Source organism: Ixodes scapularis, unplaced genomic scaffold, assembly GCF_016920785.2.
Source record: "Ixodes scapularis isolate PalLabHiFi unplaced genomic scaffold, ASM1692078v2 PGA_scaffold4__175_contigs__length_147842914, whole genome shotgun sequence".
NCBI lineage: Eukaryota > Metazoa > Arthropoda > Arachnida > Ixodida > Ixodidae > Ixodes > Ixodes scapularis.
In genome coordinates, this window is record NW_024609879.1 from 67,950,976 (window position 1) to 68,023,064 (window position 72,089).

Below are 72,089 nucleotides of genomic sequence, written 5' to 3' on the forward strand. Positions count from 1 at the left end.
TTCAATGGGAAAAGGGCGCCCGAAGGTTATCACGAATACGTGGATCTGAATGTCGCCAGTTACAAAAACGGCCGCAAGCGGGTCACACTATCCCACGACGGCGCGGCCTTGCTAAGCTTAACAGCAGCCATTCGAGTACTCCGACATCGGCAGCCACGGAGCCGTAGTTACTGCCTTTCTCGCTTGGAGTTGCCCTTGCTCCGCGGTGGCCGCTATCCTTGCCGACCATACTCCACCGGCGCGCTCAAATGTGAGCTGCCATGACAACGCGAACCCCTGGATAACGGTATCCCTCAGTGCCTCGTGGCCGCAAGGCCCCTCTCCTTACTGAGGTAGGGGAGCAGTCCTATCTAGGCGAACCCTCTCCAACCAGTTAAACTTCAAAACCTGACAATCTGCAATGATTGAAGTACTGCAGCTAAATTTACTGCCCATCGGAGATTGAACATACAGCGTCGCAGCCTTTCCAGTCCCCCAGCCGACTCCTGCAAGGACGTAATACGTGGAGTACCCGCGCATACGTCCATTAAAGAACTCGCCGGCAATCACAACGCCCCTGGCCACACCATTAACAGAGCAAGAAAGATAAGGGCTATGGGAAACTGCCCCCATCACCTTTGAGTGAATCTACGTGCCTCGCACGGTGCTCTTCTACCAAGCAAAGTACAGATGTCGCCCCCACTGTCCCGAAGTCCAACAATGCTCACTCTGCTACCGCCATGGACATCGCGCCGTCATGCGCCCATAAACCCCAACCACAATAACATTACAATTGAAAACGAGCGTGTTGGTTAATAGATACAAAACTTGAAAGTATAAAACAGAGAGGACGAGGACGAGAACAGGACATCTTTCATTTAGCAACAACATAGAATGGCACAACGATAAAAAACCACCCCCAAGGGTCTCAGCGTTCTCAAAGAGGGAAAGGAGATACTAGTTATGAAGGAAAGGGAATACACTAAAAGAAAAGTTTGAAAAGCGCATCAGTAATCAAGTTATTTTCGATTAGTTAGAATTAACCTTGGTCATTGTCAGTGATAATGCAGAATTATTCTTGTTTGCAGTCCAAAAAGGGAATTGTACTATAAATATAAGAGTCTAAAAATCTGTAGCGTCACGACGAAGTGTCAATATTCTAGTTATCTCTGGTGTTAAGAATTCGACCTCTGTCTTTGTCAATGATAATGACGGTGCAGAAATGTTGTTGTTAACAGTCCCCATGGCAAATGACTCGATGATTTCTCTCCCAAATCTGTTGTTGTGCCCTCCTAGTATCTTAGTATTAGAAAAATGAGGAGTACAGTCATCGCATTTGCGGCTGTGAACGACAATAGGGTGATACGACTCGGTTGAAGCCTTTGATGCTTCCAAGTTATGTTCTCTGAGTCGGTGGTTGACGCATCTCCCAGTCTATCCAATGTACTGACTGCCACAACTTAGTGGAATCGAATACACCTTCCTTTCTTCGCATTCTACGAACTTTTTTGCATGTTTTACATTGCACCCTCGGGGACTGTCGCTCCCATTAACCTTTTTGCACATCTGTTTGAGGCGCATACGACAAGAAAAAACCACACTCGTGTCGAACTTGGACGCAATAGACCTTAGACGGTGCGCGGAATTGTGCATGTAGGGAATCACAGCGAAACGACCTTTCTTTTTTAAAACAACTTGCGGAAGTTGTGGTTTGATAATGAACCTCTCAAGGGTGGAGCGAAGTAGGTCAGCAGGAAAGCCTGCTTTTTCTAACCTCTGCTGCTGCAACTTGAGGCTACTTTCGGAGAAATGCGTGCATGACTTGGAGAGTGAGGACTTGAAAAGTGACCTTACTATTCCATGCTTAACGGACTTGGAGTGAGCACTGGTGAAAGGGAGGACTGGCTTCTCCGACCTCTGCTGGAAGGCCCAACAAACACCTGAGGAATGAGGATGCAGTCGTAAATCCAGAAATTGTAATCCTTCCACTGAAGGATTTTCCCGCGTAAAAGTAAGCCCTGCCGCACAGTCTTTGAAAACTTCAAAGATGCTGTCAGCGGACGCTGACAGCATCTTTGAAGTCCTCGTCCTCGTCCTCTCTGTTTTATACTTTCAAGTTTTGTGGCACAATAACATGTCCACTTTTGTTGTACAGAGACAACGAGCACTACCCTGAATTAGCTTTGTCGGTGCTTCTCTCCTGTATGAATTGTGGGAAAGTGCAGCCCTTCAGCAACCTTTCGCGTCAAAATCAAAAGGCACACCGATGCAGCTAAAGCGCTGCCGAACTGACGGGGCCACAACATGGTGGCCGCGTCACGTGATTTTAAGATGGCAGCGAAAATGCGACAGACGGTGGAGAGGTTTATTGGTCCGGCTACTCCTGCACATTCATCCAAAAAGAGCAAACGCAACACCTCTTTTACCGCTCACGCACAAGTCTCCAAACGATGCCGACAGAGCTTTTCCTCAGTCCCATCCCAACACTACGGATAAGTCCATCAGAGGGCAATGTATTACACGGGAGCAGAACTGTCCCCTCCTCCGCTCCAATAAAGCATTCCTGCAGCATTACCTCCAAAGCACCCCTGAACTCCCTGACAATATAGCCATTCAGAAAACTCGAGTCTATGTCCCCTACACTCAACCTTGCAGGCTCTGTCCCCTCGACCTCTTTCTATCCTCTTTCTATCTTCTTTCTGACCATCCGACTCAATTCAAATTCAATGGCCTCACAGGAGCCTCCACCCACGTCTCCTCCTACTGGCAAAGCGTCACTTCCACAAAAAGCTCACTTAGACTGGGAACCACTAGGCTCCAGACGAAGGCGCCTTTGAACTTTCTACAAGGTATATACAATGACGAGTCTGGGTTGGAAAAAGTCTTTATCCAACAGGCGCCCTTCATATTACGAAGACTCAGAGGAAATTAGGACGTTTACAGCCAGGACCGACATACTGAACTATTCTTTTTTCCCGAATACAATCAGAGAATAGAACAAATTAACCGACGACCCTTGTAATATCTTCCAGCACACTTATTTTTTCAATAAACTGACTCGGGACGGTTGTTGTGGTTTAACAGCGTATTTGAGAATGCTTTTTTATAAAGCCTTCTTAAAAAGTGGCGGTAGCTTTGTGCATATTACAAGGTATCCATGCAGAATAGCGAATGTTTGTCTTTTGATATATGAAGTTGCTTTTTCCTTGTAAGTCTACCAACATGATCATGGCTGATGTAAGTGCACTCTCCACCCCCCCCCCCCCCTGCAATAATGCCTCCGAGCGCTGTGTGGTAATGGCAAATGAATAACTAAATAAATCATTAAATAACAGACTAACTTACTGTTGCGAATCAGAAATTGTCAAACCTCAGGCGTGAATTTACCGTCTTAGGGACACGCTGTGACGATGACGAGAACAGGCACGGCGTTTCAGCTTGCATTTCTATGGCTTATGAGACAAAGATGGAGAGACATGGGCTGAGTCAGAAAAGCTTGTTCTTGATACCTGTTCTGAACGTCTTGCGCTATCAATGGAGCCCGGCAGCTTTGAACGCGCCCACAGAGTCGGTCGTTCCACACTGTACAAGAAACGCCCTGTCATAGTCAAATTCTGCTCGACAAAGTAAAATTATCTAATTCTGGGGAAAGCTTCCACGTTCAAAAGCACCCCACCCCGTCCGTGAGAAATGAGGACTTTTTTCCTGCCGTACGAGAAGCACGTTGCTAGGTCTTACCTTTTGCCAAACTACAAAATAAACAGTTCAAACTAAAATTTAACAAGCTTTTCATCAAAAAACAGTTGTTTGCGTATTATATGAAAAGCGAAAGTGTTATAGAAGTCGAGCAGCCATAGGATATTTGTACTCAAGACGCACGTCAATGTCCTCAGACTCGAAGAAAATGTGAATCACATTTTGTACTTTATAGTATAATGCGATGTGTATTGCCAAAGCTTGTCGACCTTTATTTGTTGACTGAATTTTGCGCAGCTGACTTCGCTTTTCGAACCGAAATATGGTTGAGACCCGATGTCAAAAACTCAGAAGTGTTTTCTTCCTTCTTAAATTACACCCTTTACCGGTGCGGCCGTGGGGGCAGTGTACTCCTTTCTGTACGAAAGGGCATTGTAGTTTCCCTGGTTTAAGTTTCCAGTTCTGTTTAAGTGATGTGGTTATGGATTCATTCCTCATCCTCGTGTATTCTCCTCGGTGTGTGCTATAGACCGCCGGACCTTGTTAATACGTTTTTGAAAGAGCTTCACGACGCACACCTCTTTTATTCCCAACCAATCCTCCAACGTATCATGCATCCGCTTAGGCGGATTCAATTGTGCTGACATAATCTGCGATACTCTATCATTTTGAAACCACACTTCAGGGACGTTTGTGAATGCCTGCCTTACATTTAATCTCGCTAAGAGGATCACACAACGCACGAGATTAACCAATGACGTAACTAATATCCTAAATCGCTGCCTCAGTACTTAGGCTGCACTTGTAAAAATATAACATGTCATTCACTTGTTAGTGATCATGTCGTCAATCATCTCAATTTTGCGTTTGAAGTTCAACAAAGGTCAACATACTTCAAATCGGTTAAAAACTATAATAACGCTAATTATATACCATTGACAGCGAGCTTGACGTATTCATTAATTGTTTTAAAGCGGCTGTGAAAACAGAACAGGGAACAAAAACTGGACGCACTTCAAAGACAAAATCACGCTCCTTGCTAACTCTTACATAAGGACACTTAAAATAAAATGTGACAAATAAATTCCCTGTTACACAAAAACGCTTCACCCTAGTACAAAGAACGCTTCACCAACTTAACTTGTAAAAGAAAAGGTTGTTTAGGCATTCTAAACAACTGCTTACCGACAACTCATGGGCAAAGTATAATTTGATTGCTATAGTCGTTAAAAAAATGTATCATAGAAACGAAAGCAAAATTTTTAGAGCGCAGCTTTTAAGTGCCCGTTTCCGGCTTGAGCGGCGTCGGCGTCGCAGTCGCCGTCGCCGTCACTGCGCGGAGCATTATGGGAAACTTCACATAATGCACCGCGCGGGACCTCGTGACGTCACTCGTGACGTGTCCCGCGCGGTGCATTATGGGACATTTCCCATGGTGCAACGTGCGGGGTAGGAGTAGGGAGAAGGAGGGGGAGGAGGAGGGGAGGGGAGAAAAGAAAGAGGAGGACGAGGGGGAAGGCAGAAGGGGAGGAAGAGGAGGGGGAGGGAGGAGGAGGGTTGGGGAGGAGGAGAGGAGAGGAGGAGCTTGAAGGATGAGAGGAGGAGGAATTGGAGGAAGGAGGTGAGGAGGTGTAGCAGGGAGGATGAGGAGGGAGGAGGGGTATACTCTCCCCTCAGCACTCTTCCCTCCTCCTCCTCAAAAGCTGCGCTCTAATTCGGCGTGACAGTGTTGTAAACGTCTTTCATTTTTTTAACATTGAGTTAATAAACATAGTTCACAATTAACCTGAAAATTTTGGGAAGTAACTAATCCAAAGACAGGTAAACATGTTCAGTTAATGAGTGACGATCGCTTACCATTGTCTGACTATAAAGTGCCAACAGCCTTAACCAATATTTCAGCTCAGTTTTCACGTCAGATGACCACGACAACTTGCTTCTTCTCCAAGATCTGTACCATCCACCCATGAACGCCATCGAAATAACATACCCAGGAAATATAAGCTAAATAAAAATGATAGAGCTATCATCGAGTTCGGGCGATGACAAAATTAATTCCAAACTACTAAAGAACACCAAATCAAGTTCGGCTCATTTTCTATTCATTATCTTTCAGCAATTCTTTTCTTCTGGCGAGCCTCCAACAGACAGGAAAGTTGGCAGAGTTGTTACCGTCTATAAATCAGGCGATCAAAGTTCACCGTCTAACGATCGTTCTATTGCTCTAAGCAGTGCTCTATGCAAATTTGAAATCAAATCAAATGTTTATTTCCACCTTCAAACGTTATGAAGCATATCGAAAATAACCACCTCCTTTTTTTCCGACTCAACATGGTTTCCGTCCATCATTTTCCTACGAAACTCAAGGGGTACAGCTCGGGCATGAAATAGACAATAACATCAATAATAGCCTACACACTGACGCCATATTTATTGATATTATAAGGCGTTTGATAGGGTATCCCATACTTTTCTAAAGTTTAAACTAAATTAACTTCAAATTCATGTCAGTGATATCATGAATAGGGCAATGTTTAACCAATCGTCTTCATATTGTCCTGTAGCATCCGGAGTCCCCCAGTGTTCTTGGGCCCTTACTCTTCATATATTTGGAAATGACCTTCTTAAGCAGATAACCTGTATACGACGTATACCAGATGACTGCGTGATTTACAGATCCGTGCCTCACCTGGACGATTACATATCTCTACAAGTTCACCTTAAAATTATTCCCGACTTGTGTGAAACGTGGAAATTTATAATTCATTATTCTAAAACGCAGCTTGTTTCCGTCACAAGAGCTCACAGTCATATCACTTCTACTTATACATTCCGTAACCAGCCCATTACCAACACTCCGTCGTACAAATATCTCGGTGTTCACTTATCTAGCAATCTCGCATAGAACACTCATTTAACACACATCTTGTCTAACGCTAACCGTTTTTTGGGATATCTTAGATGCGATCTAAAACTGGTACCGTCATCAGTAAAACAACTATCTTACACTACACTTGTGATGTCCCGAATCGACTACCCGTCATTCATTTGGTCTCTTTGCCAACATTCATTGGTAAGAAACATTAAGGGGTTTCAAAATCGCACAATCAGATTCATATTTTCAGACCACTCACGAGACACCACACCAGTATCCTTTTTCTAAGAATAAACTCTAACCACGGTCTACTTTTACCCAGACGAACATTATCACGCCTGTACATTTTCTCAAGAACTACTATCATAACAGTGACACCTGAACATCATTGGTATTTCCACCCAATCAGATATTTTCTCGTGTAAGGTACGCCCGATCTTCGCTTCATCTGTATCGATCCTTAACCTCACTTTGCCGTTTACAATAGCGGACTGAAGTAACCTGCCTAACTGTATGTGACCCAGATACATCACACCACATTCATATCACAACAGGGTAACCATTGGCAACTGCACTAATAGTTTTTTATGCCTGTTTGAGTGCTGCAATCTGTTTTAAAGTGCCTTTATCTAACAATGTTTCAATGCCCCCTAACTCCTTGTGTAATGCCCGTAACGGCACTCAAGGCATAATAAATGATGATGGGGATGATGATGATGAATGTGCCCCAGTTCTGGGGTAGATTGTTGTGCCTCGTTTATAGCCTTCACACGTGAATCCCGTACACGGACGATGGGAATCGTCAAAACGTGGTATAAAATTAAGTGTAAATGTTGTGTGAATAAAGATGAAATGCGATTAGGTAGTAAAGGCAAGCATCAGACAACGCTCTACAGAGCAAAAAAAAAATAATAATGGTGAAACACGGCGAAAAACACGAATACAACCTTGATTTTAGCGCTTTTAATCCTGAAATCCTGAAACGAATAAAACCTTTTCGCCAAGACGCATAGGGGGCAGCGGAGCTACGAGATGAAGCCACCTTATGGTGGTCGCCTCATGTGATTACAATGTGGCGGCCACTGCGCGACGGAGGGAGGGAAGGCCTACTGGTACGGCTACTACTGCACACACATTCAAAAGAGGCAAACGCAACTCCTCTCTTGTTGCACACACACGTGCCTCCAAACCAAGCTGATACACCGTTCCGCCAATCACATCCGAACGGAATTAATTAGTCTAAAGGAGGGCAATGTATTACATGGAAGCAGAACTGTTGCCACCTCTGCTACAGGAAACATTCCTGCTGCTTTACCTTCACAGCATCCTTCAACACCCTGACAATCTAGACATTCAAGAAACATGTGGCTATGTCCTCTACATTCAATCTTCCAGGCTCTGTTTCCTACATCCATCCTCTTTCTTACTGTTCGCCTCGTTCCACCACTTTTATTCGAAAAGCCTCAGAGTAATCTCTACCAACCTCTCCTCCAACATCACGGGCTCCCATGAGGTTATTGTTATCGTAATACAACCTTCCACATTATAATAATGTGCATGCTGAAGGGATAGAAAATGTGGCGACGGAAGGAGCACGAAAAGAATTGGGAGCGGGAGAGAATCGGTGATGGTCCACCATTGACCGACAGCCAGCCCAGAGCGCTCGGTCAAACGACACGATATGGGACAGGGCTGCGAGTCTTTGTCAACCAGAAACCTGCCAGAGCAAGTTAGTCTCCAAGGAAACGGACCAGGGGACCCTCTTCTCGTGGACACCCCGAGAGTCGCCGGCTCAGCCGCCCGTCAATGCGAGCTATGTTCGGACTGAAACCGAACAAGAAAGCCAGGACACACAATGCTCGTCCGTTAGCCGCCAACCTTCGTTCTTTCTACGGCACACAAGGAACCCAAACTCTGATGTAAAAACAGAAAAGCCTCCCGCCGGAAGAAACCTAACCAAACACTGCCGCCTCTGCTTTAAATATTTCGATTTCAATATTGCGTGAGCAATAGTCCCATATAAAAGAAAAAAAGCTGACGGCGTCCGTCTGCTCACATAACTGTGAAAAGGGAAGAGCACCGCGTAGAGCGAAGAGTAGTGACGGCCAAAGACGATAGAGAGGCGACGTCACCGGGGAAAGGGCAATGCGCTCGCGGATGCTGGTGCGAGCCTGAACTTGCCGCGGCGTGAAGCAGCGATGCCGCTGCTAAGCGTGCAGGGCGGGCGAACAAGACAGAGGAGCGGATTCAGCGCCTAGCTAGGCTGGCCGAAGTGCAGCGCCACAAGCGGGAAGCCGACGCGGGTTGGCGTGCAGCAGAGGCAGGAAGACATCACAGGAAGATCAATTTGTGGATTCTTAGGTAACGCGGTAGCATAGGCCCTTGGCAAACGCCGCGCAGGTGGCGTTTCGGGAAGCTCTAAAAAGTGACGCCGTAACGCATCCAAGAAGAGAGAGAAAAGTAGAGGCAAATGAAAAACCCAAAATATAACGCCAAAACAGATAAGCGAACGGGTTAGCGTTAGCGTTTCCCAAGAGGGGGAGGGTGTGGCGTTTGCCAGGGGCCAAATCCCATTCGCAAGGACTCCATCAATTAATCTTTATTTTCATTTTCTTTTATGTTTTGTTATTAGCTTATTTTCGATTGATACAAATTCCTGATATTAAATTTGATCTCGTGTTTCCTTATTCTACCATCATAAGTTGAAACGTGCAAAACAACCTCGTGACACGCACCAATAGACAAACGTTTTACCCATCTGCACCTATACTCGCATTCAAACAAAAGGGCCCGTAACCACAAAATAATTTTTTTTTGCGGGCGCTGCGCAGCCTCTCAGAAACACGGAGGTTCTTTGTGATTAACGACTTCAAGGGTCACCAGACCAGCTCGGACTACTCCAATATTACGCCAAATGGTCGAGCACAGGATAAGGAGGCATCTCCACACTTCTACACCCTCCACAATGACCACCCTTCCCCCACCTGTGTGGGCAAGTCTGCGGAAGCGATGCAAATCCCAATCTCGCCTTTTACAAGAGCTCTCCAAAGCCAGCTGCTTAAACACGCAAGAACTGCTTGGAAGCAGTCACCACATACTCTAGCCAGTGTTGTATGGAACGGCGTTCCAAGGAACGGCGTTCCTGGTACGCGTTCCTTTTAGGAGGAACGAAGGAACGCCGCCGTTCCATTTTGCATCAGTGGAACTGGAACGGGAACACGTTACTTTTTTACTGGAACGGGAAAAGGAACGGCGTTCCTTTTTTTTTTTTCGTCCAGTGGGGTGGTTTGTAATTTATTTCTAAAAGGGAAATTTTAAAATGTATAAAAACAATATCGTTACGAAGAGCAGGGTCTCGTTAATTTTTTTTTACTTATCTTAAGGCACACTTATGCAACCGCGTACGACCGTGAGAGACAAGACCTCTTTTTAAGCAACTTATGAATCAGAATCAGAATCAGAATCAGTTTATTTTTGTCACAGCGCGTTTACACACATGTGACAAGGGGGGCCAGGAAAAAAAGCTGCAAGTTTGCAGCTTGACGGGTTCCTGCCCCACAAAAAACACAGGGCAGAGCGGCACTGTCATCAAAAACACACACAAAAAAACAGTGAAAATAACTGATGTAACATGATATTTAGCAATATATTAAGCATCGTCTCAATACACATTGAGATAGATAGATATAACAAACATAAGGCAAAGAATCTATTTATTACCGGCAAGTTTAAGTTTTATGGACATTTAACGAAAGTTTACCAACACTCATCTCCAGACACGAAAGAAAAACACAATAAAGATAACTTATATAAGATATCGCATAAAATAAGTGTCATTGGAAATAGGTTGCGCTTCAAAAACAGACTGAAGTAGAAAATATACCAAACATATGACAAACATTTTCACTCAATATAAGAAAGCCTCAGTTCTATGGGCATTTAATGAAGGTGAATCAACTTCTTGGGAATATAAGGTGTTCAACAGTGACGGTAATCTGTAACTCAACCTCTGGAAGCCAAAATTAGTTCTAGATGATGGGATTCTCCATGGACGCCAATGGCGTGAGGAATATAATGATACATTATTTTCAAGTTTAGCGAGGTCAAAAATTACTGTAATATGTTTTCTTAAGGCACGATGATATGTGACCGTTAATCTATTAGAATACATGTTAGATACGTCAAGTATTTTATGCTTTGCAAATAAAGGAAGAGAACTATGGTCACGTGGGACATTTTCAATTATCCTTATTGCTTTTTTTGCATTAACCTCAACCTGTCAAAGTTACTTTTTGTTGTTGTCCCCCATACCAGGTGGCAATAACAAAGAATTGAGTGAAAAAGGGAATTATATACTAATTTTTTTATAGTTACAGGAAATACATTTCTATATTTGTTCATTATCCCTACTACTTTACAAAGTTTTTTATGTATGTAGGATACATGGGGATTCCACGACATGTGTTCTGAGAACACAACGCCGAGGGTCTTCACGCTGTCAACGCATTCTACTATATTTGGCCCAAAGTACAAATCTCTGGACAATGTGATCCGTGATCCTGGACATTTAAAAAGGACTGCTTTTGTTTTGGACGGGTTTATTGATAGAGAATTAATGGCGACCCAGTGTGTTAACTTGCGTAAAAAATAGTTTCCTTTGGAAGTGAGTAGGTCTTCTCTTGAGTCAGAAAAAAAGATGCTGGTGTCATCTGCATACATAATCAGCCTGGCGGAAGATTCTATCTTTGTAATATCATTGACGTAAATAATAAACAACAGGGGACCTAATATGCTTCCCTGGGGAACCCCAGACGAAATACGCTGCATGTTGGATGACGAGTTTCCAATCTGAACATATTGGTGGCGATATTCTAGGTAGGACGCAAGAAGTGATAAAGGTATACCACGTATACCATAACATTTTAACTTGTCAAGAAGAGTCTGGTGGTTTATCCGATCGAACGCTTTGCTAAAGTCTATGAATATCCCTAAAGTTAAAAGTTTATTCTCAAAATTTTCTAATATTAATTCTTTCTGTACTAGTAAAGCTGTTTCTGTGGACCTATGTTTTCTAAAGCCGAATTGTGATTCCGACAACAAAGAGTATTTCCCCAGAAAATTGAAAAGTCGAGAGCACATAATTTTTTCAATGGGCTTTGAAAATATAGGAAGGATGGAAATTGGACGGTAGTTACTCAGATCATTCCTATCCCCACCTTTATAAAGAACAGAAACCTTAACAATCTGCATCCTCTTCGGGAAGATACCGGATGATAATATAAGATTATACAAATGAGTTAAGCACGGAAGTATCAAATCCAAGACAAATTTCACAGGTCCGATTTGGAGATCCTCGCAGTCATGACTACGGCTATTTTTTATGTTCATAAATGTGGAGAAAACTTCGCCTTCATTGGTAGGATTTAAAAAAATGGTTTCATTGCAGGTGGTAAAATTACTTATGGCTGTACTGTTATAAGTACTGCTTCCCACACTGACAAAGTAGTCATTAAATTTATTGCTAAGTTCGGTACCGGATACTTCCCTATTATTAATGGTCATGCTTTCAATACCGGCCTGGTTCGGGTTCCGCATTAGGGAGTTCAAACGCTTCCACATAATTTCGGGCTGCCTAAAACAAGACTCATCAAATTTGGCAGAAAAATAACGTTGTTTTGCACGTTTTAACTGCGTATTGACGAAGTTTCTAAATTTTTTGAATTCACGCAACTTTACTTCGTCTCGAGTTTTAAGAAAGGAATCATACAAAAAATTTCTTTTTTTAATTTGTTTCAAAAGCTGTTTACTGATCCAGGGCTTTCGAGACTTTTTGTTGACATAAATTGTTTTGTATGGAAACGCTGTGCAGTAGGCACGTTTTAACTCGTTTAAGAAAAGGCCATAGCATTCGTTGACATCATTAGACGGCAAAGGACCGGCTCCGCAGCAGCGCGCCTGGTCCTACGCCGTCATAAGAGGCTTAAAAACCGGTATTATCTCGCTGAGTACTTGGTTGCAAGTATGTGAACGGCACTTTAAGGCCCGTACACCCACTTGCAACCAAGCCGGACCAACCGAGACAAGACCGGTTTTTAAGCTTGTTGCGACGACTTAAAACCGGATGCGCTGCTGTGGAGCTGGTCCCAAGGCGTCGCAAGAGGCTTAAAAACCGGTCTTGTCTCTCTCAGTGGTACTTGGCTGCAACTGTGTGAATGGCGCTTTAGGGTTTATTTTGTGAGGTTTTCTCTTGGTAACAGTTAAGTGCAGGAAATCTAATGGACATCGATACATTTGTTTTCAGTGGCCGAGACTGCAGTACAAAAAAACTAAAACATTTAGTCGAAAGAAAAGACACAGAAAGAGGGACGTCTCAGAACTCAGTTACTTTCTTTGATTCCACGAATCTTCATACACCAGAAATGAAACGCCGACTACAGCCAGCACTGAGCTTTCAGAAAGAGACCTACAGTGACAACAGAACTACAGGTGACCAGACATCGAACGCAACCTTGTATCCCGAACATTGGTCACTTAAATATACACAACAATTAACCTTTATTCATTCTCCCGTTGTCCCCCACCTTAAACCAGAAAAGAAATCCAACCTTCACGAAGGACTGGCAGCTTTCAAGGCTGGCCTTCCAAAAACCCTACCTTCTTCTCCACCTGCTCGTCTTGCGGACAGAAACATCGAGAAGCAAGTGTTGTTAAGTTCGAACAAGGAGCTTTGCTAGATTGAAACGTGTGAGATTGTGGTAAAACACGCGTGCAACAGTACATTTGGCTCGTCTGAACTGCCCACCACAAAGATGAATATTGCTCAAAGCTGAGATTTTTAAACGTGAATACATCAACAAATGAAACCTTGCTTCCGCTTGTCTTCTCCTGTCCTTCCATCACGGCATTCAAATTCGTATGTTGCCTTTTGATGGGATAGATAAAAAAACAAGAAAAACAACTATGTTTGATCCAATTGAATATGGTAGTTATCGAAATACAAATGTAACGTCTATGTAACGGCACGTTCTATTTTTTAAACTGTAACGGGAACGAGTTCCTTTTTCACAAATGGAACTTGTAACGGGAACGTGTTCCAAAAATCAGAAGGAACGAGGAACGAGCTTTCGTTCCTTTTTTTGAGGATTGTGTACAACACTGTACTCTACTCACCATCAGGCACAGCACCCAAAAAAGAACACCACGGAATCACTCTACCAAGATCACGGGGTTGTGATCGGTTTCATAAGAAATTGAATTTATTGTTCGATTTTTCAAATCCTGTGAAATGATTTTCCTGCAAAGAGATGCGCCAAACCCATTAAACAACTCGCCACGATAGGTGAAGCGCGATTCGTGGACACGCATCGTGTCCGCCTGTGGGACGCTCGCCGGGGCCTCATCTGTCGCTGGCGTAAAAACAATATCAAGAAACGCCTGGAGAAACGCCTGCAGCACCTAACCAGAAAGGTCCAGACATGCAGACCACCTTGTAAGAAGGAATTGCCAGTTTCCTCAACGGTCAGCTTGAAACCCAACGGGCATGGCGCGTTCCTCGATCGCTCACCCCGGCCTAACTCTCCTAAAGCTCACCCGTTAGGAAATTGAGACATATCTCTATATCCATCTTTTCTCCGCCAAATTACCCCCCCCCCCCCTCCCCCCCAGTAGCCTGTCAAACACTTTTTCCCTCTGCATTGGACAGACCCTTTAATATGCAGGATCTGAGATAGTCAACAACATTCTATGTAGAACATGCCCCGCGGCTTAGATCGGCGAGGCGAGAAACCTTCCGCAGCGGATCACGCAGGAGAAGAACGACAGTGCAGGGCGAAAGAGGACCGCGTTCCCTTGTAATATTCTCGCTCGGCCACGATGGCAGCGCCGTCGCGGAACACGGCAATATCTACGACCACCCATGGAACGCCACTATCCCCAGTTCAACTTCGCGAACACGTGCGCAATTGAAACGGAGCCAAACATCCGGAAAGAAGCTTTTCTAGGAGTCTTTGCACAATCAGCACACACCGGGAAACATATGCAGGTCCCTGGATGCTTTGAAAAGCAGTGCGCCCATATATTTCTACACATGACGACAATGAACAACAAAAAAATCTCCGTAGAAAAAGAAGAAATTTCGAGTTGTGCATGAATAAGAAATGAAAGCTGCTGCTTCTCCAGGCGATTTCGCCATGTCTGTTGAAGGAACCGCGCTCAATTTCAAACGTTGAGTTGACCCTTTTAAGGGTAGAGAGTTATGGTTGGAGTTTTTTTCCTTTTAAATGTAATTTTTCTCAACCGCACGAACTTCTGTCGAATATGTTCTCGCTCAATTTGTTGTAGAGCTAGCTACTTCTAGATGGCGCGATTTAGCCGCCGCATCTTGTGAGGCATCTGCATTCTTGAAAGGGAGAATAAAGACAGGCTCCACGGCTCCATGAATATGGTTCTGTGGATTTATTGTGAACGTGACCAAAAACTCTACGCTCGCATCACACCCAAACGCTGCACCGAACCCACGTTCCGCACGTGCCGGTGTCTGCAGCAGTAACTACTGTAAAGCAAAAACCTAAAGCGAAAAGTATCTTGACAGCGCTTTCGTCAACGTTTTTTCTTGGTTATTTACTTCGAATCCTTTATACGGGAAGGCGTGCGCGTGCAACGCGTTTAACACAATTTCTTGCATTCTCCTTGAAGCTTGGGTTGCCATTGCACATTTTCAATTTCATTTCTCGTCTCTCGTTGTAAAGGGGAGGTCGTGTATAGTCCTGACTCCCGAAGAGAAACACACTTACCAAGGGCAACATCGGGAATGGCTACGAGAATGACAGCGGCGGCCATGTGCGATACATGTGTGTGTGTGCGTATCTTTCATCACCATGGCCACCGATCAAGGCAATAAATGTGCTCGTACCATTGTTCAAAATTTGGTGTGATGTCTGTGTCGTGTGCTAAACAGCTTGGCTGATCATGAACCTTCACAGAGTGGAATGGCTCCCAATTTCGATTTCACCTTCCGCTGGCTAAAATGGCCTTAAATTGTGTGGCCGTGCGTGGATGCCCAGCCAGCGCACCGGCCACGGACAAGGGGGGCGGGGGGAGAGTTTGAGTGGGATGGGGAAAATCAGTCATTAGTTGCCACACGGGGGTGGGGGGGGGGGGGGGGGGAGAGAGAGAGAGAGAGAGAGAGAGAGAGAAAAGCACCTTCGTGGTATTCTCAAACAATTTTGGGGAGGGAAGGGAGGATACATTGAGAGCAACTGCGTCTGAGGCCTCCCTTTTAATTTTTTGGCGCTCACAAGAAGCTCTCGTGAAAGTTTCGCAACGGCGAAGAGATTGGACCGCCTTCTCTTGAATACGGCGAAGTACGGCCTCTTCTGGGACGCAAAAATCTTAATATTTTCAACTTTCGGTTTTTCTCCCGCAACCAGAAAAACGTAAGCGTCGACGTTACAGACGAAGTCACTTCCGGCTCCTAGACGTTCTTGCACGACCGATTTGGGGGGGGGGGGGGGCGGGGAGGGGAGGGGGGGGGGGGTTATTGAACATCCCTTACCGAATTGTACCCATCATTTTATTCACCATTCCACAATACTTTCCTGACAGCTGGAACACTGATTGACGTGCTTATCGGCCCTGTATTCTGCCATGAGGTCTTAGTCAAGATACGGATGCATAATAATGAATGAAATAAGGAAGAGCTCTTTTTTTATCGGAAGATTACCCTCGCTTATGCGATCACAAAGGGCAGACTAGAGTGAGGTAATAGATCTGTATGCGTGTTAATGACGTAAGCCTCACCATGATCCTTGTGCAGAAAAAACAGGTCGTAGGCGTTGCTCAAGGCTAGTGCACTTAACCCTTGCCCTCGTCGAGTTGCGCGAAATCGGCCTCATAAGGGGAGGAGTTAATGCTCGATGTGGCATATGATACATAGTGTCGACCAAAATAAACTGAAAGACATTTCAAATTTTTATTTTGAAGGAAGCCTTGATGGAAGCATCGAGCTATCACTGTTCCCCCCTATAAAGTGTTCACAAACCCGCGAAAGGACGTTTGAAGGTTATTGCCATTGCAAGATGTAAGAAAAAAAACAGGAAAAAAAAACAGTAACTTTGTATATTTTTTGGTGTCATCCACTCATTTCATTCTATTTGCCATTTTGAGCATGCATCTTGGTTTTTGGACTGTCCAGTGTTTTGCATTCGGTCGTTTCCGCTTCAAGCTTTCGATCGGTTCAGTTTTGTATTTGGTGTAATGATCCCTATCCCCGCCATACATTTTAGCGGTAATGTTTTTCAAGAATTAAAAAATGTATTTGAGAGAATGAGTAGAAGGTACTGAAAATGTAATTAAAATAAAGTTAGAATAAAAGTGTTAGAAATATGCCAACTTACTACCAAAAGTATTTAAAATGCAGTTTCTTCAGTAGAGTATTTGAAATAGCCACAAATCTGGTTCGATGACATTTACGCAAATTGACAGGTTGCTGAATGAATAGGGCTTTAAACACTTTAATAACTAGCCCATCCTTGCTGTAATAATATTTCAATGTAAGCCGCCCTAGTCACAGTAAGCTTATAATTATAATAAAAAGTGAGTATATTCGAGTAAGTGTTTACGATATAAAAGCCTGCGTTATTGCAAAACATCATAAAGTTCAAATAAAACATTTCCTAAGCAAAATAAAACACCCAGGTAACAGGATCGAATGCTGGGGCGAGACTGACTCCGCTTGCCACGCGGAGTCCCTTATGTACCCGCGTAAGTTTTTTTATCATTCGGTGTAGAACATTCGCAACTCGATCAGAGGACAATGTTCTCAAACTTACGGGGACGCCAAGATTAAAGAAAAAAAAAACATCCTGTTGACTCGAATCGAACCTAGACCTCCCGCGCGACAGTCGAATGGGGTAACTATTCGGCCACACACGCGCATTTTTATATATTTATTCGGAATACAGTCAGATTCATGCATGTATTTGCAAAATATCTACGCTTTTAAAATAAGGAAGCCAAGTGCGTATGGGCGGATGGTGATTAAAATTATTTCATACGTGTGAGGCTATCAAACGGTCCAATCCGCTCAGGTGGGTATTCGCTCTTTTCATATGCATTCTTTATCTCTGCAACATAATCAATAAAAAAATACGCGCTGGCCTGGGGCGCTGCTCTGCATGTCTTACCATCATCCGCAACCTCCGCAGGCTAAGCAACCCAAGAACCATAAGCACGTCTAGCGGGGGGTTCTCGTTTGTACCGATGGGGAGAAACGAATGGAATGGGGTCTTAAGCAAAGGTCTTTTTTAAAGTTTTTTTCCAAGATATTCCAAAAAAACACTGCGTTCCTGCAGTGCAAAAAACTATGTTGGATAGTTTCGGGGACCTTGCACAGTGGCAAAAACACCCCCTGGGGTGATCATGCCTCGTTTGCCCAGCCAAAGCTTGACAGGCAGGGTTTCACTATGCACTCGGAAGAAAACGATTTTGGCTGACGGAGGAATACACATTTGTTTTTCACTCGAACTAGGACGTCTTGCCCTGGTTCACCCGCATAAAGAGATCTGTACAGCGGTGCCGGGAACAAATCATCAATATGGTCGTGCTACATTTTTTGCGCGCATCAGTGGATAAATGTTCGTGCGAGTGCCTCACTGTCTAGAATTTAAAAGTATCAACCGCTTATTTTATGAATCCCACTAACTTAACAGTAGGGCTAATGCGGAAAGACACAAGAAAAGAAGGGAATGTGTTCGACCAGCCTTATTTGAAGCATCACCTGTATAAGTGGGTTGGTCTGGTCTCGTAGAAAAAGAAAACGCAAGACAACCTGACAGAAGAACAGACGACGCAGCCCGAGACCGCCAGTGGATATGCGTGTAAGGAAATTGTCTCTTCGCATTGGTTCTCCTGTGCTCTTTCACGCAAACAATGCAAAATTGTGGTGAATTTTATTTATGTTCAATCGCGAAGAGTTCAAAACTTGAAGCACGAACCACCCTTTTGCAGTTAAAAACATATTACACACTATGGACAGCGTAAAAATGGACATGTTACATGAATTCCATCTTTCTGTGCGGTCTTTCAAATTGGCCGTAACATCATGCCAGTAAGTTGAATGTTGTCTTAAGTGCTGAAAGGGAGCGCCAAGTACCTGCCAGGTGCACAACTTTACTGAACGCCTTCAAACTTGCGGGACGTAGTTGCCCACTCGCCGTGACAGAAGCCGTTAGACTTGTTCATGTTAATCAAAGCACCAGTAGCGTCACAAAATGTTCTGCACAGATACAGAGCATCCCCGATCCTTTTCTTATCTGCACAAAAAAAAAACGCTACATCGTCCCCGTAGGCGAGGACTTTTACTTCTGCATTTCCCATGACACACCCGCGTACTAGTTCGCTCTGCAATATACTTTGGCTCAAAGGCTCCAGGTACAAGGCGGTCATAAGCGCAGACAGGGGGCAGCCCCGCCATACTGAAGACGAAACTCTTCTTTTTGGAGTAAAAACATTGTTCACCACCAGTTTCGTTGTACATCCTTTATACGCAATTCTTACACCCTCTAGTACTATTTTTCCCACATTCGCGTGAGCTAAAATTTTCCGAAGAACATAGTGACGGAATGCTTTACTTTTCTAGACAAAGCAAACAATGCTTTGTCTAGATCGATCTGAATATCCACAACCTGGTTCCCTTCCGACTTACAAGAGTCGAAAATAGTACGGGTTACGTGAATGGTACTTTAAATGGTCCTTCCTGTGATGCGGCGTGTTTAGTGTGTTCCCGCCAATTTAGAAATAACGCTTTGAAGTCTTTTAGATAAAATCTTTGCTTATATTTTATAGTCCACGTCGCGGAGCGTGATTGGGTGGTATTCGCTAAAGTGTTGTCGCTTCTCGACGTCATCTGTCTTGGGAATCAACACTGTGTGTGTTTGAAGAAAGGAAGGTGAAAACGTTTTATTCTTGAAAGCTGCACAAATTACCTCTAAGAAAAAAAGACGGAAAAAAAATTACATTTCTTGTAAAACTGTTTGCTGAGACCGTCCGGTCCTCGCATTTTGTGCATAGGCAAAGTTTGAATCGCGCGCCATACCTCGCCTTCTCTGATGGGTCCTTCTAGCAATTCTTTTTCTTCTTGTGATAATTTTGGCGCGTTACAACGCAAGTCTTCGAGAGCAGCTTGGCTGTTTGGCTCTTTATCGCCCCCGAAGAGGCTCTAAAAATGCCTCAAAACGGCGTCCTGAATTTAAACCTTGTCATTGCTGATGACTCCTTCGTGTTCAATGACTGAAATTTCCTTCGCAAGCGCAAACATTTTTTCGTCGTCCAAAGCGCGCCTTGTCGGTTGTTCCCCTGAAATAAACTTATCAGATCGCGATCATATAACCACTCCACGATAAAGTTCCTGCTAAAAACAGCCCAGCTTGGCTTTAACCTACTTTAATAATGCGGCGCATGATCCGGATGCTCGCTTTCGCTTCGCAGTAGTTGTAGCCAGTATCCGTGCAGCACTTTTTCCTCTTTCTTTGCCAAAAGATAAATCTGAGAGGATCTTTCAATTACGAGCTTTTTAACTTCTTGTTTAAAGTATTCCCATTCCTCTAAAGGCTGAGCTGCGTCCTCGCTGATAATGTGTCTAAGGCCTGTGGGACGCTCAACGAAAATAACATATATGCGCAGTTTAACCTTAACTTCCCACAGTTCGCAATTAAACTTCTTTTTAGGTTGCGTGGTGTTTTCCAAGGTAACTGTCACTAAGCTGTGGTCACTAAAAATACTGGCGTCACATTATAGTAAGTTACCTCAATGACAGCTTCGACTGACACGTAAATGCGGTCCAAACGAGCGTTAGATGATGATTGAAAGTGAGTATAACAAAAATTAACTTTCGAACCCAGATGCTGCGCGATATATTTTAAACTGCACATGTTTAGTATATTTTTTTTAAATTTAACACGTTCCTGGCTGTTTGCAGTCTAGACGGCATACTATCATCACTACAGCATACGCAGTTAAAATGTCCTGCGAGCAGAACGACTCTCTCATCTTGCAAGTACGTCTGCAATCTAGCGAAGAAAGATTTCTTTCATCAACCCGATTTGGGGCATACATACCAAACTTGTGCTCGTTACTTGAAAAATGTAATGGATTACCTTACAAAATACCGAGCCTCAATTGTAATGAATTATTGTTACAAATTACTTTCGCTGAAAAGTAACGCATTACGTTACTCGTTTCCTTAAAAATTATTTTAACATTGCGTTTTCCGTACAGTTAGCCAGAAAACAATAGAAACAATTTTGATAGTTTTCAAAAATGTTCTGCAACACCACTTTTCATTTCTCATACGCCCGTTTATAGTAGTACGTGTAAAAATAAAATATTTTCTTTAAGAGAAAAGAATGTAGATGAACTTTGTTCACCTCTAAGCTGACAAGGCAACGAAAGCTGCAACCACACCCACCATTCCGCTAGCTTACAGCCTCCGGAAATGACCCCTGGAATTGTGCAGAGAAAGCTAGCAGTGCGCATGCTCAGTAGCAGCGCCTACCTCCGCTACGAGATTTGGAGCTAAAAATGAGATCTAGGAAAGCTCCTTCTGGACTCGGGTGTTCGGCCTGTTAATCACAAAAAAAAAAAAGAAGAAAAAACTTGGTTCAAGCGTTACAATGTATGTCCAATGCAGAATGCAGGTGTCCCAGATTACCTTGAAGGGTTTCCGCAGATTACGGTTTGTTGTTCTTGCTGATGACAATGTGTGCTTTTGGCAAGCAAAAAATGCACTGAAACTTTAGATTTCCGTTCTCCTTAATGCACTGGAGTTTGAGCATTTCATTAAAAGATGGCCATGGAGACGACGGACACTCCATGACTAAAAACTCGACCACTCCGAGAAAAAGTGGCGGTTACGGTTATCGATCGTTTTATGGGTTCACACTTTCATACCAATATTCGTGGAAGCCAAGGGAAGGGAAGGAATAGAGAGCGAGAGCAGCGGTCGTAATCGGTCTCACAAAACAATAGAGGATCACACCACTCTTACGCGTTCAATCTCTCTCTATGTCAGCACCCCTTAGATGGCCAAACCCCCCCCCCCCCCTTTTATGTTTACAGTTGACTCTAAATTGAGGAGTGGACTTGACCAACATGCCCGGACAAGTAAACCGAAAGAAGTATCGGTCGTACCATCAAAGACGATACTCTTAGCCTCGCTCCGGGCGCATTACAGCGGTGCCTTAAGAGCGTGCTAGAATAGAGTTTTGCACATCAAAGCAAAATATAATTCGTCCCCCTCGCACTAAGCTACATCGTCGGTTACGCGAGTTGTGAACCCACGAATCGAAGGGCTGCGGACCGGCATTTAATGTGTGTGCAGGTGGCGGGAGACGTCCAAGAAGTTAGAAAGGGTGAAACGGTGTAAAAGCCAAAAAACCAATGAACACGAAGAGCTTTCTCCTGTCCGGGAGAAGAAGATAAACACGATAGAAGGCGACGGAGAGCCTACTTGGAGTTGTCTTACTTGATATTTGTCTTTCGTATATTTGTACATGCATCGGCCGTTTTTTTTTGTTTTTTTTTGTGGTTTTCTAGTGACCGGTCAAACAAAAAAATCGTGTTTTCTTTATGGCTAATCTCCCCTTCCTGATATTTTCTATTTTGTTGAACTCGCTCTCTTTATGCTGGTGAATGTTCTGCTCGTATTGCTCAAGTTACTGTATAATGGTCATATTTTTTAAAAAAAGTAACGAGTAATAAAGCATTTTTTTACCAATATTTTGTAACGAAATTACATTACAAATTACTTCCGGAAAAAAAGTAACGTGGCAATTACGAAGTTACTTGAAAAAGTAACAGATTACAAGTAATTGATTACTTGTAACAAATTAGTTCCCAAGTCTGATACATACACAATACCCGCAACTCGAAGTTATGCAAGGTGAAGTCGCACACTATATCGTAAATCGCGCTGGAGTGTTGGTTACTAAACTTAATTCTTAGAATTGCACAGTCTTCGGGAGAAACGCAAAACAGCCAGCGGAGAAACCTACCGTGTGACACACACACCCATTGTATCGGTAAAGAAAAGGCCTAAGAGCTCGTTCAATGTCGTTATCGTTCTCCTTTTCCGTTACTTGTATGCAAATAGGCGTTCTTCGCTTATTACGCGTTGCAGTTGAGACTGGTTTTTGCATGAATTTGAACCGCGTATGTCAAGACTTTCTATGCGAATGGGGTGAGATAGTGCTGTCGAAGTTTCACGTTGCTAAGCCACACAACTGTTCGGCAATTTGCTGCCAGGCTGCGAAAGGGAAAATAACTTTTCTGAACCAGAGTTGGAAGCGTGGAGCTGCACACTCACATTGAGTCCTTTCCCCAACGTTCTTTCGGAGAGGGGGGGGGAGGTGCGTGATTGAACTGTTGTCCGGCTGTTATAGAGGCCCTGCACGTGCCACTGCCCTGCCTCGCCGTGCGCGTTGTCTGTTGGATCCACTGGATGCACTTGGTCCGCGGACCGCCTTCCTGCCTGGCCCGCTGCGGTGCTTTCAGTATCTCTTTGATACATGGGTGCGTCATCCTCCTCGGGCTTGAACCGTTCACTTTGTTCAACAGCGGTGTCCTCCAGGCTGAAGGGAAGGCTTCTTCATTGTATCGAGGGTAGCAGTCATTGGCTCGTGGAAACCCTGGACTGTCGTTGCTGTCCCGTCGTGGTCGGCAAGAGTGGCCTGCAGCCCTGGATCCGTGCCGGTCTGTGTCGAAGGTGCGCCGCTCGCCGCCGCGTCTTCGGCTTCCGCCTCGTCCATCATAAGGTCGTTCGTCTCTTCGGTTCTGCGCTAACGTACGGTAGCAGCGAACGTCCTGACACAGACTTCGCCCACGTGACCGTAGCGATGACGCTCTGTGCATTGGGGAACCTGAGAGTCTCAACCTATGTGCCCGGTTTTTCGGCATCGCAGGCACAGGGGTGCACTTTCGGGTTCCACAACAAGGACTTTGGAGTCCTTCACTTTGAGGTCATGAGAGATGTCGTCTGCTGTTGTTCCCTCCTTGAGGGCCATCTGAAGGAGCCGCGTGTTAAACTCTTCTCTTTCAAAACCCTTCTCATGAAAATGATCTTGGCTAACATCAGAGACCTTGCCAAAGCGTTCCAGTTCCCGACGTACCTGGAAGTTCGGTATACATCGTAGGGTGCCCCCAAGTGGAGCATGACCTTCGCTTCCATATTGGCAGGGTCGAAAAAGGGGCATCACCTTGCTTTGATGCATGGCTCCTTCGCGTCCCCCAGCCTCTGTTTTGCGGCGAGCGATTGCAGCTGGAACAACCAAACGTGGTTCATTTGGTGGGCTTCAGCCGCCGCAAGCTCTTGGAGCACGTTCGCTCTTTGCAGCTCTTCTTTAAAGTCTACCAGACGGGCGGCCTTGGCGGTGACGGACCTCCAGCACCCACCGCAGACGCTGCACCTCCGATACAAGACCAACCCCTCAGTGACCGAGCTAGAGACGCTCACCGTCTACCACGGCATCGCGTGGGTGACCGACCTCGAAGATGACACTCGCAAGATTAAAATATATACGGACTCGCTGGAAGCTCTTAAGGCGTTGTCCAGGGCACCCCGAAGGGGAACTGCGGCCTACGACGTCAAGATGCTTTGCAAGCAACTACCAGGACACAATACATGTAAAAACCCAGGTGCTTTGGGTTCCGGGCCACTCTGGCAACCAAAGCAACGAGGCTGCGCACGACCTGGCGAGCGAGATCACTTCCAACCGCTTGCAGGACACCACCACGCCTCGCTTCGCCAGACCGCGACCAGACCCCAAGGCCGGAAAGCACCGACGCAAGTTAGAACGGCGCAGGGAGCTCCGGGCACAGATACCACACAACGAGCATGCCCTACCCCAGGGGCTCCCTCGAGGTGCGCAGGTGGTCACCCACAAGGCCAGGACGGGTGCCACCCTAACCGAGGACTTCTTGGCCAAATGGCGGGCATAAACTAAGAAGCACCATAACCAATCACCGGTGGACGACAAACTGGAAGATCCCCTGCGGCCCCAGCCCTTATATTGTGACAGCAGCACGTGCAATATTGGAGCCCGCCGTACGATCCAGCATTTACTGTGGAACTGCCCCGGTCTAGAACCGATAAGGGCGAAGCACAGAGGTCCCACCATTGACTCCCTCGAGGCGTGGACTACCCCACAGACCGACGCCCGCCAGACTTTACTCTCGCTCTGGGAGTTTGTCCGCGAAGCCGGGATAACCGGCAGGATATGGTGCCCTGTTCCCTACCCTCTACCCTTCCACACCCCAAGCATTAGGCCATGGAGCCATTCTTGTGCAATAAAAAAAAATGTCCTCCTCCTCTTTAAACTCTTGGATCCTGTAGGGCCTGTTTCGAACGTCGCAGTGCAGAATAACAGCGTTTTTAGCGAGATATGCGGTTGGCAGGGGTGCCGAAATTATCTTATACACGTCAGCACTTTCAGTATCCGAAAAACCTCGGTCCTCCAAGGCCTCCTCCGTACCTTCCCCTCCTCCTCCTGAATACCATACCATCCTCTCCCTCCGTACCCTCATTCCTCCTCCTCCAACCCCTTCCGTCCTCCCACAGTTTCCCAGCTAAATATAGCTGAAAAATTGACGCAGCGTGACCTCAACACCAATTCAGCTTCACCGCTAAGTTTAGTATTGGAAATGACGTCACATGACTTGGTGTCACGTGCACCTATGAACGAATTAAGTTTCAGAGCTAGATTTAGCACGAAAATTGGCGTTACATGACCTCAGCACATGTAAAATTCCCCACTAAATTTACCAAGGAATTAAATTGGTGTTGAGGCCACGTTACGACAATTTTCCCGTTAAATTTAGCGGGTAAATTGTGATCACGCTCCAGTATATCGAAAAATTGCCCGCTAAATCTAGCGGGCAATTGAATTTGTGTTGAGGTTACGGGACAATAATTTTCGCGCTAAATTCAAAGTGGTTAAGCCGACGCCGACAACGCGAAACACAGAAACCTGCGCCTAATAGCGGCGCTAAAAAAAAAAGACAGGCATGTTCTAAGAAACACGCTGCGCATGACCTTGTTGGTACGACGACAGTTGTACGGGAAACCCCCTTAACTTGCTGTAGAGCGTACGTTGTGCAACTCGGGAGGCGTATGCATGAAAGGGCACGTGAGCATGCCCTATCTGTCAGAAACTCACCATCGGGCAATCTCGCTATTCATTGTTACAGTGGCCCTTGCGCGCTAATCTTGAAGTGGTCCTTGCGTGCTAATCTAGGCATATTGTAAGAAAATTTTAAAATAAAGATAGGAGAGAATTATTTGACGCCTATTCCATATGAATCAAAGGCGAGAATAGCTAAGTGCACCGTCGGTACATTTAACTAAAAAAGATTTTTTTTTGTCGGGTGCCTGATTGCGTGTACAACTAGTGCTTCTGTTTTCAGTAAACGTTTAGTTGTAAGCAGCGTTTGGTCCTGTCCCGCCTTTCTCGTACCCACGTATATATTAGGCGCTTTTCGAGTTAAAAATAGCACAAATCGAAATCTATCTCAATGGATGTAATGAGAACGGGATGTTTATCTTAAAGGTTTTACAGCATTTATTCGTCTCCGACGGCGTTGTATTTCCCATGGTCTTGGCGGGAGCTGTGGAGCTTCACGCCTTCTAAGCTTTCGGGGTTGCGACGGTCCAGTACGCAACAGTGCGTAAAGCTTCGATGTTTGCTTTTCCGCGACAGCTGAGAGAAATGTTAAAAAAAAAAAAAAGCTCTGTAATAAACACCTTCAAAGTCATGGATGAATGGCCCGAGAGCAGGCAGCCTGGCAAAATAGCTTTCTCTGTGCTTCAGATATTTCGAGCTAGATGGCGCAACGTGTCACAGCAAACTTGATTGCACTGACGAGATTTGAGTGAATGCATCGGTTCAAACGTGCATTCCACATTCCAATACATTTCAAGATCTCGTAAAAAGGAACACCTTTCAAAGCCTCCCTCGTTTTTGTTCGACCTCTTCCGCATCTGAAAAATGTTTTTTTTTTTTTTTTTATTCACACGGGTGCATCTGTATTCGTAGCAACAGCTTTCGTCACCTATAACGACACTTGAAAAGAAGTTGTAGTCAAATTCCAGATGTTCTTTCAGCTGTTGACGAGCCTTCACTCGGGAATTCAAGTGATCAGCAGTAAGCAAATGAGAGACACATTTCTCCGAAATTCATTGTATGTCAAAACTTTCGATCAAGATGCATTGACAGGAACTCCAGGACACTGCGCTCATTTTAGGAGGTGCCTGAACTGTTCTTCGACGGCCTTGCCAAGACCAAATCCAGTATTTTCTCGATGTTTTCGTCGTTTGAGGAGGATGATGGTCGCCGTGACCGACGTTGGTCTTCAATCGGTAATTCACTGGCATTGAAGAGAAAAAAAAAGAACACTCGTAGACCGGGCATTTCTTCATTCCGTTTTGTTTCTTAGCTGTCCGAAACGTTACAAAAATTTCCACCGCCGGTTTCCATCAAAAAAAGAAAAAGACTAATTTTGCGGACGAACGCTGTTTCTCCAAATCAGAGTTTTTAAAAACGAGGAATGATTTTGAAGGGTTTGGGGAAATATATTGCAACATGCAGCTGAACCTTATCAGACGACGCCGGTCGGCAAACTGACTCGGAGGGGGTGCCGCTAAGCGCTGCAAGAGGCGAAAGCTTGTACTACGAACTGCCAACCCTTAACAAATTGCTTTCAGCCCTACTGAAAAAAATAGGACACTACATAAGAACTGATATGAAATATCCAAACATTTATATGCGACATATAAAACTGGTGTAAAATATCCAAAAACATTTACGCGATATATGAAATTGATATGAAATGCACAAAAACTGATATGCCACGGAAAATAACTCATATGCAACGTTTGCCAACTGATATAAAAATGCGCCCAATAAACATTTCAGAAATAAATTCATAAAACTTTTTTTCAGTATACGACGTGCCGCGCGGGCAAGCAAACGCGTGATTTGGAACCGCCATGGAAGTGCTTGATTAATTGGCTTTCAAATAATTACGGAATGAGCGTTTATTTTGTGTTAAGAGATTCATCCCCTGAGTCATTCAAAATACTCTCAAAGGTATGACATTACTGAAAAAAATCAACAATCTGGGAATATTTGTTTATTGCTTAGGCGATCACCGAGAAAATGCGTACCTTCAAAACGACCTGTATAAAAGGCAGAAACGCAGAGCTCAGCAGCAGTAGGGAGGAAGTGGCCGAGTGGGCTCACGCGTCTCAACTCGGAGCGTGGAGCGAAAGCTTCCGCTGGGAACCTCCTGGGTTCGATCCCCGCCTCCCCCGCCCGTTTCGATCTGGATGAGTTTCGTACCGGCACGCGTTCGTGTGATCACTACTGCGTGATGCACGTTAAAAATCCCAGGTTAGCGGTTGTACCGCACTGGCTAAATTTCTCATCTGCAGCTAAGAGACCGATTACCCGTTGAGGCGCATCTCCATCAAGGCTGTATAAACATAAAGAGCAAGCCAATTTTTTTTTTCAGCAGCAGTCATCGGGTGTGCTGTTGCATTCACGCTTGTTGTGCCGTGTATGTGTATGCGCTCAATGTATATGTTAAGCTGCTAGTGGTATGTGTAATGTACCTGCATGTGTGTATATTAATGGCGCCCAAAGAGTAATAGTGGCGGGAGCAAATAAAAGTGCTTTGTAACGCGCGAATTGGGCGGTACCTAACGCCACCTAGCCCAGCTGAAACGTACATGTGACATATAAAACTGATATGACATACCCAATAAGTTCTGACAAGAAAATGTGTCCATAAGCAATCTAAAATAAATTCATATTTTTTTTTCAGTAGGGTGGTTAAGGGTCTTCCCTCGTATATGAGAAGTATAGCCATTGCATTATGACAGGTAAACGGGGAGTTTTAACGCGCATCACGAAGTAGTGATACGCTACCGCGCACCGTTACGATGCTCATCAAGATCAAAATAGGCAGGGGTGTCGATTGAACCTAGGATGCCTGGGTTCTGCCTTGCGAGCTTTCGCGAAACCCGTTCCTATCTATGGTGACTATTCACAACACAAACATCGAGCCAATGAGTCATGAGTAAACGCCGTGTAGCGAAACTTCTCTATATGACGTAAAAGCGAAATAGCTGAATTTGGGAGTAGGTGTCGATCAGCACAGCCAATGCTTCAATCGTTCCTTTGACTGTCAGTGGTAAATTATATATTGACGCAGAAAGGGCGGGCTTGATACAAAAAAGTGTTTGCATATTTGACCTACTTTGACCGTTTATAAAGCGGAAGCAGATCTTAATTCACGACAATTTTCAGTTACCATAAACTGTCAAGTAAATCTCCAGTCAATTCAGATTGTTGGACAGGAGCTCTGACGCAACTGTGATAATCACTGATTTTCCTTAAAAATAGCTTAACACGTTAATTGCACCTCTGAAGTAGTAATCCAAATTAGAAGTTACTCTTATTGTTTTCGCGAAGTTATAACATTTTCAAGTGCGGACCGAGAGCCTGAGGGGCTCTATGTTCGAAACTGAAAACGTGACGTCGGATTAATAGGGGGGCAGTATATCTTGTTACTGATGGGTAAAAAGAAATTTGATGACATAATTAAAGCCATAAAAACTCACGCCAAAGAAAAGAGCACACATTTTTTTTTATTGTCTGCCTGCTCGATTTTTATGCTGAAAATCATGGTACGACAGATCGCCGGAGAGAGCGGGAAAAGTTGAATGTTGGTTTTTGCATAACGATCCTTTGCCGTTCTATCGTAGCTATTTTAAATTTACACATAATAAACACCTCGCTAGGAGGAGTAAAGCCGAGAAAGTTCGAAAATGTGCTTAGTTTGGGTAGCTCAAGGGAACACCTATTGCGCAAAATACGAGGTACAATTGTAGGAAGTAGCTGGTGCGAGCGCTTCAGCTCTTGCTAAAGATAATTAGCGTTACAACTGCGGAAACCCTCGATCCCATCCCGAAATGTGTTTGACACGTGTGCAAGAGAGACAAAAGAAATACGTTGATAATGTTACCTTTAAGTCGATGCCAACCGAATGATGCCGCAATGGATGACAGATTAGAGTAGCTCATTGTTGAATGCAAGCCTTCCATCTCATGCCTTAAGAAACGTCATCGTTTTCCGGAAAATTACTGGTTGCGATCAAACGCATCGCACGCATCCGACGCGTTAGTCGCTATCGGCATTATTATCGCGAGTCTGATAGCGACTGGTGCGTCGGATTTCCTATTTAATGAACGTCTCGAATCCCTCTGGGAGCAGTGTATGTTATGAACAAACCTCAACCATGTCAGTCACAATCATCTTGCTCGTTGTCTTTGTGACACTTCTGTTCTGGTGAGAACCTCTTCCGAATTTGGTGCTTTAAAATTGGCTCTAGATTTGCAAAGCTTTGAAAACGTTATGTATGAGGACTCTTTTATTCCGCTCGAAGCCAACTTTTGTCCTAGTAATGCTTCACCATAAACAGGCTAAGATATTTTTATTTAGTGAGACTCGGTATAGCTTTTTGGGGTTCGAATACATGAAAATATAAAAAATCGAGGATGGGGTCCGTAAACAGAACTTCTTTCATCTTTCAAATCTGTTTTTTGGCCCCCGTCCTCGTTGTTCGATTCATTCATGTATTCCTATATATTCATCAACACGGTAGTTTTTAATGACTTTTATGGTCTTGTGGTGCATGAAACATCTCCAGTCAAACGACCACATTTCATATTAAAAAAAAACAAGATGCCATTTCCTGCCCTTGAGATGATACGTTAACATTGAAACGCCGTCTTTCAATTATCGTATACGTACTGTACGAGAAGATTATAGCGACCTCATTATTTATGATATCGTGTTTAGCTAACCCGTTTAGAGCACGGTGTTTTAATAAAACGTCAACCCTTTGGGAAAAATAAAATGACATGTTTTTTATCGTAAATTAATTAAGGGCACACATCCGTGCATTTATTAAAAGGGACTGTACAATCGCGCCAAATGAAATATGGTAAATGCATCTGTGTATCCGTTTCTTGAAATTTATTTCGTCTCGTGGATTTTCTAATTTAACTAGTTTTTTTTTCTGTTCTGACAATAATTACCATCTGCAGTGTGCGACACAGTCAGCGTGAATGCAAGATCATTGTATTTTTTTCATTCAAGCAACACAGTATATTGCCACCTTTTACAATAGCGCACCACACGAGTTCAATGCAATTTAGCAGTGCTAATGACAGATCGCCCGGAAAAAATGGTAATTTTGCGCCAGTAATTTTGTGTTGAGCTGTGTATATCTTGCATGGCTTGTCGGTGATATCTTTTTTGTTAATTTCATTGTGGACAAATACACATTGAGGTGAGGTCTATGTCGTCAACCATTCTTTTGCACTTTAATTTAACAAAGTGTATGAACAATTTTATGCAAAATAACTTGATCTAGATCTATTGAAATGCGTTAAAATTCTGGAGTGTCAAACGTGCATTTCGTTCGCGTAAATTTGATCAAGAGGATTTAGCGTTTTCATTTTAAAATAAGTGGTATATAGGTTAATTGTTGTATGTTCCAATATCAGTGCATATCACTGTGGCTTTAAACTAAATTTGTCCTAATTGTTACCTGGCAAAGATGGCGACTTTGAACAAATATGGCTACTATGTATATTTCAGGAAAGTGCACAGGACCTTTAGTTTCTGGAACGACAAAGGCATACCACATGTTGGAGCTTTTGACTACCTGCTCTACGCGTACGACATTTTTACAAAGGTGGTATTACTTTCTAATAATTTTTAATTCGTCTATGATATCTGCTTTTCCCTATAAAAAATTCCCCTTTCGGTGATACTTTAAATTATTTACTATAAACATGTTATTATTTTCAGCCCATGTACGAGGCTGTACGCAAGCACTACAAGCGTCATGGACGATTTTACGGGTAAGTGTTCAATTCCACTTCTGCAATCTACGAGTTGTAAAAAATTTCGCATTGAGCTACTTTCACCTGGGCGTAAGCACACCGATGGGGACAGTGTGCAAGCGAAGATAGCGTAACTGTGGCCTTTGATAAAAAAAAAGATCTAATGAAAGTATACTGAGTTTCCACATTGAGAAAACAACCCAGTAAATGCACTGAAAACGTATATTCGGCCTGATAATGGTATAATAAAATATCATATAATTATACACACCTTAGCAGCGCGACCGGTGGACGCGCGGACCGGAACATTGAAGTACAAGTGTTCTAAAAATACAAGGTGCCCTCTAAAATAAAAGTTGCAGTTACTTTTTTTTATTTGGTCCTATCAGAGAAATAAAATACGGACCGCCATAAGCTCAGTACTTTGCCAAAATGTAGCGCAAGCGGTTCGACTATATGGCAATGTTTTAAAACTTATCGTTATGCCGTTAAAGCATATTATAAGCGATTAAAAAAACAATCAATGGAAGAATAGTGACCGGCATACTCCACAAAAATATAGAGATGAAAGTGTGTGCAAACGGGCTATATTTTCATATTAAAATGTAAAATTTTTTTTCATATAATATTCGAATAAAATGACGGCTACTCCTGAAACTTTGACATTTCGCTCACACAGCTAGCGCTACAATTGGGCGGGAATCGGGCGTTCAACAATGCGTAATATATTTCTAAAAAAAAAAAAAAAACTGCAGTTTTTTTGTTTTTGTTTTTTGACGCGTTGTATACATTATAAGTCTAGTTCAGAAGAAAAAAATTATACACATACATTTTAAGTATACGTCGATGTTTCATGTGAGTACGAGATTAGTATAACTCATTTTAATAGAATTTTACCAATGCAGAACAGTTCCGACATCCTATTTCAAGACAAACACGCAACTACTCTGCATAGTCGAAACTTAATTTTGTTTTTCTGATGTCACCGTGACTGCGTCATTTGTTATATAGCTGCCCCTTTTTTGTGATCGGCGTTTACATAAGCAACACTTTATATGATTTCGATGGCACCTTGACTTCATCGACATTAAGCAGGGGGTTGCTTTAGAGAGAACCAAAATATTAACGTGCGCTAGTACTTCGGAAAATTTGTGTTCAATTGACTCCTAGTTTTACAGTCAACACTCGTAGATTTTTGTTTATCTTGTAGCAAGGTAGAGATGATTCGCACGGGGTTACTATAAAGGGAGCCGTTTTACTGCAATGAAAAAAAGAATAACAACTTCGACGGCGTTGCTTTTCTACTTCAAGCACAGTTTCTTACGTGTAACTTATAACTTTAGAAACCATAATTTTGGATAGTTCAGCTGTTATTGCAATAAAAAGGACTACATTTCGCTGGAGCGGATTCATTCGTTTTAGTGCTTATCATTCTTGTTGAGTAAGCAATTGGTCTGTATGCCCCAGAAAACGTCTTGTAGAAACAAAAAATTATATTATATTAACGCTTGATATTATAATTTCCACAGATCCTACCAGGGCCTCGCTCCCAGCCTGTATGTTGCAGAACCTGAAGTCCTCGCCGAAGTATTTGTCAAAAAATTCAAGTCATTTGCGGACAGAACGGTATGGTGACACGTCTAGGCAATCGTATTTAATTAGCTCTGAATAAATAGAAATGACACATCAAAAAGAAATCACCATGACAATGTGTGGGCATACATGTAGCTTAGCCCCATGTTGTAGCCCAAGAAACTTGGTCCAAATCGCGAGCTAAGAGCATACTTTTCGTGTAAGTCTCGTTAAAGTATGAGGCGCTGCATGAAATGAGTCATCCGCGTTAAGTCCTTATTTCGAACTATGTTTCTTCAGGCTTTGTCCCTTGAAAAGCACCACGAAAGAGCCCAAGGACGCAGGTGATATAGCAATCGGGCACTAACTAACGCCTTCGAGAAAAGACGGTTATAAAATTAAACGAATGAAAAAAAACAACACAATAAAACAGGTCGAAAAGAAAACTCGGAGAACTACAGAAAAAAAAGGATACAAACACAGCCCTCACTGAAAACTCAACATTCTACTCCAGCACAAAAGAGCAAGGAAACAACACACGGTGTAGGTAGGAACTAAGCACGCGACCCGATCAAATAGCCCCAGCATGTCGACAGGCGATTAGAGAAATCGCGTTTTTTTTTTTCAATGCCTTTTTTACTGAAATTTATTGCAACCAATTAGAAAGGTTGCGCCTTTTTGTTCCATGCTAGGCAGCTAGGAGTACCAAACGTGTGCCAGTTATTTTGGCGTTCTACGGGGATATACACAAACGCGGGCTCCGATGTCACGCGATTGTTGTCGCGTTGCTGACGGCGCATTTGCAGTATCAAATCTGTTTTCTGTGCAAGCACAGTGCTCGCACCTCGTGTGAAGAAACGCCAACTTGTTTGTAAAAAAAAATAAAATAAACACGCGTTCACCTATTTAAAATCTTTGGTAAAAAACTAAACAAAAAAAAATTATCTCCACATCTTAGATTGGAAAAGCGCCAGAAAACAAGGACAACAGAAGGAATAGACAAAACGATGCGTTACTTTCAACTGAATTTTTATTCGGAAAAACAAACATATATATATATATATATATACACTCAAGCACCCAAGTAGCGCATCGTTTCGTCTATTCCTTCTGTTGTCCTTGTTTTCTGGCGCTTTTCGAATCTAAGGTGTACCAACTTGCCCAACTCCACATTTTTTTATCTCCACATTGCGGTGTGTTCGAGTACACTATTTAAATACCTGGCTCGTTTCCCTTTTTACAGATCGGACAAAAGCTGGGGAACAGTCTGAGACAGAAATCCATCTTTAATCTCTCCGGAGACGAGTGGAAGCACGCCCGCTACATCCTTTCGCCCGCCTTCACGGGAAACAAACTCAAGGCAGTACGTGAGACAATGGTCACAAACAGCTTTATCAGAGCAGAGCACGGCGTATTGTATTTACGCTTTTTGCCTCGTGATTAGTTCTTCGACGCTCTTATTGGCAAATCCCAAAATCTGATTGGCTGTGAAGGAGTAATATGCGATGTTCGGGTCTTGCCGTGTTGGGCGTTGCTTAGAGGGAAGATAAAACTCTCGAAGAAGACGTCTGAGTTAGGAGAACACTTCAATGAGGAGAGCAAGGTGTTCTAAAGTTCGTCGTTTGGCTCATCGGAAGACGAGCACGCCAATCAATGGGCGACGTCGACAACGCGTAGATAGTGCACGATGATGACACAGCCAAGCTCGCGCTCCGATTGGTCGAGGTCGGATGTAAACAAGCTCACGCGGACGCATTTGGTGGGAAAACAAACGCACGAGGTGCGCAAGGACCAGACGGACTTGCACGCCATATGCGGAGCGCAAGTTCGTCTTCTGCTTGCGCAGGGGTTGCACTGATGTCTGAACGCTAGACTTTGAGGGATAGTCCGTAGACCTCAATTCTAGCTGCCTTGAGGTCTACCCACAATCTTTCCAATCGGTGCCCATCAGAGCTCGGTGTTCAGGCGTCACCGCGACCCCTGCTCAAGCAGCAGACGAACTTGCCCTTGTCTTATATCTTTCTGTCCCGTGAAATCAGTTATCGCACTTACCTTGGACGCAAGTGTTTATTTTGCATCGCATACGAGCAGCGATTGCCGAGGGCATCCTGCCATCCTATCTGCCGCTTGCTATCTCTCTGGAGCGTCTTAGCGTTGTCGACGGCATGCCCGAGCCAGTTTAGTGGAGTGCAAGGGTCATCGGACCCCGCTGATGACGTCACTTTGGATAGTTTTTTCTCTCCGCTCTCGCGCTTTCCCACCCTCGTCGCACCGCAACGGTCGAGTCTACGTCGAAATTTTAATCAGCTATTATTACTCTTCTACTAATAAGTTAAAAAAAAAAAACCTTTAGACAGCATTTTTATAGTGGGTATGTTAACACTTTTACGGTTTCTTCGAATTTGAAGCCCTATTCAGATTTTTTTCTAAGCTCTCGGTGATTGCAGAGGGGAAATTAGTCAACCATGGACTACATTCCCTCCAAAATGTTTTGCAGGCAGTTCCGAGGATTGTTAAGGTCACCGAGAGGTTGACGGCCCGCTTAATAGAACATGCCAAGAACGGAACTCCGGCTGCTGCAAACGAGTGAGTACACGAACATGATTAAAATATTCTGAATTCGGATTAGAGCATAGCTTCTCCAAGTTCAGCAAAAGTGAGCGCTCTCCGTTATTTCTCTAACGGCGGAATAGTCGTCTTGGCCTTTTTATTTTTGTAATCTAACTTGCGCGTCTGCCAGTATAACAATGTTTTTAAAGGCCACGGTCTCACAGAGAAACAGAAAAATTTGGGTTGTAGCTCATTCTTGCTGATTGCGTTGCTGTCCACACCATATACCTGTTCCTGAAAAATGCTTTTCGTCTCGGCGAAATGCCCAGGCTCCTCCATAGCTGCGCGAGAGACACGACAGCCGCCGTTGTGTTCAGCTTCGACATGGACAGTCACGTGGACAAGAAGCATCCCCTGATGGTCTGCTTCGAGAAGCTGTTCGCTGAAGTGGTTCCCAGCTGGAAAGTGCTGCTCCTGTGTAAGTGCACCTGGGCGCGAGAGCTGCCTCTTACCTACCCTCCTCGTTCTACAAGTAGCGAGTTGAGGAGAGAGTATGCATACAAGGCGTTCTGGCACAAACCCGAAATATCATTAGATTTACTAAACTCCCTACAGGACGGCACAGCGATATGAGATGACGCAATGAAGACCTGCACCCCGATGCCAGATGAAAACAACCAAGTAATAAAAAAAAGGACGAATGAAGGAAACGTCGAAGAATCGTCATTAAAACGACGTTGAACGAATTATGCGATGATAAGTTTTTTAGGATAAGTTTTTTTTATAAGTTTCCTATATTTGGAGGTTAAGACGTATGACATCAGAATGAATGACAGGGCAAGAAGTACAAAGCGTCGCTCTCGTAGTCTCTGGCCCGGACTCGCCGCCTTCCGTCGTGTTTTGGTGATTTGGCCTCGCGTGCACGTTAGAAGCGAGCTAGACGCCTGAAGGCTATCCGAGGTAGCCAACTCGCACCCAAATAGGAACAGTTGAAGGCATCCCGGCCGATCTTATTCTTTCACTGATAATAGGGGGAAACGAAAACGTAATGCTGAGATGTTTGGTGTTTGTCTCCGTGCTTCGTCTCCGGTTTTTTTTAGAAAAATGTAGAACGTATATTAAGCATGGTCTAAATCGTCAGATTAGTTCTGGGTTAATAGTACACAGATACCTAAATTTCAGTGTCTAGATTTTTATTATTCAATGATTTCTTCTATTAATTCCCGAACACTTTCTGCCAACATGTGAAGAACAGTTTATCAGGTGTGTTTTACTTTTACCCCATTTCTGTGGTGTCGTTTTGCAGGTGTGATGCCGTGAAAATCATTGCAGGAATATTATCAATTAGAAAATATAATAACCACAACAATCGCATAACTGTACTACTGATGATTCTCGGCATTTACATAATCTCTGTAGAACCGAACGCATGTCATCATTTTTCTTTGAATTTCTATTGTACTATAAAAAGAAGGAAAGTATCCCTGAAAACAACTCCAGCAGTTACGTGAGGTTGCCGCACTACCTTATTATATTTTAATTTCAGCAACTTTCGAACATCGAAAAAGAAGGCTAAATTGAATACATTCCTTAAAACGTTAAAAGTACAAACGATATATTTCATACGAGGAAAATTATTTAATACATTTAAGCAGGCTAGCTCGCGATGTAGCATCTTTAGGTCGCAGCATTCTCTGGAACAAAGCTTTAGACGAAGAGTAAATCGTTTCGGATATAACACGCAAATATATCTTTTTTTATGATAACTATCATATAATAACAGAAGATGAATATTTTTGTATCCAGTTACGATGCCCACCATCTTCAGGCATCTCCGGCCGAAGATCGAAGCCAAAGGGGACACGGATGACTTGATTCATTTTGTGGGGCTGATGGCCGATGACCGAAAGAGCAAACAAAAGGTGAACATTTCTTGTGTTTTTTTTTTCTCAATTTAATATAAAATTATTATTCAGTCTCTTAAACAAAAAATAATAATGATCCCCAGTTAAGCTCTTTCCTTTTTGCACAGGAACCATGCGATGTTATATACCTAAGGTTATGGTTTTTTCGTGTTTTTTATTTTACCTTGAAACAAGCAAGTATGCTTTCTTTTTTTTTTTCTTTTTTTTTCTTTTTTTACGGCAAAGCTTTTTATTCCTAGGTTCTAGTATATCAAATGCGGGATCAGATCAATACCACCTAGAGCAGAAGGCCTGCGCGTTTCCTCCTCTAAACGTCATCACTAGTAGATCCCCTCAGCGCCCCCTAGGTAGCGCGGATGAGCACCACCGTCTGCTACATCGTCTGCTACATCATCTGCTAAATTACCTGCTTCAGCGGTTTGTGTAGCACATAATGAAACAGATCCTCACGCCGAGTGTGTGTTGCTATAGCATACGATCAAGTTCGACGTTCACGTGAAGCGTCAAATGCATGAGTGAAAATGCCTTACTGCTGTGCGAAGGGCTGCAAAGCCCTTCGCTGGACGCTGGACGCTGGCACAGGACGCCGTTTTTGAGGGCGCTGTTCATACTCCGTTCACTCTTAAGCAGAACATGCAGACAATGCCACAAGCACGAGAGCTCGAGGTCGCGGCTTTGAAGCGCCCTTCCGCAGAACGAGCGCGCGCGCTAGAAATGCACTTCTCAAAGCCAGGAGCGCGTGCTAGGTCGCGCTCCTGGCCGAGGGAGCGTTCGCATGCACGTGGCAAATGAACTGGAAGCTGGCACCAGGCTCGTGCTCAGCAGTCGATCACACAGCTGTGGCCGCCAGTGAATGCGACGTAGTTGGGACGGAGCCCCTACTCTCGTCAAGTCTCAGCCTGTTTGCCGCTTGAAGCGGGTCGGGGATCTCCTAACAAAATGTCCTACGCAGGCCTTGCCTTCTGGGTGGTATTGGTCAAACCGAGCGTAGACCAACAATTTTGTACAGTTAATGCTGCCGGCGCCGCACGCGGGTGCCATCCCCACGCGCGGCGTCTCTCTCCCACCTGACATTCTGCAATGCTGCGCGCTTTTCGGCGGCCATATGCCGAAGATTGCGCCACTGGACTTCTCAGTTGGACTTCAGACTTCACATGGGTCGCACTCGTATTATACGTTCCGAAGAGAAGCAGCGGGAATAGGAGGAGCGTCCAGGCGCCTAGAAGCGAGAATGGGCACGCCGTCCACGTGAAACTGCCGTTGCTACTGCTCCTAGCCCGACATCAAATCCTACCAGAGCGCCAGCTTCGCTGGACTTCCCTCTTCACGGAGTCGAAGGGCTCTCAACGTTTTTAGGGGCGAAGTTCCATTAGGGTCTAGCCTTGTCTGTCCGGTGTCCGTGCTCACATCGATCTCGCTGGTGCTCGTGCTCGTGCTCGTGAGCTCACGCGCTCACGTGCTTACGAGCATGTGAGCACGTGCTGACGTGCTCGTGTAGGGAAAAAAAATAAAATATGACGAACAGAAATATTTGCGCAGTCGATAGGATTAAAACCTGTGCGGGGAAACCCCAATGGATTTCTAGTTCATCGCCTTAACCACTCGGCCACGACTGCGGGACGAGTAGGCGGCTCTGAGATGTGCTAGTAAATCAAAAGCTGGGGATGTCATGGATGAAACGTTGCATGTAGTTGCTGAATGTCTATGGAGGAGAGGGCGCTGCGGTCAAATGCGTATATAATAGCGTTAAACTTTGCATACATTGGCTCAACGTTTATAGACGAGAGGGCGGTGCTTTCAAATGCTGAAATGCATATATAACCATGCTCCATATCACAAATTTTCTTTGTGACATGGATGAAAACGAACGAAAAGCTCGGCATGCTGCGGCTCAGCGTCGACGCAGACAAGCACCACCAGTGCTTCGTCCCAGTCAACATCATTCACCACGTGAAGATGCGGTCAATTTTTCTTTGGGGTGGAGGGGGGGGGGGGGGTGTATTTTGTTCTCACAGATTCGGTGTCACGTTGTGGTGTCGGTAAAAACATTTGCTTTACTCCGGATTTACGTAGAAAATATGACATGGGCACGAGAAACGTGCAGGCGACCGTCATACAAACAAGAAACAGGCCTCCAACAGTAAATAGAGAGTGTATGCATTTCATTTGATGCATTTGCAGTGCGGCAGCGGCCTTGAGAATGTTGTTAACTAGTGTCGTGCATGTGTGTCGCATTTTAACATTGAAACATCGATCTCTTTTGAACGTTGTACAGAAAGAAGACGACATCCTGCAGATGTTCCTCGACAGCGGGTATGTGGATAGCAACGGGAACGTAGTCCCAGCCGTGAAACCTCCTCCCGATGGCGAAAAACGTAAGCGAATTCAAACAAATTTTAGTTTTCATCATGTTAATGACCCTTTATATATATTAGGGACATGTTATGTGTCTAGACAGGTGATCGTTTTATCTATTTTTATTCTAAACTCAAATATAGGTGATATGATAAAATTCTTAATGAACGCAGCAAGTCGCCGTTCAGTTTATACATTATGTGTTGTTTATTTTTTTTGTGTATTGTTGAATCTATAACTGATGGCACTGAAGAATTTTATTCGAGCGAGGGATTTTCTTCCCACAAGTGAACAGACAAATTGTCTACTTACGCAACCCATAAAGTAAAACAGAGCGACAGCTGACGTAAGAGGTCGGTGCTAATAAGGTATCATTTAGATGCACATGAATTGAGGAAATGGTAAATGTGCATGCTCGCGTCATAGAATTCGCATAGGCATTTCGTATTAGACCGAGTAACAGACCGGACGAAGATGCCACGGACTTTTAGAATTAATGTAGGTGTATTTAGTAGAGGGCATTTCAGCTGTCTGGGTAAGAGGGGGGTATGTTTTTGTACGTCACTTCGGCAGAAATAATCACATGTACTAAACGAAAAGCGCCAAATGAACATGGACAAGGATGTAGACAAGACAAAGTTCATTATCAAATAAAGGTTTATTGAAACAAGCACAAAGTATTAATACATTATTTCTGGCTGCTGGTTGAGAAAATACAACTCTGTATTTGTCAGGTGAATTGACGGGGAACTAACGCACTTGCTTTGAGATAATATAGTAAAGGTGAAGGCGAGCTGGTGAATGTTAACCATGTTGAATAACGTGAAAATGGGGCAGAAGTGAACAAATAAGTCGAAAGAACAAAAAAAAAAACACAAAAAAAAAAACAGGACGACGTCTTAAACTTAGCCACCAGGTTTATTTAGCCCGCCTTCTTTTATAGCCCACAATCAGCCACCACCAACACAAACGGGGCCACCTCTAAACAGTTCAAACGCCAAACCCTCCAATCAGCCACAACCTACACAAAGGGACAACTTCTAAGCAGTCCAAACGCCAAAGCCTCCAATACGCAAAGTAGTACTATGGACGGCCTCCATTCTGATATATATACATATATATATATATATATATATATATATATATATATATATATATATATACATACATATATATATATATATATATATATATATATATATATATATATATATATATATATATATTTATATATATACCAGAATCCCGCATTTGGACAAAGTTGCAAAAGATATATGTATTCAATATAAAAGGCCAGATAACCGAGGTGTCGGACAAAACTTTTTCCGATGACTTTTTAAAGCGACATTGCAGAGATGACCAAATAAGTCGAAGAAACAGAAAATGGCAGGACGACGTCTCAAACTCAGCTACCAGGTTTATTTAGTTTTCTACCAGGTTTATTTAGATTTCTTCTCGCTTCATCGTTTAATGTGACACGAGCAAACGCGTAACAGTGGGCCTCTCATTGGCTTCACATGACACCAGGTATAGTTGGGTTATACCCAACCACATGTCCCAAAAGCTGGTTTTATGATAAGAATGGCAGTAATAATATTATATTTAATTATTTCCATAGTATTTATTGCATTGGTGTCGGGATATATTAAACTTTTAAGCGAGAATTTAGTTGAGTAGGCACCCGCTAAACGGTAAGCATTTTTCCGATTAACTTCTTTTTTTGCGGCCGTTCTTTCTTTGATTGAAAGAAAAGGAGAACGAAATCTTCTCACTTGACTGACGAAGAGCCTACCAGGCTCGAAACGTTTCATCAATCTCACTTTTTTGGCAACCTCCTCGGCTAACTCCTTTAAGGGCTAATATTTTGTTGAGTATATATATATATATATATATATATCTAGAGAGAGAGAGAGAGAGAGAGAGGGAGAGAGAGAAAGAGAGGCAGAGCGAGAGAGAGATTTATCTTCGTACTTTAAACTGCATTGTATTTTGCGCGGTTTAGTTTGAGGCCATAAATTTTACCTGAGATTTATTCCAGCGGCATTCAATATTTATTTACACCTCCATATTTTTATCACAGATACTGGCCACTTAGAAGCCGGTAGATGCGTTCACTTTCTTAACATATTTCTTCTAGAGACGCATTCGCTTGCGCCAGTATTTTCACTCTCTGCAAAAGCCACGTTTTGGAAATGCGCCTTGCCCGCGCATGGACAGTCTCACCAGACGACTGCGTGCTGCGACGCCATACACGGCACGGCGTTGTTGTCGGAAAAGCTCTAAGCTTTTCTAACGTATGAACATGCTCGTTGCATTTTTGAATCTAACGGATAACGTACTTACGTAACGTATTTGGAATAACGGGTAATGTAGTTACGTTATTCATAACAACTTCTTGTTATGAAAAAAAGTACACTTGGCTAATTTTTTGAGTTTCTGGACGCCAAGAAATATAATCTCTCCAACTCAGCCCACGTACTTCAAAAGTGTTTTCTCACTTTTCTCAGTTGAAACCGTGAACAGATAAGGTATTTATGTCAAGTTTCTGCAAAGTCATAATATTTCCTGACGTATGGTATTCATGTATAGCGATCGCGTCAACACAATGAAGCGATTTAATAAATAAACAAAAGGTGGCGCAAAATTAACGTGCGTTACTTTTTGTCTGTGAAGGTAAAGCGTTGCTTTATATGAGGAAACGAATGTCCGTAACGCGTTTCTTTTATCTGCAAGCAAGGAGTAACGCATCTCGTTAGTTTATTTCGGCAGCGCTTACAACTGTACTGTCAACTCGGCGATGACCGCGAAATGGCGCCACAGCGAGGTTTTTATCTTATCTTATGAAAAGAGTGCTAATAGCCGGGTGAGACTGAATATCGCACAGTTAAACATCCGAAAGATAGCATAACGCGTCGGAATTTTGGCTTGACGCGACCGGGCACGGCTTATCACACCCTCATGTGAACACACGTGTTGCGGTGATAGGCCGCGCACGGTCCGGTTAGGCCTTCTTTTCAACGCGTCCTGAGACCCGTGGAATGTTTGGGTCGTGCGTGCGCACCATCCCACCTGACTTCCAAGAATCCCCTTGTCTGAGGCCTACAAGAAGATAACGGGAAACCTGCGACGACTCTCTTTCGGATGGCTGAGCTCGAGCCCCTGGCCAGCCGCGTGTGCGACCCACTTTGGAAACTCGGTTCCGAGGATAATGAAAACGCTGTCATACGTGTAGCAGCAGCCCATTCGGCTCAGCGAGAAATATGTTGAGAAGTTAGACACATCTAGAGTCACCGAAAGCCTGAGGGAGGCAAGGCATATTTTCACAATTTCAGCCTCAATTTACCTTTGGTTAAAAGATAAATGTGGGCAATAAAAGCAAAACTTAAAAGAAAAAAAAAAACGTGTTTGCATAACGACGGCGTTTTTGCTGCCAAGGGATTTCTTCTGCGTGTCATCTGCTTTCTTTCGCTGGTCCGACATACCTTCGGACGCTGCTCCCGACGCCATCTATCAATATGCGCGCCAAACGCACCCCGCAACTCGACTCCGTCGTCTGCGTCGCCATTTGCCGTTGACTCTGGCAAGTTTGTTGGCCCTATCATTTACAGAATGGGAGCTATGCTATGTACATTTACAAGAAAAAAGTGAAAGCCGTTTACCACTGCCTGTAACGCCGAATTGGAGCGCAGCTCTTGAGGAGGAGGAGGGGAGGGCACTGGGGGCCACGTGTTTTCGGGGGGGGGGGGGGGTCACGTGACCTTGGGAGGGGGGGCACATGGGGGCAAACACGTGCCCCCCTCAGAGGTCACGTGACCTCGGGAGGGGGTCACGTGACCTCGGGGTGTCACGTGACTCCCCAGCTCACGTGACCAAAATTTTTCCGCTATATTTAGCGGGGAAAATTTTCCGCTAGATTTAGCGGGGAAATTTTTTCCGCTGGATTTAGCGGGGAAGTTTTTTCCGCTAGATTTAGCGGGAAAATTTTTTCAGCTAGATTTAGCGGGGAAATTTTCCGCTAGATTTAGCGGGGAAAATTTTCCGCTAGATTTAGCGGGAAAATTTTCCGCTAAGCGAGGCAATTTTTTCCGCTAGATTTAGCGGGGAAATTTTTTCGGCTAGATTTAGCGGGGAAGTTTTTTTCGCTAGATTTAGTGGGAAAATTTTTTCCGCTAGATTTAGCGGGGAAATTTTCCGCTAGATTTAGCGGGGAAATTTTTCAGCTAGATTTAGCGGGAAAATTTTCCGCTAAGCGAGGCAATTTTTTCCGCTAGATTTAGCGGGGAAATTTTTTCCGCTAGATTTAGCGGGGAAATTTTCCGCTAGATTTCGCGGGGAAATTTTTCCGCTAGATTTAGCGGGGAAATTTTTTCCGCTAGGTTTAGCGGGGAAATTTTCCGCTAGTTTTTGGCGGGGAAATTCTCCGCTAGATTTAGCGCGGAAATTTTTCCGCTAGATTTAGCGGGAAAAGTTTCCGCTAAATTTAGCGGGGAAATTTTTTCCGCTAGATTTAGCGGGGAAATTTTTTCCGCTAGATTTAGCGGGGAAATTTTTCCGCTAGATTTAGCGGGGAAATTTACCCATAATGCACCGCGCGGTTACGCCGACGGCGACGCCGACGGCGACGCCAACGGCGACGCCGCTCAAGTCGGAAACGGGGGCCTAAGAGCTGCGCTCTAAAAAACGACTTGTGCAGTACAACGTTGACGAAAATTTTAGATTTCTACATGCTGGCGTCGATATTTACGGTCCATTTTAGATCGACCCTGGTGACTTGGGTCACTCTATATATTCCTCGTGCGCTGGCCTGGGAGCGCCGTGAAAACGGACTCGTGAGGACTTGCTTTGGGCAGTACAGGCGCGTGGGTCTCAAACTGCCACTCATGTTGAGGCAGTATGGTGCGGACCGCGAAATCACAAAATAAAGAAATAAAAATTCGAACGCGGTCGAAGCACGGGTCGAAGCAAAGACTCTGACAGCGTGAGGCAAGAAACGAGGCTTTACGTGTTCCAAAAAAAAAAGAAGAAAAAACAACATAAAAACAAGTGTCAGGACGTTAGACATTTTGATTTCATCAGGCAGAGATAAAAATTGCGTACCCCAGGGGGGGGGGGGGGGGGGGGGTCATGAATTCGGCCCTTTTGGTTGTCTTGCGGCATTGTTTCTTCAGAACTGCACATAAAAATAAAATCTCAGCGAAGGTGCAATAAATAGTACGAGACTCAGTCAGGGGACTTTTCTACTATCTGACATGAGGGCGCCACAACTTGTTGAAGGTTTCAGCGCAGGAGGTTTTCCTCGGGCTAAAATGAAGCAGATTCCAGTTTGCTTAAAAGTGTTTGTTATATTTCTATTTTTTTAACGTCGGATTTGAGGCCGTCACGACATAGAAATACTTCGGTGGCATAGCCGATTCACAAGGACACTTTTGACAATAGCAAAAATTGCGTTGCGTATTGTATACGTCACGATGGCATCGACGGGACCCACACCATTCTTCACAGATATTGGCTGGATCAAAATGGTGTCGGCACAATGTTTCAGACTTGTTGCCAATATCGGCACAATCTTGTGTGCTGCCTTGGCGGTGCATTTCCACGTCTTCGTTAACGAAGACGTGGCAATGTACTGCCCAGGCACCACATTACGAAAATTCGCCCCCGCTTGCAAAAGATGAATTCATCTTTTGCAAGCGGGGGCGATTTTTGAACTCACAGTTGAACTGGTAAAACGGATGCAATCGCGACGCGTAATGTTGGGCTTGTGTCGAACGGAAAGTGCGATCGTAGTCGAAAAAACTATATTCTACCTCTTCCTAATCATACGCGACTTCATGTAGCGATGAATTATACTTGATGTTCATACCGCCGTACACCAGCAACAGTTTTACCAAAGCAATAAACATGAACGGCTACGAAATCATGGGTGTATGCGACTGCATCACCATTACGCCCCTTTCACAGCCTGCGACCGAAGGGCGCACCATTCGCCTATACAGCCTTTTACGCGGTTTCCTACACCATCGCTACAAGTGGGGTGTAAAGAAGGTGTGTAAGAGGTGTAAATCATCAGCACACCCTTCTTACAGGCACCGATATTCAGAAATTGAGTAAAAAGGTTTAAAAAAGTGTTTTTTTTTTATAAATTACACTCTTCTGATGCGATTATGGGTGTTACAATGTTTAGAGTGTTCCCGCGCCTCACTGTACGAAAAAGAGGAACTAAATAACTGCACAACATGTAGCGTCTACTGTACGAACCCAATTCTACGGTTTCTGGGCGGCCTTTAAGGATCATTATCTACATGCCCTTGCTGCGTTAGCCATGGCTCAGCGACATTCTGTTGATTTCGAAATAAATTCATAAACGTTTTTCAGCCCTGACGATCGTGGACATCACCGCCCAGTGCCGACTCTTCTTCGTTGCTGGTACCGACACCGTGATGGCGGCTATGATGGCCCTGGCGTACCTGCTCGCTTTGAACTCGGAATGTCAAGAGAAGCTCATCAATGAAATTGACGCTGCCGTGAAAAAAGTAAGACCGGGGACATGTTTCCGTCACATTGCGCTTATTATGAAAAATGAGGCAATGATTATAAGCCTGGCATAACTTGCATAATAGTTAGTGATCATCAATCTTGCGTTATTCTTAGGAATATAATTTAGTAGAGCCGTGTGGGAACATCCACTGGGTATCCACCATCAAATAATGTTTTCGGTGCTGGGTTATTATAAACTAGAAATAAAAGGACGCAAAGGTCTGTTATCCTCCCCAACGGCAATATGTCGGGGACGAGAATAATTAGCTATATCAGTACTCGAAAACATAATCAAATGTATTAATCATATATTGGGTTAATACAAGGCATCCTTTTTTTTTATTTGGAGAAGGCGGTCGTTACTTGTTGAGATATTTTTTTTTATTTCTCGAAACAACATTGAAATTCGTGCGTTCATTATTGTCAAGGTTAGCTCACAGGACGATTGATTTGAATCTGGCTGCTTGGCGAATACTTAATGTTCCCCCTTATGACTAGTAGAAGGTCGGGTGTTTGTGATTTGACTAGGATTACGTGTTTTCAGCTTATTTTTTGCGAAAAAAATTTTTTTTCAGTTTGTTTATCTTTGGAAAGCCAGAGTTTATCGGTTTCCTTAAGTGTCCTTAAGTGCTTTTATTCTTTCTTTGACTCTTGTACCTTCACCAACCCGCTCTTTGTTCTTTATGTTTTATCGGAGTTTATGTTTGCTAAATTTTAAATTCTTCGAAATTAGGGGCTTATTTTACATACTTCTTTTCCAAAGTAAGAACGTATATTAAACGACACAAACGTCCATTAAATTCATTAAAAATTCACCAGTCTCGAGACATATTTATGCAGCTGCTTGGGTACTGAGGGCCTTGTTGGAGCCTTGTTATTGGAGCTACTAACTGTCCAAAAACAAGTCTCGAAAAAAAAAAAAAAAAGCCAAACTCCTCGACACAATGTTTTCAGCTGTCCTTTCTATCCTATGGAATATACTTGTTTATATCTTTAACTGTTATAAAAGCACAACCCCTCTTTCCTCTAAGAAACGCAAATAGCATGGTTCAAACTGGAAAAGGGAACAGTGCCTTTTATGTGGTCCAGAAGTGCACTGACCCATTGCATTGTACAAACCTTGACGAGATGAACGAGAAACTATATTGTCATTGGTCCAAAATGAGGAAAAACTGTATGGACTCTTTGTCAGAGCCACTAACCCTGTGCTCTGAAAACATTTATACGTAAATTACCTTCTTTCTTCTTGATATTTATTTTGCCATCATGACCTCAAAAGTCGGAATTAATCGGACAAATCCCAATTGTCAAACCCTTTACAGGCGAGTGTTTTTCGGAGTTTAACGAATTTATCCGAAAACAAGCAAAAATAGAGAGAGTGCACAATCAAAAGCTACCAAACATTTTTTTCTTGCGTCAAATCTGCAAAATCCGCGGCGTTGCGCAGTAGGTGGCGCTTCGTTCGTCATATTTAGCCCTTGCCTCAGTTACGTTCTACGACGAAAACATCACCGTTTCCAAAACACGCGACATGCAAACAAAATCTTATTTATTAATGTCTGTATTCCTAATGCTGTGTTTCGTTTGTGAAATGGGATCTAGTTTCTTCTGTCATCATCTTCAACTCTGGCGTTTAAAACTTCACCCGGAAATATAAATATTGCTGATATTTTAATTACAATATTTTAAATACTAGTGATTTGGTCGTGGCGTTCATTTTCCCACAGAATAATGACTGGGATCGAAAGCTTAGTCATTAGGCTTTATTCACAAATCATTCCAGAGGTTTCTTACGACTTTAAAATAGCTAGCATAAATATATTATATGTGGTTTGGACTTTATTCAAACGTTCCTAACGATGTCAGCTAATGTATAAAAAGAGGAGATTATCCAGGGATGTGCACCTCTTGACGAACAAAAAAACTAAAATACCATTGTAGCAGCCGGAAACATCAAGCGTGTAAAATTGAGGAAATCGGAGAGCTAGAAAAGCTGAATCCGAAACGTTTAAAAAGAAAAAAAAAATAGGTCCTTGAAAAAAACATAAAGGACTCTTCACTCACGTATTGTTCATGAGAGCACGCAATGTCTACGTAAATCTTCAGCGTGCATTGAAGCATAGTCCCTTACATTCTAACTCCCTTTTTCCTCCTCCAGGATGGGGTAACATACGAGAGCATTCAGTCCATGGTGTACCTTGAAGCCTGTGCAAAGGAAGCGATGCGAATGTACCCAGCTGCTATGTTGTGAGTGACCCAGAGATTACAATTATTACGGGTAGAATAGACACAAGCATATTGACGTGAGATCTGAAAGCCTGGCTAAATATATCCAGCAGAGTGATTATAGATTAAGCGCAGAACACATTTCATGCAGGCACGTTTTCACGTTCTTTGCACACTTGCATGGGAGACGTAATTACACTTTATGCAGATTCTCATTGTATTAAAAAATAAGGCAATATATATAAAGTAAAAAAATGAAACAAAAATTATAATTTGTTTGTTGGGTTGTGAGTGGTGTTTTTCGCTGCTCTTAGACAATGTATTCCATATTTCTTTCGAGTAAAAAATGCATTGTGAAGATCTCTTTTGAACAACTCTATCCTCTGAACACGTCCTTCGTTACTTCATAGCCTGATGAGGACTTGTACTGAAGAAACGACGCTCGCTGGAATCAACTTCAAACCTGGAATGAATGTGGATATACCAATTGCCGGCATCCACTATGACCCGGAGTTCTACCCTGACCCCGAATCGTTCAAACCGGAAAGGTAAGCATACATCTCTTATTTTCTATTTGCACTATGAGCAAGACCAGTTGGATCTACCGAGGACTAGCGTGTTGGTTGGGCAATGGAGCGGTAGAAAGTGCCAGAAAACGGCGAGAAATGAGGGCGGGAGGGGGAGCACTACAGGTTACATCAAGTATTGGACAGAGTTCGTGAGGCCATTGAAGAGGAACTATAATGTTTGCATTCTTGGATGAATTGAAGTGTATTTGTTTTGTTTCCGGTGCCTTCTTCTCAATGCACGTTTCGACTGTTTGTGAGGTATGGTTTGGCGTAGTATTCTGCATCATATATATATATATATATATATATATATATATATATATATATATATATATATATATATATATATATATATATATATATATATATTGTAAGGAAGACAGAAGCTCAACGACCGCTTTCAGTGATGATTATATTCGAACTGGCCCGCGGTTGCGAGCACGGGCCACACGAGCTATCGGTGATGACGATGATGGGGTAGATATGACGATGGCCGATGACGACGATGAGGGTGTTCATCACATCACCCCCCTCCTCGGGGGGGGGGGGGAGGGGGGGGAAGGGGGAAGCTATTGCAGTGGTGGGTGGTATGGTTTCAAGCGGTTCACGTGTAGAACTTCCGAAGGTCGACGGCGGGCATCCGAGGAGGAAGAAATGGGCTCAGCGAGGTAGGAGACAGGTGATGTTTTCTCGGTGATTCGATAGGGACCGATGTACTTGTGGAGGAACTTGTCCACATGGCCAGGTTGTCGGGCTGGTGTCCAAACCCACACAAGGTCACCAGGGGAGTAAGAAGTGTTCGTGTGGTGCTTGTCATAGCGGTCCTTGGTGACCTGTTGATGCCGCGACGTGCGGAGCTGCGCGAGCTGGCGGCATTCTTCGGCGCCAAAGATGAAGTTCTCTAGGAGTTCACTTTGATTGTTGATTGAAGGAGCGACAGGAAAGATGGTGTCCATTGTGCATGATGCTTCGCGTCCGTACACTAAGTGGAAAGGGGAGTAGCCCGTGGTAGACTGGAGGGCAGTGTTATAGGCAAAAGTTACGAACGGGAGTACAGTGTCCCAGTTCGTATGGTCGGGGGAAACATACATGGATATCATGTCTGCAAGGGTCTTGTGAAAACGTTCGGTTAAACCGTTTGTCTGTGGATGATATGATGATGTTGTTTTATGAATTACGTTACAGGCTTTCAGAATAGCTGTAAGTGTACTCGAAAGAAACTGCCGTCCTCGGTCGCTTAAGAGGACTTGTGGCGCACCATGACGTAGAAGTATGGTGTGTACAAAGAATTGAGCAATTTCTTCAGATGTCGCAGAGGTAAGCGCGGCAGTCTCGGTGTATCTAGTTAAGTGGTCAACGGCCGTGACTATCCACCGATTACCATGAGAAGAAACGGGGAACGGACCGAACAAATCGATTCCTACTCGTTCAAGAGGCGCACTGGGGCAAACTAATGGTTGCAGCAAACCAGCAGGGGCAGTCGTTGGACGTTTTCTACGTTGGCATTTCAAGCAGGACTGAACATATCTAAAAACAGTTGTCTGAAGCTGCGGCCAGAAGTAGCGTTGCCTAATGCGAGCGTACGTTTTGTTAAACCCCATGTGTCCTGAAGTAGGGTCATCATGAAAAGATCGAAGAATGTCAGTGCGCATATTACGAGGAACTACGAGAAGCCAGCGGTATCCTGAAGGGGAAAAGTTGTGCCGGTAGAGTATACCATCTTGGAGAGAGAAGTTCTGTAACTCTTTTCGCAACTTTTTGTGAACGAAGTTATTTGGTTTCTTAAGGTGGTCGATGATGCCTTTGATCCATGGGTCATTGGATTGCTCATGTGTAATAGAGTCAAAATGGAGTGCTGAGACATCAAAAACGTCATCCATGTTTTCAAGCCGTTCATCTGGTTTGTCTACTGGACATCGAGATAGGCTGTCAGCGTCTGTATGTTTGCGCCCAGATTTGTATACTACTGTGTAGTTGTATTCCTGAAGCGCAAGCGTCCATCGACCAAGTCTGCCAGTGAGATCTTTCAAGGAAGAAAGCCAACATAACGCGGGGTGATCGGTCACAATAGTAAAATGTCTTCCGTAAAGATATGGCCGGAATTTGTTAATGGCCCAAACGACAGCTAGGCATTCTTTCTCGGTTATAGTGTAATTCTGTTCGGCGGCGGAGAGCATTCGGCTCGCATAGGCCACAACATATTCTTTTAGTGTGTTGGGATCGCTCTGCAATAGAACAACACCAAGGCCATATCCACTGGCGTCGGTGTGCAACTCTGTAGGGGCAGAGTCATTAAAGTGCCCCAGGATTGGATCGGACTGGAGAGTGGCTTTGAGAGAGTGAAATGAGTCTCGACATTCAGGGGACCAGATGAATGGTGCGTTGGCCTGTAACAACCGTGTAAGTGGGGCAGCCAGTTGGGCGAAGTGAGGTACAAAACGGCGAAAATACGAGCAGAGTCCTAGGAAACTACGAAGTTGTTTGATATTAAGAGGAACAGGAAATTCGTTTACTGCCTTGAGCTTGTCTGGGTCGGGTCGAATGCCATCTTTGTCCACTAAATGCCCAAGGATCTTAATTTGTCGAGAGGCAAAGTGGCACTTTTTTGTGTTGAGTAGGAGGTTAGCTTTTGTGAGACAAACGAACACTTCGGACAGGCGAAGGAGATGGTCGTTAAACGTACGAGAAAAAATAATAATGTCATCAAGGTAGCAAAGGCATATGTGCCATTTAAGGCCACGGAGAACGTTATCTATCATGCGCTCAAATGTTGCCGGCGCATTACAAAGGCCAAAAGGCATCACGTTGAATTCAAAAAGACCGTCAGTTGTAATGAAAGCTGTTTTTTCTTTGTCTTCTTCCTTCATTGGTATTTGCCAGTAGCCGGTCTTTAAATCCAGGGATGAAAAATATTCGGCTCCTTGTAGGGTGTCTAATGTGTCATCAATCCGTGGTAAAGGGTATACGTCCTTACGAGTGATCTTATTGAGTCTACGGTAATCAACGCAGAAACGTATGCTGCCGTCCTTCTTTTTTACAAGGACTACTGGTGAAGACCAGGGGCACGAAGATTGACGGATGATCCCCTTACGCAGCATTTCTGACACCTCTTGGTCAATAATACGGCGTTCTGAAGGAGACACGCGATATGGGCGTTGGTGAACTATTTCTCCAGGAGGCGTATTGATCGTATGTGCTACCGAGTTTGTTGCGCTTGTGAAGGACGTGTAAACGTCAAAGCGCGATTGGAAACGAGTTAATAAATTAATTAATTGCTTTTTATGAAACTCTCCCAGGTCAGAGTCAATGGCATTCAAAAGTATTTGGTTGGATATAACAGGCAACGTTGGAGGGTCAAAATGATGTGTTGATTCGAGCGAAGCAAGTTCCAAAGAATTATGTGGTTCGATACTTGCGACGACTGTGTCCTTTAAGAAAAGAAGTGGCTGGTGTGTAACGTTACATACAGGGAGCACTGTTTTGCCATCGGTAAGTTTAGATAGGGCATAGGGTACGATGAACCCGTGCGATAGCAAGACGGTAGACAGAGCAGTTACTAGAAAAGTCCCCGAAAGGCTTTGTTCGCTCGAAAAATTCATCAGGAAAGATGCTAGCGGGGGAATGACAGTATCCTCACAGGCCCGTAATTTGGTTTCAACGATTATGGAATCAGACTCGCGGTTATTTGAATCCCCCAAACTGACGCCTTTGCAATTAATGACAGCTTCAGCAGATTGAAGAAAATCCCAGCCTAGAATCAGGTCGTGTGTACAAGACGACAAAACCATGAACTGAATGGTGTGGCACGTACCTTGTATGAAAACGCGAGCCGTGCACTGAGCGGTGGGATGAATGATGTCTGTGGACGCCGCCCGCAATGAACAACCATGTAGGGGTGTTCTAACTTTGTGAAGACGTAAGCAAATGTCCTCTCTTATCACGGAACTAGCCGCCCCTGTGTCAACTAAAGCGTACAGGAGTAAGCCGCTGATGTGTACCTCGATGAGATTGGATGGGTCAGAGGGAGGATGATGAAGACTCTCCCGTGACGCAGTTGCTCCTCCAACAACTGCGGAACCTAGTTTCCCGTATTGGGCCGCGCGTCTCTCCTCGAGATCATGGGTGAGTAAGAGCGAGGATACGGAGATGGGGAGCGGCGCCGTGGAGCTTCCGGACGACGTGCTGGATAGGGATCCGGGGGTGGAGACTGATCCCGCGGCTGGTTCCAATACCCTCTGTTGTTTCGATCTCGACTATAGTAGTCGCGGGTTTCGTAGTCCTGTTGTCTTCGTCGGCAAACTCGTGCCACGTGGCCGGTAATCCCACAATAATGGCAGATTGGACGCGGCCGATATCCCCAGGATCCGTAGTTGGGATAAGTGGGGCGGCTGCTCCAAGGGGGTAAAGGACCCCTGTTAAAAGCAGGCGAGATAGAAGCCAGAGCAGGAAGGTCCGGAATCAGTTGGGGAACTCCCGAACGAGAAGTTTCATCAGAAGTTCGAAGTCCATCGGTGACTTTAGGGGAAGTCTCTTTTGGTGTGACGACAGAAGCAATCTCCTGTTGGATAATGCGGCGCAACCCGCTGTCGTCGCTCTCAATCGTCTGGTGGCTTGCAGCAGGTCGGAGAAAATGTGAAAGTTCATCTCGTACAATTTTCTGTATCATTTGCTTCAGGGTATCGGTCGATAAAGAAGGCATGGTAATTGATGAGCCGTCATGCAGTGCTCGAACCTGAAGGCGGGAGTTGCGGGCCTCATCCAGCCTTTGGCAATGCGTGGTGATGTCCTTAACAGTCGTGGGATTTTGCACAAGAAGGACGTTAAATGCCTCTTCAGAGATCCCTTTCATTACATGGCGGACTCGGTCGGCCTCCGACATGTCCTTGTCGCAACGGCGGCAAAGTGCGAGGACATCCTCGATGTAGGAAGTATACGTCTCGCCAGAAGATTGAATTCGAGCTGCCAACTTTCGTTCAGCTACAGCTTTACGATTGGCGGGTTTGCCGAAGATTTCGGCTAGCTGGGTTTTGAATAGCAGCCATGTCACGATTTCATCTTCATGGTTGGTGAACCAGATCTTGGCCACATCGGAGAGATAAAAAATAGCATTCCGCAGTTTCGCCTGGTCGTCCCACTTGTTATAAAGACTCACTCGCTCGTAGACGTCCAGCCAGTCCTCCACGTCGTCCTCTCGGAGTCCGGCAAAGGTTTTGGGATGTCGGAGCTGGCTGGGGGCAGGGCTGACTGCAGCTGCAGAGGCAGCGGAGGAGGATTGGCCACTGCTGGTCATTGTCACTATTCGCCTTCTGGGACGAAGCTCCAGAGTGATGGAACGTCGCTACTGGGATTGTGACCCCGCACCTCCACCAATAATGTCAGGAAGACAGAAGCTCAACGACCGCTTTCAGTGATGATTATATTCGAACTGGCCCGCGGTTGCGAGCACGGGCCACACGAGCTATCGGTGATGACGATGATGGGGTAGATATGACGATGGCCGATGACGACGATGAGGGTGTTCATCACAATATATATATATATATATATGTAATGGGAATGAGTGAAGATTGACAAGTGCAGCCGTAGTAATATTGTGAACGCAGAGGGGAGAAGGTGATTATTGAATTTATTGCATTAAAGCTAGGGAAAGTGAAAGGGAGCTGGCGAAAATCCCTAGCTTTAAAGCAATAAATTCACTAATCACCTTCTCCCCTCTGCGTTCACAATATATATATATATATATATATATAAACGAATATGTGCAGATGAATGAACCGTACTTAATCCAATGAATCAAAGAATCAAAGTTTTCAGGAACCCGCCGAAAGCCAAAAAACGGCGGAGCCGGGATTTGAACTCTGTGCCTCCCAATGTCCGGTCGGGTAGAGGTTAGCACACCCGACCGGACATTGGGAGGCCCAGAGTTCAAATCCCGGCTCCGCCGTTTTTTGGTTTTCGGCGGGTTCCTGAAAACTTTGATTCTGTGATTCATTGGATTAAGTACGGTTCGTTCATCTGCACATATTCGTTTATATCCTCCTCGGAGACCACGTACGATGACGTGAAGTGCCCGTGTTGTATATATATATATATATGTGTGTGTGTTTTGTTTTACAGGCTAAAACGGTGTAGTCATAACTCTATACTGTACTGTATATCATACTCTAATATTTGTTCCTGAGGCTGCCATCAATATAATAGACACTCGCATACAAATTTTACTGGAAGGTTTACGCCTATTTAGGCTGCTTTAGGAAAATGACAAAACAGCCTTTTCGGTTTTGTCAAGACCCGCCTGCGGTGTGAGATACTGCCACCAAGTTAAGCCTGATTCACTATGCGCGAGTTTGTTCGTGGCTTTGATGTTGCGACGTAAGGCGCAGCAGCTGTCGTCGGCATCTTAGCCCCACGGACGAATTCGCAACTGCGGCAACATACCTAAGAGAAGGCCGCTCGGCCGTTTTAGGGCACCCGAAAAATAAAGATTATTATTATTATTATTATAGCACCATGTGAACTGGCCCTAAGGCATGAACACATGTGTAAAGACTAAGCGAAAATTGGAAGAAATTTTGAATGCACACAAACTAAAGTCTACACTATTTGTTTTTCTGCCAAACCAAGCGGGAGAGAGTGAGCAAGTTCATACAGCCTTTGCCCCTTAACTACACTGTGGGGCAAGCTCTGGGAATGTGCAATGCATTAGCGGTGCTCTGCTCCAATGACGGCCTGGCGAAATTGGACAACCAGGTCTCTACAATAAACTTGTTCACTGTTCCGTCGGACTATGAATTCAAGCCTTAAGCGGAATATTACTCTGCAACGAGTTTGAAGTTATTTACCTTGATTAACTAGTCGTCTGTATCAAGTGATATTCCGTAAAAGTAATTACCACGTTAATATTTCTGTTTACAGTGTACCTCATAGGGTACCACTAGAGGGTCTGAACTGTGTCTGCTTAAAATCCTTGCAGATTCCTGCCTGAAAACAAGGATTCCCACACACCGTACACGTACCTTCCATTTGGAAGTGGGCCAAGAAATTGCGTGGGAATTCGGATGGGGTATCTGATAGTGAAGGTGGTTTTCGCCTGCCTGCTACAACACGTCAAGTTTGGCACCTGTCCTGAAACGATGGTACGAATCCTGGCTTGCTCTACTTCCCCAAAGCTTTACTGTGCAGAAGAGTGCAAGACGCAGGCGCACACACGTGACTTTGAAAATTAGGTTTGATAGCTCCTGCTAATTGTGCTATTTTAGACTCTATTTAAGTTTCGCTTGAATTTACATCGAAATCACTTCCAAATTCTAAGTTGCTGCGTGTACGACGCTTGAACACTAGTGTGCAAACAATTAGCCTATAAATCCTTTCAGTACAACAGCACGCAGTTGATCAGGTACTCTTAAGCCAAATAATTGGAGGCTGTAGGAAACGTTTGCGTCAAGCGCATGAAAGAAATATTAGGAAGGACTTCAAAGATTTCCTAACATATGTTGTTTTGATTCAGAATCACTTTCCGCACAGCTTTTCTTCGCGGATACATTTGTATGGATATCTTCCCTTAGATTAAAGTAGAAAGGCACAATTATTCAGCTCAAGATCAGAGCATTTGCAAGGCTTATGCCTATGAGGTGCCAAGGCAACCCGATAATCGTAAGCAGATCTCGGAGCTGGCTAAAGGCTAGCACGTGAATCACCGATTTGTGTTTACCTAAGGCTCGTCCTCCCTTCCTCTCTGTCCCCCGTAAATCTAGGTATGTTACGATCATGATGACACGTCAACAATCAGCTGAAATTGGCATGTTGACTAATCCACAAGTTTTTTCGAACAGCCTCCACTCCTCACGTCGACACCCTTCTGCTTGTTACCATAGACACAAAGTGTGAAATATTGCTTAGTCTAGAGTATTCTAGTGCCATACCAACTCAAGCCAATGCAACATAAACCAACGACACTGCATGAACATACCTTTAGACTTTTAATGTGAAGCTACCGTAGCGCCATCGAAATGATGTCTATAAAACATCTTAATAGCGATTCACATTTGATGTTGGAGGGGGTTTTAAAGTAAACATCTTCGACAGAAGTTTGACTGGTTTGGGGAAGCTATCTGAAAAAGAGAAACCAAATGCTCAGAAACGAACAGTTCCCAACGTTTCGGGTTTGGCTTGAATACTTCAGAGGTGACTAAAAATGGAATGGGACAGCCAGAGCTTCGACCTGTTCTTCCTCTTCTACCGAGTTGATGTTTTGTTAACGTGACGCTGGCCATGGGCATAAAGAGATGGCAAGGCCCCGAGGGACCTGTTAATGTTCCCCGGTGTGTTCTGGATATGCCAGGATTCCAAGAACAGACGTTTTTGAATATGTGGCTCCGTGTCTATCACGTGCGCGTTTCCGAAGTTGATCCTATGGTCAAGCACCTCAGAATGTTCCGCGGGTTTAAATTATAAAGCGGGTTCCCAATCCATTATGCGCAAAAGTGGCAGACTGCTTAAAAATAGATTGATGAAAAGTGTTCTGTGGTGCATTAGCGCCCGTAAATTTTTCCGTAAATCAGGTTAAATTCAGACTTTGTTTGAATAGTTACAGCTTGAGCAGTACCTTTATTTCAACCAAGACGGTAGTGGCCATCTGTTATTACAATCTTGTCACAAGCAACACGCAGGACAATTATAGGTCTATGACATAAATGTCGATGTTTTTTTTTGTTCCAGATTCCTTTGAAGCTGAAACCAAGGTGTCTTCTGCCACTGCCAAGACGACGTGTAATGCTTCAGGTTTACTCGCGCACTTAGTGGTCAACATGGATGCTATCATCTTTATTTGTATGGCCATTCCGTTATCACACTCAATATGACATGAAACACCAAATCCCGTATTAATCTACATTTAAAGTCGCTACAAGTTTTTTCTTTTTTTTTTAATGTATCAAAAATACTGAAGTTTGGGAGACCACCTTCTCATTCCGTTCCTCGTTCGAACCTTAACTCTCTAAAAAAAAACTTGCAGAGGCGCGGGAAAAGCAAGGACTGTCTCAGCTCATATTGAACTCAATATTGCATATGCTTGAGGCGGGATATGGCAATGGAGGTTGCATAGCGCAGAGCTGTATGAACTATTTCGGGTTTAAATGACAAGAATGTTGTCATTGTGTAAAAATGTAAAAAAAACAATGATTTTGTGTAAATAAATAAAGTTCGTATTAGAATGTTTTTATAATATTTGTTTTCGTTCTGTTCTGTTGCCGCTCCCTAGTGAAAAGTTTTATTTGTTCAAGAAAACTTCATCCAATGAGCGCATATGATAAAATAAGATCATATAAGAACGTATACGAACCGCATAAGAACTGACTAAAGAATGTATGAATGAGGATAAGAAAAGGCAACCAAGAAGGAACTTATAGACAAAGAAAACCAAAATCAACAAAGCGGAGCACCTTTACGACTATGTCTATTATTACATATATTTTGCTTATTGTGATTTTTTCCCTCAGAATATAAATAGACGTTGAAATTACCCTTAATACTATAGAAAGTTTTGTTGGATTTTGTTTTAAGCCCTTGAAACAGAGTTGAATACGTATACTATTACAAAGAAACTATTGGGCATGCCCGAGCCATATATTTCATTTTAACGTGAAGTGTGTACACCTGAGTGTATACCTGCCGCGCCCCACGCACAATCCTTATTGGCTTATGTGGGCACGAATTGTAACATGTTAAAAACTGAAAATAATATGTGTGGATTCATGTAATATGAACAGTATAAGATTATTTAAGTTATAAGAAACTACTTATTCATATCATCTCTTACGTTCTTATACGGTTCTTATATAATCTTATATGAACTTATTTGATGATTTCCGCCCCTTGGATCAGGCAACTTCTTATACAAATAACATGTTTCGCTAGGGTATTGAGAAACAGGACGTTACGACTTGCTTCCTTGAAATTAAATCAGTCGTCAGTGTTCAAGACAGACTAAAAGAGACAAATTGGCAAGGATAGAACGCGTATGTGCTTAAGACGCAAACACACGAGTGACTTATTTATCCTACTCTAGAGTAACAGGGCTTACTTCAAGATTCGCCTGAATAAGACCCGATTACTTGATTTCCCGCCAGCCAGCTAAGAACACCTTCGAACCTTAGGGGCAGTAAACCCTTTAGCTAGTTTCTAGAACAGATTTGTTGCTTGGTTTCTAGGGGTCCGCCACATAGGAACCTACACGCGGTGCAGAGGAACCCCCACAGGTAAACAATGTCTGCAAGGACTGAGCTCCCTCCGAAATCGTTCCGAAAATCTTGGAAGCTACAATGTCGCCCATTAACTTTGTGTGCGAAATAACTAGGTTGAAACAGGCTGCCTTTATTCGCAATAGGAGTATGCGATCCCTTACAGAAATGTCATATCTGGACTTATATTAAAAAATACAGATATGGATATATAAGGAATTGGGCAGATATGGCCAGATATGCACAATCAGGCCATATCCGGATGGATATAGCCATATCTGCCCAATTCCTTATATACCCACATCTGCCCAATTCCTTATATACCCATATCTGCCCAATTCCTTATATACAATATATAGACTGCTTTATATGATCCCGTGTTTGGGTCTGGCGGATAGGGTACCCACCCCATATAAAAAAAATTTCACGTGATGCTCCTTCTAGCATCACATGAAAATTATTGCCATGGGGAAGGTACCATACTTTCCAGGTCCTGACATGGGATCATATAATGCATTTCTATGAATAACCACATAATATACATTTTGCTGCTATCCCACACTGCCAAACGTGTGCTTACATAGATATATCTACAGAATAGGCCACTGACCAATCCTTATTGCTCTGGTTCGGAATGTGTCATTCCGACAAATATGTACGCTACAAATATAGAATGCAGGCGATCGCAAGCTCGCAAACATTGTAACATATCATTCGACGTCGGAAAGTAAACAGCCCTTTGGCGGGATTGGTTGTCGAGGGAGCAGACCGAGAATATAGTTGGCAAAAGAAGTTTTATTTATAAAAGCGCCAAAACTCTAAACAAGTACTTCCCCCATTCAAGAAAAAATGATAAGAAACAAAACTGTAATATAGCACAGACAAACATTAAAATAGACTAAAAATGTAATAGTACAAAGACACCTATTAAAATAAAACAAACGGAAGGCAACAATTAAGTTGTAAACTATACGAAAGTTTCAAAGTCGTTGATTCCTACTCACAGAGTCACAGTCCTGATTCAATTCTCCGGTCGAGCACAGCAGTTTTGACAAGGGCTTCCTTGCTAGCCTCGTTGTTGAAGTCCTTCCTTGCACCGTGTGATATGTTCAAAGCCCCCAGTCGCTCCTCGCTGGCCTTGCTTTTCCGTTCGGTCGCCGAATCTTCCCGTGTGATTAACACGTCACACACGCACACAGACACAGTTGTTCGCCGCGGAAGCAATACAAGATGAAAAGGTCATACTGCTCCTTGAACACGACGAGGTCACCACTGTTTCCCGGACTAGGAAATGACGAGGGCATCATATCTTTTACTAAAACCTCATAAAAATAAAAAAATAAAATAATGAACACATAAGAAACGAAAACAAAAGGACTAAATCATGAGAAAAAAATGAAATAATGAACACACAAGTAAAAAGCATAAAAACACGAAGGACTTGCACAGACAGCCACATTTGTTCAATTAACAATGACGTTAAATTCTGATAAAAATATTCCTGCTGCGCTAAAGATCACCAATATGGTGTGTAAACTAGGCCACCTTGAGCAAAGCAGGAATATTTGTGATCATAATCAAATGTCATTGCGAACTCAAAAAGTGTGGCTGCCTGCGTAAGTCCTTCGTATTACTATTCTTCTGAATTCCGTGTTCATTATTGTGGCTGTTTGGGACCAGGCGGAACTTGGTGCTTTTTCCATTCTGACCTTACTTCGGACAGCTTCGTACCCATAGAAAAACCCACTAGCTTCTCTACATAATCACACTCCTCAAAAAAAGAAAGAAAAAAAAGAAAAAAATGCGTGTATGTTTACACAGTCGGAAGTTAGCTTGCCTCAGTGGGCGTCTGCTGTCTCAGCTGTAGAGTAATTTAGCCAGCGCGGTACAACCGCTGGCCTGGGGTCTTTAATGCGCACCACGCAGTAGTGACACACAACCGCACGCCATAATGATGCTCATCCAGATCGAAACGGGCAGGGGCGGGGATCCACTCCTCCTTGCTTCCCTTGAGGCACTGACAAATAAAAATCAAAGGTAGGGTCAATTATGTTAACGCAATATACTTTAAACACGTAGCATGAGTGCTGGCAAGATATTTGCTGCCTTCAATCTAGGTAAGCTTGGAAATTTACATGCTAAATAACAAGTAACTTAAAAGCTGAAATGTATTTCGATGGAACTACAAAAACCGAACACTAGCTCTGCAAGTATAGTGCTATCTAGTACACCATAATTGAGTAGAATCGAATTACAGCGTTACCCTTACAAAGACTGGACCAAAACAAGTATAGACTCTGCCGTGCCACTACAACAGAAACAATGGTATTGTGATCGCGTGGAGATCAGAGTTCGAAAAAATTGTGACAGGCTTTGGCACGACAAATATGCCAATGTCATTATTCATTTTCGCACATTCTACGGTGACAGTGCAGGGAAACAATCACACACCAGATACTCAGAAAGACAAGCACACGCGCTGAACGTATAACTCTTGTGTATTCGACTAATATAGATACCAAAAACTGGCGAGACACTACCTTAATTGAGGACATGCATGTACATTTCCCTAGAAGCTTGTAATTAATACTTCAAAGCCTCAAAAAAAAGACACCAGTAGGAAGAGAATAAATGCTTCACCATATAAAGCAGCCTGAGTGTTTCTGGAGGTGTGAAATTCGTTACACGTACGTTGGATCATATGAAACACGTGTACAGCAAATGATCTTTAGAGCTAGACATTTCGCGAGGAATAAATGCCAGCGTCAAAAATTATTTCGCGGGCACAAATTCTTGCGATCGGAAGTGGTATGCTATGCATTAATCACCACGGGGTGAATTCATCGCGGCACCAATTTTTGGCAATTTTTTCTGGGTACGAACTGCGAAAATGAAGGCGTCTGCAGACGACTGGGGCGGCGAAAGCTACGGACTTGCTCGATCAATCAATCGCTGTTTTTGTCGGGTCCAGCTCTCACCAGGCAGGTACGGAGAGTGGCATCGGCGATGGAGGGGCACCGGGCTCTTCCAGACATTCTAGCTTACCAGTAAACAATACGGCGGAGGGAGAAAATCAACCCCCCCCCCCCCCCCCCCCAAATCCGTCTCCCAAAGAGTTCCGCCGCAACTGATCGACTTTAAGCGAGTAGACAGCCTCTGCATCGAGGAAAAAAGAAAAACAACCTCGCATAACACCATTCGCGCACAATTAGTAATACTGGTAAAAGCAAGCGATCTACAGACAATAACAAGCCTTTTGAACGCAGGAAATAATCTAGCCCAAACGAACAAAACACGAACTTACTTCGATCCCGTTCCATGATCTTGGCTGTTGAGCAGATTTGACGTAGTTCCACGTCCCACAGTCGCTTCCGTCTTTGTCGGACACGTTTGAAACTAAGGCAAACTCCACGCATCACCACTAATCGGGTAATTGGACCGTTAGCCGGCCGTGATCACAGGCATAAAAACGCACACGGCCGGCAAAACGTGCGAAAGAGAGGCCGTTGCTTCGATGACATTGTATTCGTATCTTCAACACGTTTGAAATAAAACGATCAGCAAACTGCATTATAAAACTCATAAAAGACACAGCAATAATAAACTATTTCGCGACAATATTATGAATAAGTCCTGAACATGTTGCAAAATAATAAATACGAAACTAAGGCTGCAATAGTGAAAAACAAATTCAGCAGACATGCAACCTTCTAGAAAGGGAGCGAAGGTCATCCGGGCGGCGGTAGTGTAGTCTGGTGGCGCTCTGATTTTCTGAGCTAGTGGTTGTTGGTTCGAATCGCGGTAAGCGCTATTTGTTTTCTTAAACTGTTTTTTTTTTAATTTTAAATGTTTTTCTCAGCTTTTCGTATTCCTTCTTATTATTTTTAATATTTTTTCTCACCTTTTTGTATTTTGTTTTATTTTATTTCGTATTATTTTATATTATTTTGTATTATTTTGTATTATTTTAAATATTTTTTCTCACCTCTTTGTATTAGTTTTTATTTAAAATATTTGTTCTCATCTTTTTGTATTACTTTTTATTATCTTAAATATTTTTCTCTCACCATTTTAAATTTGTTTTTATTATTTTTAAATTTTTCTCACCTTTGTGTATTAGTTTTTTATATTTTAAATATTTTCTATGTGTATGCTGCCGTCGGCACCGTTCTTCGGGGTAACAATCACGCAGAAGGTGAAAATAAAAAGTGCGAGCCCGCATTTGGATTGATGCAATTCAGAAACCCTGTCCCTCTTGTTTTGCCGGGATGATTCGATCCCTGCGTGCTAATTGGTGGGCCAGTGTAGTAGGCAAACAGCGCAAGTCCTTTCAACGAAGAAATACAATTAATAACAATGGGTACATTTAGAGAAAAATTGGAAAATGTAAGTGATAAAACTGCCACAGTGATGAAGCCAAAGTTTGTCATGAAAGCGGTTCATCTTCACCCACTATTGAAACAAAAATACCGCCATTTTAAGGCAGTAATTTAGTCGAGCTCATAGCTCATAAGCACGTCTCTTAATTTTCTGACTTCCGGAAAGTAGTATTTAATTTTGTTCTGGTAGATCAGCGCTATTCCCCGCGTGCCGCCAGGTCTTACTTATACAGGTTGCGCTCCGCAGTTTCACTTATTTTTAGGCCTAAACGCTTTTTTTATTCCTGAGATTCAAGTACAGCGCGGATAATTAAACTAGCTTTCAGAAATGCTATCGTTCGGCATTGTGACATTTATTTTTCGTAGTGTCAAGGGGTCACATTCACAAACACAGCAGTGTGTACATCCAGAACGCATTGGTGTTTCTCGCTTTTTTGAGTAAAGAAAAAAGTTTTTATATTCGCGTTCCTTTGGTACGGTATGTCGTATAACATAAGCTATTAAAGAGACAGATACCGTTTGGCCTATGTGAACATTTAAAATATTTGTCTTAGATGATCGTTTTATATGGTAACTACCACGTAAAACAGTCAATTCCTGCCTGAAATAGCATATTTTCCCACTAGATTAAAATCACCATTAAAATGATCTCTCAGGAGATTTATGTACCTCTCGTAGCGCCATAAGCAATAAACACAACTCTTACTTTTCTAGTTCCTAGAAAGTAATGTTTATTATTGTTTTGTAGCTCAAAACGCGTGCTCAATCATGCCACGTCTTTTTTCTTTTTTCATTCGAGGCTCCGCTATACCGTTTTTATTTTTTATCAGAGCCAAACACGTGCGTAGAACGCCAGACCTTAAGTATAGTACATCTAATTAAACTAACTTCCTGAAAAAAGTGTCGTTCGGCGTTGTAAAATTTCATTTTCGCGGCGTAGGGGGTCAGATTCTCAAATCCTGGACTGCACATTTTCCTCACGGCATTGTTTTTTTTTGTTTTTTTTTCGCGTTTTCGCGATCAAACACGTCAGCCTTGCCATGGTGGGATCAAATACGCCAGCGTCGGCAGTCATTTACGAAGGATTGATCAACGCAAACATTTCCACTCGCTACATATGAATCGCCGCAGTTCGTCGGAATCTCAATGACGTGACTGCATAGTCAAAAAGGCAAAACAAAAAAAAATAGAACGATGCCGGTCAGTAAACGGAAGTTCCCGGGGCTCGCCAGCCTGCAAACAGCAAAGCGCCAATGCCGGCCAGTCACTGAACTTCCATGTAAATACTGCCCATCAAAGACAGGAAAATACCGAAGCCGGCCAGTTACTGAACTTCCATGTAAATACTGGCCATCAAAGACAGTAAAATACCGGTGCCGGCCAGTTATTGAATTTCCGTAACTACCGGCCATCAAAGGCAGCATAATACCGATGCCGGCCAGTTACTGGAACCTCCAAGGAAAGACTAGCCACCAAAGACAGCAAAAACCCGATGCCGGCCAGTCACTGTAACTTCTACAGTTGGACTGGCCAATGAGCAAGACGAAACCCCGACGCCGGCCGGGGCCGGTAGCTCCCCGGTGCCCATGGCCAGGCGCTGCCATCCTGTTACCATGGGCGGGCCGGCGTAGTCCCGATACCGGCCGACGCGGAGTGCTACCTGCATCTACATGTTGACTGGCACCATATAGTGCCATATACAGGAGTATCAGGCATCCTATACTGTTATATATGGCAGCCACTGGCACCATATATGACTTTATCTGGCAATATATGTCGTCATATATGGTGTCACCTTACCATATCTGCCCTGATTTCAGTCCTTGTATGGCAATATATGACCGTATATGTCTACTTATATGCCCATATACGGCCCTATATTAAACATATCTGGGTCATATATTACATTTCTGTAAGGGATCTTGTATTCTTTCGCAGATGACGCCGCATCAAAAAACAAAAATTTAAATTGCCTCTCTCCCTCACGGGACATAAAACAAACATGCTCTCTTCCTTCATTAATGTCTGCCCCAAACAAAAAAAAAGTTGTCTCACTTTCCATCGCGGTTATGACAGTTCGCCGACACAAACCCTTTTTTTTCTTTTTTGATAATTTTCGCCTCAACAAGCTATCTTGAAAGATGGGTTTTGTGTTCGAACGACATCGCATTTTAACCAAGACATGACTTACATGCGCATTTTCAGCTTTGCTTTGCCAGGTGTTGTAAGGGAACACTTTTCGTAGACTCTGGACTCTTGCAATCACGTCCTATGCCACTTACCTGTTTGCTTGAATAAGATGTGCCTTTACAACAAAAGGATCTGGTAAATGACAACGATAGCATAAGACATAAACATGTTTACATACTTTACGGTACACTTACCTTGCGCAGATTAGGGTGCCTTCATGTGCGCTTCGCATAGGGTGATGCCAACTGCCCGTTTCCCTTTTCCAGTCCCTCTCCTACCGCCATTTTGGTTCTCCATTGTTTCGCCTTGCGCAGGAAAGTGGCCTTTGTGTCCATCGGTCCTCCCATCCAAGGGAAAAAACGCTAATCCTCCCTCCGTGCTTTCCACAACGCTGTTCCGAACTTGTGAGATAAGGTGTTTGTTTCCGGGAGGGTTATAAGCCCCACGGATAATCACCGAGAACCAAGATGGCTGCTGGTCTGTCGGCGAGTGGTATTACAAAGAATGGCATCACCCTAGCAAAGAGCACATGAAGGCTTCCTAGCGCAGATTGTCTAGTCTTGCCTGTAAGCTTTTCCACGGCGGAGTTGCCGGCTCGGCCTACTACCGGCTGAAAATATAACGTCTCTCCCACAACTCGATGCGACTCTTTTTAATCTCTAGAAAAGGCAGTGAAAATTATCATTCCAAATGGGATTCAAAATAACCATCTACTGCACTCAAAGGATGAACGAAAGTGCATCTGCCTAGACTGAGACTAAAAGACGGATATCCAGACGCTGTAATTGATTTAGCCTCTAAAAAACTGGTTAGGAATGTAGAAGTGAACCTCGTAAGACTGTGGATGAAAAGGGTACGAAAAAACGAAAGGAATGTGCTGCCATTCCTCGCGTTCATGCGCTTCTCCTGGCTTAAAAAAAGTCACATGGCGATGTATATGTGGTACGCAATGTTTTCAACGTGCAATACGTTGAGCCAGATTTGTTCCGCTGTGTAAATGCGCAAAGGCAAGAATATGCAATTTAGGCATGGTGAGTGGACATTAAGACCCACCAAAAGTTTGTCTTGCGCAATCGAGCTGCATTCCGAGATTACCTACTTGTGGCTACGCCTCTTTATTTGGCAGACGTGGTTGTGCTTTAACATGTGGTTGCGAAAGCACCAAAGGCTTGCTGCACTTCGTGACGCGTGGCAATCAACTTCTGCGGATGTGCATAATAACAATAAATTCGCAATACTGCTAAACAGAAACCGACCCTAAAAAATATAGTTAAAACATACCACATTAAAAAGGAGGCTGTTGATTCAGGCAACTATTTATACATCTGCTGGAAAGTAAGAAGGCCATTTTGTAGATGAAATAGGCGTTGCTCGACAATAAGTGGTTGTTTTGGGGTCGCATGGAAGATTGGAATGTGGACTGTACCCACACAGAGTAGGTGCGATGTAGTGTTGTGTTTGAGTCCATAGTGCCGAGTCTTGGCAGCTTTCGTTCTTCCTCCTTCTTATCTTCTTCCACTGTTTTCTGCTTTGAATATACCAACCGTTAAATAGACTACTAACACCAGCATCGCTCCACGGGAGCAGCATCTATGAGGCGGCTGCGCCGTTCAAATATCCTGAAAGGGGTTGTGGTTTCTTGGTATCCGAGATTTCGTGGAGGGTCAAGCCTCCTTGAAGGCTTGAATTGACACAGTATGCAAGTGGCCTCTTTTCGTGGAAGAACGACTCGCACAAAAGCAAGTGTTTTGTATCCCGATCAAGCAAAATAAATAATATTGTTACATAAACACTTTATGCGGGAAAGCCAATGCCAGTAAATCCGCTGCTAGCTAGGGTGCTACTTAACTGCACTTATCCAATATTTCACGGAGTATTCGGTCAGTTAAAACTTAAAATGAAGCCGAAACTAAGCCTGGTGTTACATAATCGATCTAAATATTATAAACTAAAATATATAGAAAGGTTACATATTAACATTTAGTGTTCATTACAAGATATTTATCTCGTTTCTTTTCTTGTATCATAAAAAGACCCAAAACGAAAAAAATATTAAAATGCATTAGGTGAAATAAAAAATAGTTTTCGCCCACAAGGTGCCAACAAACCAAAGCGAAAGCTTTAGCACGGACGCGCAATACGGGTGAAATGGTTCCGTCACGTACCCGAGGACCAGTGGTCCGCGAAGTGAGTGCGTAAGAGCGGTGGACGTTTCTTAACCATTCAACATTACGCGTAGCAATTGGATACTGCAAAATAGGAATTTCGCATCAAGCGAGTAATGCTTGAAAACAAGTCTTCCAAGCAGACGACACGATCCTTCTTTTTTCGTTGCATAATTCTTAGCGGGACGCCAGGGCGACCCTCTTCGCTCGCTTTGCTCGGCACGGTGGACGAAAAGTCACGACTTCGCTCTCCTCGCGGCAAGATGGAAAAAAAAGCGTTTTTTTTTGTTTTTTTTTCCGTCTTTTCGTTATTAACGCGCTCGGCGGCAAGTGACGAGGACGAATGTCTGCAAAGTGTCGCCCATAAAGCTATCACTTTAAAAGCAGTGATATCAGGTGAGCCGCTTCGGCATTGACAGAATCGACGACAGCCTGTCAAAAGCAAGGGCCATGTCTATGAACATGGCAGGCCGCACTCGTTTTCATAGCAGCGCTTAAGCCCAAAAATGTTGCTCATCAAAGCAATCCTGGCCACGGTTCTTTCTTGGTGCGTCCCTCCACATTCAGAAGAAGTGCGTGGTGATGCCGCATGCCATGGAGCAGACGCCGCAGTGTTCAACTCGGTGGTCTACCGCAACTGATGTTGCCGAGCTCAGCTACACCAGATATGAATAGCGGGACAAGCGATGTCCATCCTACCCCAAACCTCAATATAGCTTTTGCTCTCTGCAGTAAGGAACTGGAAATCTAATGGGATTCTAATTGGATATCATGTTTTTCGAAGTTATTTTTTTGTTTGCAATCTGGATTTCACATTTCCAGGTACAATCCAATATTATTTTTAGTTCCATAATTCAGGCAGTGAAAATTTATATTGGATTTTGAGGTCAGGAAATCTGCAGCGCAGCTGCACACAGATGCAGTTAGGCATAATGGCGGTCAGCTTAACTTGCTCAAAGCCGCCCGTGTGACCAGGGTCCTTGTAGATTGAAGGTAGGCAAAAAAAAACAAAAAACATTCGCAGTTACCTCATCGTTGGAAGGGTCCTTGTGTTCAGGCGAGAGAGTCCCCTTGTCGCAACAGTTATGACACCTGAGGTGCCTCATCAGCTTCTCTGTGGACATATTGAATACATCAAGCTCTGGTTTAGAAAAAATGCAACAGGTAGTAAAAATACAAACAAAACATAATAATGTAGTGCAGAGTAGAATAAATGAGGTACTGGGCATTTTGGCATGCATGTTTGAAGTGATATAACATGGCTAGTTCAGGCACGGCCATAGGAAGTACAGCTTTCATACTAGTGACTGTTCCGCCTGCATTTCTCTCGTTTCTTAAGATACATTTTCCTATTTCAACAGTCATACTAAGGCAGCCCTCATTATCCCTGATTATGTAGCCAGTTATGAAGCTACAATTTCCCTTAAGCGATATTAGTATTTTAACTCAGCTTGAACATGGACATATTACAAAACAGAACAAAAAAGACGGCACATAAAGCAGAAGACGGACATAGGACATACGCTTACTAATAACCAAAGGTTTACTAGAACTTCCACGAGCTCACAGTGGCACGCTCAATCACGTGCTCCTTTTCCTCCTCCTACAGACATAAATGCTTATAAAAAAAAAAGTTCGAAAAGAAGAATGTGAGAAGAGAAAAAAAACGTTTACAGTGGCACTAGAAGAACGTTGTGAAACGCGTGACCGAAATAAATAATAAAACAATTAATTTTGACAGATGAATGAGGAAACGCCGAGATCATGCGCTGCGTTCACGTCACGTTGGCAACACGTGCACACTGCGTTCAGGACAGAAATTAGACCTTTACAGATCGCGTGTGAAAATTATACTAAGGACGGTAGCAATAAGGAAATTTCAATTCCCTTTTGGGCAGATGCACCGACGCGGCACTAATGCAGTGGTATGGTCCACAGGCAAGGATACGCGCCGCTTATGTTTATATGGATGATATTGATTGGAATGGTTTACTGATGCCTATGTTTATTTCAATCTTGTTGCAAAATTATTGTATGCTGTCTCTGTTGACTGCTATGGGCAGGGGAGGGGGGGGGGGAGGGGGGGGGGGGGGGGGCTAGCGGCCTCGTCAGAGGGCTTTTTTGCCTTCTTTTGCTGCAGCCCCCCAGACATATGTATGACAAATGTATGTCTGAAATAAACTATTCTATTCTATTCTATTCTTTTATGATCTCTCTCTCTCCAGTTTGTTCCTCAAGCGTCCCACCACCTTTGTGTTGTCCAACGGAGAGGAACACCCACAATCCCTGCAGTGTATAGGCACATGTGAACCGTGGCCACTGCCAAGCGAGGACGCGTGCTCACGCAGCCTAGCGTTCAAACAACGACCAGTCTGTCCCAAGTAGACTCTACCACAGCTCAAAGGGATCTGCTGGACGACTTCCTTGACACAAGGCACAAACTGCTTGGCATGCCTCGTTTTCACAAGGGCCGTTCCTAGGCTTGGACCCGCTTGACATCGCGCGCAGTTTGTAAAGTTTGCAGAGGGCCGTGAGGACAACGTCGACGTTGAATTTTGCTCCTACACGTTTCAGATTGTGCGAGATCCTGTGAACATAGGGCAGCACTTCGAACTTGGTAGGCCTTTCCCTAGTTGCCGTTTCAAGACTTTTTATCTTCTTGAGCCGGGATTCAGCCACTCCTCTTACCAGAAATGGAGGGAAACCTGAAAGTTCCAGGCGGTGGAGCTGACGGAGGAAGCTCTCCCGTATGGCGGGGGCACAGGACTTTTGGAAAGCCGTGCGGAGGCATAGCTGGCAATACCCCATTTTACAAATTTAGAGTGCGCCGAGTAAAATGGTAAAATAGTCTTTTTGGTTCGCGGTGAGTATATACAACAGATTGGGTCGGAACCACTGAAGGATCAACGTCAATCCAAGAACTGCAATGCACTGTTTGCCGGCAACTCGAACGTGAAACGTAAGTGGCTTGAGCACTGTTCAAAAACTTGTCGGACAGACTGAGCGACAAAGTCCAGGCAAGTTTGAGGGCGTACGCTAACAAATACGACAAAGTCATCTACATAAGTACACATCTTAACAGGGATGTCAGTCAAAGCCTGTGAAACAATGCGGTCGAACTTCGCGAGATACATTTCGCAGAGTACCGGTGCAACACTGAACCCGATAAAAAGCCCGCGTCTCTGCAAATAAACCTTCTTTTTATAGCAGACGAGGGTGGAGTTTAAGTAGCAATTAAGCACCCCCAGAAAGGAGTCAGTGTGTCCGCATGGCTTTACAAAAGCACTGTGGCCACGCCGTACGTGAGAGCTCCGACCGTCAGCTACACCGCATGGAACTTTCAATTGTCCTCCTTTTCTGGTGAGGGGAGTGCCTGAACCCTGCTCAACAAGATAAAAAATCCTAACACGGCAACTAGGAAACGGCCGAACAAGTTCGAAGGGCTGCCCTATGTTCAAAAGATCTCGCACAATCTGAAACGTGTAGTTGACGTTGTCTTCACGGCCCCCTGCAAACTGTCCGAACTGTGCGCGATGTAAAGCGGGTCCAAACCTAGGAACGGCCCTTGTGACACGAGGCATGCCAAGCAGTTAGTGCCTTGTGCCAAGGAAGTCGTCTACGAGATCCCTTTGAGCTGCGGTAGAACCTACTTGGGACTAACTGTTCGTTGTTTGAACGATGGGCTGCTTGAGCACGCAGTATCGCTCGGCAGTGAACACGGCTCACATCTACCTATTCGCAACTCCAGCACGCCGCTCGCCCTCCCGCGGACGAACATAGAACCAGAGGAGCGGGGACGGCGGCGGCGGCGGCGGCGGCGGCGGCGCGGAAACGGTGGCAGGGACTGTCGGCTTAATGCGTGAAGCCGT

At 43.9% G+C, this 72,089-nt stretch overlaps 1 protein-coding gene across 1 annotated transcript; it reads left to right on the forward strand.

The window, feature by feature from the left end:
• Positions 1–29,859: 29,859 nt before the first annotated feature.
• LOC8040166 (cytochrome P450 3A9) lies at positions 29,860–58,468 on the forward strand. The gene is made up of 14 exons (XM_029980150.4): positions 29,860–29,949; positions 31,267–31,363; positions 31,480–31,532; positions 33,044–33,140; positions 34,330–34,449; positions 35,584–35,672; positions 35,966–36,114; positions 37,443–37,558; positions 39,837–39,936; positions 46,292–46,449; positions 48,612–48,700; positions 49,090–49,227; positions 56,222–56,384; positions 57,967–58,468. Exons 1-14 carry the CDS (start codon positions 29,900–29,902, stop codon positions 58,045–58,047), a joined length of 1,500 nt encoding a protein of 499 aa, XP_029836010.2. The 5' UTR covers positions 29,860–29,899; the 3' UTR covers positions 58,048–58,468.
• Positions 58,469–72,089: the final 13,621 nt, after the last annotated feature.

Excerpts from the sequence above, each read along its gene's own strand:
- LOC8040166 (XM_029980150.4), top strand. The coding sequence starts at position 29,900 with ATGTCAGTCACAATCATCTTGCTCGTTGTCTTTGTGACACTTCTGTTC. Across the intron at positions 35,673-35,965 it reads ACTCCGGCTGCTGCAAACGA|GCTCCTCCATAGCTGCGCGA; the intron begins GTGAGTACACGA and ends CGAAATGCCCAG. Across the intron at positions 48,701-49,089 it reads ATGTACCCAGCTGCTATGTT|CCTGATGAGGACTTGTACTG; the intron begins GTGAGTGACCCA and ends GTTACTTCATAG.